The sequence below is a fragment of the Malus sylvestris genome, chromosome 15 (genome assembly GCF_916048215.2).
Source record: "Malus sylvestris chromosome 15, drMalSylv7.2, whole genome shotgun sequence".
NCBI classification, from domain to species: domain Eukaryota; kingdom Viridiplantae; phylum Streptophyta; class Magnoliopsida; order Rosales; family Rosaceae; genus Malus; species Malus sylvestris.
The window spans coordinates 14,309,193-14,381,281 of NC_062274.1; the positions used below are offsets into that span (position 1 = coordinate 14,309,193).

The following is a 72,089-nucleotide window of genomic DNA, read 5'->3' on the forward strand; positions in this document are numbered from 1 at the left end:
TATGATTTTCAACCTTTAGATCAAATGAATAAAAAATAATTAAAAGATAAAAGTTAATAGGATATGTGTAAATAGCATCACCTTTTTAAAAATATTTTCTATCAATACTTCATATGAATAAAAATTATTAACATCTACTTATACTGTAATACATATGATGACACATCAAGTAACCAGTGTTCCAATTACGCATATAAAGTTCTCCTATTTCTCCAATGTATTTTTATTATCAAATAAAATTGGAGTGCTGAGCTCTGCAACCACAGGTTTGTCCTGTGTGTAATTACTGTTTACCCAACTTGGAAGCAATTTAAGAGAATGTCTGCCTATGCCAATGATGTTGCATTTGATGGGTGCCTACATTGGGCTAACATTTGCATTTTAATGGTCGCAGTTTTTTGGGTTACTGAACCTCATGCTCATTTTCTCCATTGGGCTAACGATTTTTCAAATCGCATGTTTTGGGTTTCTGTGCCCTATCTCTGTCTCACACATATTCTCAGGCAAATTAGTTGAGCTTTTTGGTTTGGACCGATCGTGGAAGGAGATTAAGAACTTGGACCATTTCTGCATCCAGCAAAATTGACAGGTGACTATTGAATGATTTTGGGTGGGGAATGGACCACAGTTTAAACCCCTGCAATTCCATATGTCGTTATGTTTTTGGTCAATAACCCACTCAGGTTTGAGCACAAGGACTAACCACGATGAGGAAGTTTTTCAAATACTATGAGAATAAAGGGTACATAGTCCGTTTTGAGACTGTCTAGCTTATGCTTACAAACGCTTTTGTTATTAATATTGAACACTTGGACGTGTTTCTTAAAATAGCATAGTCCGTTTTGAGACTGTCTAACTTATGCTTACAAGCGCTTTTGTTATTAATATTGAACACTTGGACGTGTTTCTTAAAATAGCACTTAGACGTGCTTATTGGAAAAACACTCGGACATGTTTCTTGAAGAAATTCCTTCAAGAAGCTTCAAGTACTTGGATTTGATAGACACTTCTCTAAAAAACAATTCTATAGCCTAGAAACGCTTTTGAATTTTTCTAGCAAATATTGTCAAGTTTTTTTTTTTTTTTTGGTTGTAAATAACATTTTTAGCCCTTATAGAAAGTAGAAACAATCTCAATAATCTCTTTTTGAAGTTGAATGAGATAGGTTTGATTCAACAAAACTTTTGGATCAAAAGCTATCATGCATGAAATGATAAATTCAACAATCTTGATTTTGATCTTTGTTTTTTGTTTTTTGGATATATCATTATAAGTACATACATACGTAGATGCTTTAACATGCGTATATAAATGTAGAATAACATACCTACAATAATGTGCTATCCAACTAATATGCCTAAAAAATAATGAATCAATTTGGTAGTACTTGGGCAATGATCAGAAAAATTAGAATCTATGAAGGGAAGACGTTGTTGGCGTTTTGGAATTTAGGGTTTGTGGTTGGGAGTGGTTTAAGTGGAACAAAGTTTAGGGTTAGGTACCGTCATTTGTCACATGTGGTGGTTAGCCTTAAGCAGCACGGGTCTTGAGCCGTGCAAGCGCAGGCTAGGTTCTGAGGGAGACTGGTTCCAACCCTAGGACACGTGGCATGGTGGTAGTGGTCAAACCAAGTCAGTAGACTAGTAACTATCTCCATCTATACTACTAGACCTAGAGGATCAGCAGTTCTTCAGTCACTTTCACCGCCCAGCTGCATCGCTTTGTACTCACTCTCTCTGTTCAACCAACAACCGTACTAGCTGGCATGGCAGTCTACGGTGGGTGATCTACATTGCTTTTGTCATTTGCTGGGTTTAAGTTGTTCATATATGAATATGACAAACCCTAACGCGTTTTGGGTTGATGGGTTTTCAAAATTTGCTTTTGCATGGCAAACCCTAGGTGTTTTAGGCATTTCCACGCTCTTTGCGTTGGACTGCATAAAGGTAATGGTGGTAGACTGCAACGAAAAAACAAAAAGGGTCACTAATAGTGTCGTGCAATCGACCATTGTTCATATAGGCAACGGACGTCAGTTTGTAATGAGATTTTGACCATTGCAGCTAATGATGATTTGTTAGTCCTTTTGGTTTGGGGTTATTGATAAAATTGCTATAATAGTGTTGTGCAATTGAGTATTGTGTGTCCACTACTAAATTTAGGAAAATACTAAGGAGATTAAATTTTAGACCATCTTTTATAGACCACATGATGTGACGGTTGATGATTAGACTTGTTTGTACCATACTTGACCAATCCCGAAACTACTGAGCACCAGTCAACGTTATACCATCAAGGACCCATAAGAGTTTCCCTCCAACCAGGAGGCTAATCACAGCACGACACGTGTCGACATCAGAAGCCAATCATAGCGCGACACGTGTCAATATCAGAAGCCAATCACAACACGACACGTGTCAATGTGAGAATGAAACTAGAAACTCTCTTCTATAAATAGAGATCATTCTCTCACAATATTTCCTAATGTCATTTGTACTAAATCATTCACTAGTACTCACAAAATGAGAGCTTGAACCTATGTACTTGTGTAAACCCTTCAAAATTAATGAGAACTCCTCTACTCCGTGGACGTAGCCAATCTGGGTGAACCACGTACATCTTGTGTTTGCTTCCCTGTTTCTATCCATTTACATACTTATCTACACTAGTGACCGGAGCAATCTAGCGAAGATCACAAACTTAACATTTTCTGTTGTACCAAAGTCCTCGCTGATTTTGTGGATCAACAATACTCATTTTTTACTGATTTAAAGAAGAAGTTCAACCATTATCTGCCACGTCATGTAGCTTACAAAAAATAATATAATAATTTTGTCTATCAATAGTTAAATATTGAAATCTACCTCCAGAGTGCTTTTGGAGAGGACTTGGATTCTCTGCCCTCCCATTTCGGTGCCCTCCCCGTGCCCTCCTGTTTTGTGTGGTCACGGTTAATCCATGCTAACATTTTATATTGTTTTTTATAAAAATAATAAGATAAAAAAAAATAGTAATATAAAATATTGACGTGGCTTAACCGTGACCACACAAACAGGAAGGCACATGAAGAGCACCGAATTGGAAGGGCAGAGAATCCAAGTCCTTTTGGAGAACCACAAGTATACTCATCGCTCGACCACGAAAGTATAAATAGACTACAAAGCTAGGTAAACCCACATCATTACAGCTAAGTAGCCGAAAAGTATCCAATGCCTTCCAATTGAGTGATTGGTGGCTGTCATACCTAATTGGTCATGAAGATTGACTAGTACATAAATTCGGAAACTACCATTTGCAAGAGCCAATTATAGAAACAAAATATAGGAAACCAAGGGAGATACAATGTCATTATCTAAGGTAAATGGTAGTTATAGTTCGTATTTATGATAATCATATACAAGTGTTACAGTTACATCGAAAAATTTCTTTGTATGCTAAAGTAGGAAAGTTAAAGAGAATCAAGTACCAATCAAATTAGCTAGAGGAGAGAATTGGTCCAACAACCACCCCGCGCCTTTCATTCTCCTAAAGCGGATACATACCAACTCGAACTTCTAAAGTAAAAGCAAAGAAATAATTTTTTTGTACAAAAAACAAGTCACCACCTTTAGCTTCAATACATCTGTCGTTTCCTCATCATATGAACCATTATCGTTGATCACGTAGAGAGAGAGAGAGAGGGGAGCGTGTGGAGACAAAGAAACATAAAGGGAAAAGCCAAAGAGAGGATTACTTCCCTTTCTCCACAGAAAGTTAAACAACCTTCCATGGCTCCTCTGATTCTATTATCTGTATGAAGAAACCCTTCCTTCTTCACTGAGATCATCACTTGCAAGAAGCCAAAAGTACTGAAAGAGAAATCTCCTTTCTCTTTCTCTCTCCCTCTCTCTCTCTCTTCAATTTTGTCATAGAGAAGGACCAACAACTCCCACTTCCATCGAAACACACCACAAGTTGCCACCAATGTTGCTTAGAAGCTCCATTTCCCACACCAAGAAGTTCTTCCAGAAAACCCTTGGGAACTTGAAGAACTTCTTCTCCGCAAGAGACTACGAAAAGCTCCCAAAATCCCCTACTCACTACAACAACCCTTTTCCCTATGCTTCTGCTTCTATTTCTGCGGTTGACAACATGAATCATCTCCACGCCACAACATACAAAGACTTGGACAAGTTGTATACCGACTTCACGGACCAATGGGATGCGAAAATCGAAAGCATCAGGGGATCATCGAACAAGAAGAAACTTCTCTCCACACCTACCAAACCACAACATCTTCATAAAGATCATGTTCAAAACCCTGCAGGCTTGTCTCCACGACCACTCAATGCACACCCTGCAGCTGCAAGTACTCCTCCTGCAAAGATTGAAACTTTTGTGAAGGAATCAAGGGCGGTGGGAACGGGTTGTTTGCTGGAACATAAGCTGAAGGAGTTGGAGATGTTGGACATGAGCAATGTGGATCATGTTTTGGACATCGAAGAGGTTCTTCATTATTATTCTAAACTCACTTGTCCTGCCTATTTAGAAATTGTGGACAAGTTTTTCATGGAAATGTATTCGGAGTTTTTTGCTCCGACAGCAGCAACTCCGGCACGCAGCATCAATTCAAGCCTGCGGCCGAGGTCCGTGTGGTCCTAAACAAACTTTTGGAAATTTTAGAGATGGAAAACAAAGTTCTAGAAATCAAATCATTCCACTTGTGTTTGAACCTCTGATCAGTTCTTGCACTTTACATTGTATTCTTCTTATGTTAGCTTATGGTTGACATTTGTTTGTGTGTGTGACACCCTCTCTCTGAAATTCTGAATAATCTGATTTCTTGATTCATTCTTCTTTGATTCATACTAATGAATTTGACTTGCAATTCTGATTGTATATTTCTTCAATGTTTTAGTATTTTAGCATCATACTGAATTGGATTGATTTGGGTAACCCAAATTTTAACTTGTTGCTTTATAAAAGAAAATGCAAAAGGTAGTGGGAAAGCATATGCTGACAACGAATCTCTATTCTTCAATTTCTCTGCAATTATTTTCCACTTTTCTAGTTTGACTAAAGACTTTAACACTCCGCGAAAGCTCGTTTGACACTGCCATTAGAGCTTAAACATGTTCATATAATTAAAAGTGTTATGGCAACGATTGGAAGAATAACTCAAAACTGGATTTTAACAACACCATTTAGTGTCTTTTGGAAAATCATCAACAAGGTTATCATAACATGAGTTTATGAGTAGAAATGTTTTCTGGGGTAAACATTTTCAAACAGACCCTAACCTTTAATTCCTCATAAGACTAAGAGTGATTCTGGCTCTAAATGAATAACATATATTCTCCACAATACTGTCATAAATATCGCTCAATGATGCCTAATTTACCTATTTTTTTGTCTAATTATGCAGAACACGGTTGCAACAATTCATATTCATAAAGGCATTACCAATAGTCATTTTCTACTGGTCTATTTCTTTTCAATAATGTTGGAAGGATCTGATTTGGAATTTCCCACCCGATAACATATACAAATACATGGAAATCTGGCGGGACGAATATGGGTTGAATTTTCAGAGTTGTAAGTTGTAGCTTTAGATTATGGGCCATTTGACCAAGACAACAAAAAAATTGATGGGCTTAACATAGGATGGTGTTTCTGTTCTAATATGCCAACCCAATTTGTTTAATGGACCGGGCATCTCATCTCATTTTGTTGGTTACAGAAACATTAGCTCAAAAACTTTTGCTGGTTACAGTAACACTAGCCCAAATAACTTGAGCTGTACACGATAATTCGGTGTTTGACAATCTATTAAAAATTGGGGTGGTGGAAATCGAATTTGGGACCTCTTCCTACATCATGCAAAGAAATGCTAGACTAAGAGTTAGTTTATTAGCGTTAGACTTAAGAATGTACTAATGAATTGTTTTTTTTCTTTTACATGAGGTTAATATTGTTGATTATATGCCTAACCGTCATTTACACGAAGAAGATTAAAAAATTAAGACTAAAAAAACATTTTCTTCAAAAAAAAAAAAAAAACATTTTTTTTTCCACCGTTAATATCTTTCCACATGAAATGTTACTTTTGTAAAAAGAAAAATTTCTATATATAAAAAAGTGTGAAAATGATTTGTATTGGAAAGTTTTAAAAATAAATTGACATTTATGATTTTCCCCAACACCTCACTATGTGTACGAGCAAAAAAATGAAGTATTATTCATTCCACATTTGCAAGTGTTTTGTTCTTCTTGGCAACCTTTATAACTAAACTTATCTTGTACTAAAACAATGCGAGTCCAGCACCATGTAAACATGTTATGGTGGCTTGTAGCAAGTGATTTTGATGTCTGGGTTTTACATTGTTTCTAATGAAGAAAAAAAGTGATAGAAAAATGAGGTCCCAATGGTGCGCTGATATTGCAGAATCTTGGATCTCTCCACTAAAACTTTGGTGGAACCCAACAAATATCACATCTTTCCAAACTATCTCATGAGTCATGAATGAACCAAGTTCCCTAGCAATATGAAATCCAAAATGCATGGGAATTTTGTTCTTTCTTGGTTCAAAAGCAAGGGAAGATTCGCTTGGATCCACTTAGATTCCAAGAAGATGGGGGCAAACTATGTGCCACTGGAAAAAGTAACGAAGTGGGTTAAGTTGGACTCTCTCCTTTAAGTAAGTCTGCAGCTCTCTTTAGTCATATGCATGCTCTTTTGAAACAAAATACGCACAGTAATTAAGAAAAAAGAACCATCTTTTAACTGCTGTCTCTCTCAAAACTCTTACAGCTAGGGGTCATGAGGAATATAGAAAAGAACTTAACCTGCGGGCTTCTTGTGTCTAAATTTATGTATGATCATCAGTTTTCAATTGATAAGTATACGAGTAATTTTTCCGAGTATCTAAAACATTTTTACATGATATTATTATTCCGCTCAAAATATGACAATACCTATAAAAATTTCTTCTAGTGTACAAACTTCATGACACGATTAAAGTGCTATCTCACTTTTGACATATAGATTGGGAGGCATTTAAGTGGGGCTGTATAGCTTTCATAAGCTGACAGAAACACTTTCACACACTCTTCCAGACCTTGATCTTGTGTATAATGACAATATTGGTTTTACGTACAAGGCCGGCGGCTTTGAAAGCAAGTGTTATACATTGAGAAAACGTATCGCTTACTCAAACCAATTTTAACTATAATTGATGGGGGAATGATCTTGTAGCACTGTTTCAGATCCTATCTTCCCATGCGGTTGATATCAGCACATATATAATTGTGACGGGTGTACAAACCGTCATTCTCATAGGGCTACCAACCCTAAGCAACGTATAATTAGCCTTTGAATCGGTTGCCTGTTGATGATGTTACTGTCAGCTATGATTGTATAAGCTATTATATTGTACTAACCCTAAGTAACAGTGGCATACTCATGATTTTCAAATAATAGAGTCATAATATCAACAAAAAAGCTTCATTGAGTTATTTCGCCGAGCACCTAGTAGGTACCTGTGAATTCCTACCAACATATATCGAAATTTTATGTCAACATATGTCGATGACTACTATTACTTGTACAAGTTTGTCGAGGGTGGATGTAGGATACTGTGAAGTAATGTTAAAGACTTTCATGGCTTTTCAACTAAAACATTTCATACAAGAAGAGAGAAAATTAAGACAAATATGATAGAAGAAAATAGAAGAAGTAGGACGATGAGATCGTAATTTAGTTTGCCTTAGTTGTTTGTTGAGGTTAAATACAATATACAAGCAAATGTACATAGAGTTTTTAAAGTTATTAGAGTTGTTAGTTGTTTGTTGGTGTATAAAAACATTATATACACCTGTTGCATGTAAGAATTTCTTAGCATACATTTTAAGAGGTGTGGAGAGAGCTTTCATCGACGGGGAAAGTGGAGGGTCAGTGCAATATTTCAACTTTGGAATCCCATAGAACATGTAAAGCTATGTATGGGGATCGATGGATGAACGCAATGGAATGATTGAAGACGACATGTTGCAAGTGGTGGTCCATAATCGACGTATATATGTATAGCTAGGCTAGGTAGGTAGGTATAGTTCAAGAGAAGAGCTTTAGCTAGTAAAATATAAGGTATGTACAGTTATATATGCAATTGTAAACATATATATATATATATATATATATATATATATATATATATATATGAATATGTAGCGTGCGAAATTATAAAAGGGACGATCGATCGAGTAGTAGCAGTCTTGTCCATCTCGAAATTCCCTCATGCCTCTGACAAGTCGTCCTGTTCCTACTCACACGCCCTCGCGCCTGCATGTCTTGCCCCTTTCATCTACGTAATAAAGTGACTCTACTCTCACAAATTTAGATCCGTTTTCATGCCAACTTCTGGTGGCCTTACCAGATTTGCTTATCGCATATTTTTTAGGGTTTACTAAATTTAGTAATTTAATTAAATATAGAGATACTTTGAATGCGGTTTTTAAATACTAATACTCATTGATTAAAATCTTAGTGATTTTTAATTCTTGATCAAAATTCTTTGATTTTGTACACCTCAATATATAAATATTAATATATTTTCATGTCAACAATAAAACTTGAGATTTTATGGTATTTAAAATCTCACATCTAATGAGCTATAAAAAAAGGGCCAACAAAAAATATGAAAATTTTTTCAAAATTTTTAATTGAATAAAAAATCAATATAGCAATATAATTCCTTTTGAAAATGTATATTAATAGATGTTGTTAAGTACATGTTTGCATATATATATATATGTATCAATCAAAAGTTGAAAAGGAACTACTCATTCATTCATTCATTTAATCTAATGACATGACAAAAATGGTCCTGCAGAAATTTTTAGGGTTTGCTGGCTATCAGAGAGAGAGAGAGAGAGAGAGTTACTTGCCCTAGCCAATAAATATTAAGGACCATGAATAATAAAGGCAGTAAATCCATCAAAATTCGACGGTCTAAATCGACCAGCATGTGCACCATGTGTTCGTACACAGAGGGAAAGCTGTGCCAAGGGTGCCTCACATATCATACGCCTGTCCATCACGTGTAACTGGACCATTTACGTCGTAATTTGCAAGGCAACTCAAAGGTGGTTGAGGGTCGGTCATGCAATGTTTAACACACAGCAACAACTATCCAGACCTTGAAAACATTAGTTTGCATACGTAATTAAAAGGAATCTAATTGCTTAGTAAAACGATGTATTGTATGTAACAATAAAATCAGGATTGTCACTTAGTATTACAGTCTGGTGGTATTCCTCTCTATTTTGTAAGTGAGAGGTCGTAGGTTCGATTTTTGCCAAAGGCGAATTTGAACTACATTATTGCTAATAAGCCATTGTGAGGCTAAGCTCATTCCCCTTTTTTAGTGTAGATAATATCGTTTGTTAAAAAAAAAAAACAAAAAACAAAAAACAAAAAAAATTACAAAATTTAGCTCATGCCTTAATGGATTAGGCGAGTCAGACTAAACGTAATATCCCAGATTGTAACTAGGGGGTTTTGATACAGATGACTAGGTTTTAAAATTTTGAGATTAAACATTTATGCCTTTTAGAGTTTTGATTAAACATTTTCCTACAATTTAGGTGCCACATGGATTAGAAGTAGCCTTTTTTTTTATAATTTAAATTACCCAACTTGCCATTATATAAATATACCTTTTAATTCCTAGATAATACATCAAAACTCCTAAAATCTTGTAGATAAATATTGTAGAATTTAATTTCAATAAAAAGTCTTTCAAAATACCCATGAATGCGACTTGCCATTATATTTAATATACCTTTTAATTTTCTTAGATAATATCTCAAAACTCCTAAAATCTTGTAGATAAATATTGTAGTATTCAATTTTAATAAAAAGTCTTTCAAATTACACATGAAACGTAGATTTCTTCTTGGTACATATTTGATACGTTACTTAATATATCTTCTTGGTACATATTTGGTATGTTTGTTTTCTTTTTTGTATGTATTTGGTACATTTATCTTTATTAATTAATGAAACCCTCTTTGTCAACCAAAAGAGGGAGAAAAAACAATTTAGTCTTCTATCACAAAAAAAAAAAATGATGGGCAATAATGTAATTTCATAGATCTAAATTTTACTGTTTTTTATTGAAACCTCACTTACCGATGATTTTAAAATATCTATAATATTTAAAAAAAAAAAAAAAAAAAACCTCCCACTCCCCCATGTTCTCTCTCTCCCCCCCCCCCCCCATTTCTCCTTCTCATTTTCTAAAACAATGTGTTCATACACACAAAGTGTGTAGGAAAATGCTTGTATTTATTTTAAAAAAAACACATATTTGATACATATATTTCCTCTTGATTAAACATATATTTCTTCTTGGTACATATTCGGTACGTTACTTTGTATATCTTCTTGGCACGTATTTGGTATGTTCATATTTCTTTTTTGTATGTATTTGGTACATTTAAATATTATTTTGGTGCGTTTATATTTATTTAAAAAAACATATTTGGTACGTTACTTTATATATCTTCTTGGTACGTATCCGGTACATTTAAATATATTATCTGAACGTACCAGCCTCAAGCCTCCAAAAATAGAGAATACGTCTAATTATCTCACATGATATCAATATAAAATAGTGAAACAACCACTAATTGAAATGAATAAGTCCATTCAAAATAAAAAAATGAGGATCACAAAATTCTAACGTGGGAGAAGAAACCATACGGCTCAAACGTAGGAGAAGAAACTGGCTTCCTAAAAAAAAGCCCACGTACAAAAATATATCAACCTAAAAGGATATATATGAAATTTAATAATTGACATTTTAAATTAAAAAAACATAATAATTACATGTAATCTAAATAAATATAAAAATGCTGACATGACTATTGTTTAGGCGTCCTAATCAAATTTCAAAATAGAACCAATGTTTAATCTAAAGAGTATTAGAAAAGTACATGGAATTCTAATTTTCCCTTGTAACATGCTTCCCATATAAACATAAAGAAAAATCAACTATTTATACGATTACAATCCCCCAAGTAAAGCATGTAGAAGAAATTCTAGATTTTCCTTGAACCAAAGACCTTTGTAATAAGAAATATCCTGAACATAGCCAAATAGTGAGAAACTTCATAAAAGAGGGCCGGAAAAGATCCTTAATGAAAAATGATAGCATTGCTCCCTAAACTGTAGAATCTCATGAATGTATTGGAGCAAGATTGGCCGTTAGCTTGTCGGTCGGATGAAATTAATGTTGTCATTAAATTAAAATTCCAACCAAATCAGGAAAGAAAAAAAAATTGCGATCTATTAAGAAAAAGGATTCACTGGAGATTTTTTCAGGAAAAAAAAAAAATTCAATACGGGTAAGTCGGCGGGAATTCAAGCATGCATTGCTTGGGATATAAATGCTCCAGCTCATGCAAAGAGAGCAAATTGTCACATTATCTGATCATCAAAACTTTCCTTCTCTATAGCTCAGTAAGCTTTTCTTGAAAATTGACCTAGCTAGCTTGGAAGTATTTTTTTCTAATTGAAGTGTTGGAATGCTTAGTATATATAAAATGTAAGGATATAAATTACGATTGCAAAATAGTCCCCAGTAAAAGGAGTAGGAGAGTAGGACTGTTATTATATATATAATTAAGGGGACTTTAATCAAATATGTACACTATTACGGGATCTCATGGGCCATATGGCCGCCAGGCAATTATTAGTAGGGTACACTTGCTGGTCCTGTTGGGGTTTTAGAAGTTGAAATCCCTCGCAGATGTTGATACTCTCTCTCTCTCTCTCTCTCTCTCTCTCTCTCTCTCTAAGTTTACTACTATTATTGTCTTCATGCTGAACTTCAAGATTCAATTTGTATCATGCTTCATCAATTCCAATCGGTCGGAATAAAACCCGCCAACAACAAATCTTTAAACCCTAACTAACACCCTAAATTGTAGCAAATGTATTTGTCATTGTCCGTATCATGCGTACTGCTACAGATTTTTCTCTCATTTCCAATAATTATATATCTTACCCTATAATTTAACTCAAGTATTTACAATATAGTTTAGTTACTAAATCTTACCATGTCAATATACTATGACTGCCAAAGTTTAGGTGTGAATAGTGTACTTTAAGTTTGACATGTTTGTTTTTGGCCTAATAAACCTTTTTGAAACTGGAAATGAAGAAATGATTCCAATTCACACCGCTTCGCCGCGACTAAGTTGTACGTTCTTTTGTTTTTGGCCTAATAAACATTTTTTAGGATTGTATTTCAGTCATCTTATTATCTTTATGAATTGAAAGTCGAGAGTTTTCTCAAACTATGAAGTTTCAAAATCTTATTATCTAAGGGTGATCGTTTGTGACTCATTTAGCCTATAACTTTTGTTCTATCAGGAATTAATTGGTACTTTCCTTTGTCTCTTAATCATACAACTTGTCAACGCACAGAATAATAATTCAGATGTTAGTCATAATCACTTGCTAAGAAATGAAACTGATCCATCCCGCCTCGATCGGTGATTGGTTCACACATATAATTTTCAACAATCAAGCATGAACGTGACTTCATATATATTCACAATATATAATTGGCATAAATGTTAGACGATCCATAAGTATTGACAAGGTGTAGTTGTGGTGGATATTCTACGAATGCTCATGAGTCATGAAGCTGCTGGTAATGGTGGTCCGAAAAATTGATAGGAAGTAAAGGCTGACTGATAAGGGCCGTATAAGGCAATAAGGATAACAGTTAATGATCGATCATCAAATATTTGCTAATTAAGATTGTATCTGTACAATACAGATTTGAGAACCTGATGATCATGATTCATGCATGAGGGCCACTTTCATCTTCATGGACATTACGGGGACCTTTTCATTTGGCGTAAAGAACTTTTCTTTTCTTCTTTTTTCCAATCACTTTTGGCTTTCTGATTAGATACTTGTTATATATATATGGTCCCTAGGTCTAAGTTCATTTGAATGTTCTCTTGTTTTTACATATATTTATAAACATATAGTGAATTATATAAAAACACAAATTAGCCCCTCAAAACTCAATTTCATAGTTAAAAACACTTTATATATATATATATATATATATATATATATATATATAGCTCCCGGCTAACATTATTGCACATTTGGTAAGTGAGGGTTTGTTTCTATCGCTTCGTTGTGGAAATGGTTCTTGATCACTAAAGTTTATTAACAGTTTTCAGGTGTAAGACCTCGCACCACAAATTCTAGTGCCACATTTAAGAACAGTTTGGCCTTGAGTTTGAGAGCGTGACATCAAAGAGCTACACTAATTATGTATATAAGAAAACACATATCCAAAAATTATAGATAGAATTATACGAGTCTTAATGGAATATCATATATATATATATTCTATATACACCAATCACAAATATTAACATTAAAATGCACTTTATACTTTATACTTCACATTTCACACCACCATATCATAAAATCAGTTACTAAAAATTATGAACCCTAGAAAACCAAATCTAAAAAACCCCAAGCCCTTTCTTAATTAATTAAACAGTAATCCTCCTAATATAATCCTATCTAGCAAACTAAAGTAAAAAGTGGTAATTTACAAGATGTGTACGTAGTACGTACACATTGATGATGAGAACTACGCCATCCATGATAGGTAAAGTTTCTCCTCCTCCCAAAGGCCAAAAGAAGCATTAAACTTTTGTTACATCGGCCATCCCTTCGTCTTTACTATAATAATTGAATGATTGGAAAATCTCACCTTTTCCCCCACCCTATTCCCTCCAATGGCAGCTGCATAAAGTGATCATTCACTTGTTTCTTTTCTTATAATCTTGATATTCTTCATCATCAGTAGTATAAAATATGCACGCAGGTAGTTTTACTTAATTAATTGAAGCAGCAGGTTGTGGTGGTGGTGGCGGTGGCAGTGCACAAGTAGTGAAAGCCATGAAATGCGTGGCCTCAGCTTTCCAGCTATGCTCAATATCCTCTGCAATTCTCCTTGCATCAAGAGATGCACCCAGCAGACCACGTTGTGTAAACCCCACTGAGTACAACCCACATTCCCCTTTCCATCCGTTCGGGAATGGCTTCCGAGGCAACCCATCTTTTTCAGAAAACATGCTAGTTTCCTGATCACAACACAACAAAATTTCATCAATTATATATTTCCATATACCTACATTCATGAATAAATAAGATTTGTTAATTAATTAATCAAATAAAGTGGTCTCTACATAACAAAATTGATCAGTTTTTTTAATAATGTCATCGATATTTGATTTTTTCTTTAGTAATTATGATTTGATTTTTGATAACTTGAACCAATTCCTGATGATGATACATACCTTCAACCAAGACATTACATTACTTCTGTAGCCCGTTGCATAAATGATGGCATCGAAATTCTCTACTCTTCCATCTATAAACTCCACAGCTTGATGCTTTAGTTGCTTTACTGCCTTGCAAACCTACATGATTTATTCTGGTAATTAGTCATATTTAATTTTAATTTATGCATAATGGAGAGTGACGTGATGATACGATGACGTGATTAACTTAATTAATTGTATTATTAAGTACCTTGATGTGGCCAGTTTTGATCTTAGCAAGGGTGCCAATGTCCAAAACAGGTGTCTTGCCAGTCATGCTCTTGAGCTCAAGAGGGCCACGCTCAGGGCGGTAGATTCCAAACCGAGCAGTGTCTCCGAGCATGAAGCGTGCAACAAGAAGCAAAAGATGATCCACAAAGCGCATGGGGAGCCACTTGAGCAACCACATGGACAATCCAAAAGTTGATATTCCCAGTATCTCTTGCGGCAAGATGTGCACCTGCAAAACAAAACAAATTTAGAATTGTATGTTTAAAGAAAATTAATAAATAAAAGGTTTTTACCTTATACATCCGATAAATTACAGAAACAAGGATTCGGACTTAGTTGCAAATGGAAAAATACAGTACTCTAGCTAATTTGATTAAGCTCGGCAACAAAGGGGTTTTCTAAAAGCATTCAAAAAAAGGACCGGAAGATGCATGATAACTTGTGCGTGGAGTTTTTCTTCTTCAATGTATATATTCTAGTTTAGTTTCTGTAGTAAACGTGTATACCACTGGCCGACTCTCTGCAAAAGAATACCGTTCTATGTATGGGAAAGCTAGCACATAGATTTTTTTTTTATACATATATGGCATAAGATTTTGTGTTTCTGACCAATGTTTGCGCATGCAAACGAATTTCAAGAAAGTAAAGAGAAGAATGAAGCAACTTTTGTTTTGAGTCTTCGTTTACTATATTGGCTCTAGAGTACATGCCAAGCTATTGCTAGCTTGGTGAACATCTACCACTAATCTTCCAAAACATAAGCATGTGTGTTAAAAAAAAAAAAAACTTTTAAAGTACTTCTATCAATAGATTGCTTAGAGAAATGTTAAGGAGACTCTAAAAGTGGGATTATGGACTATTTGCCACCTCACATTTTAACTTTAATTTTTTGCTAATATTATAAAATATTGTGCCAAATATATGAGGTGGCAGAGTGTCTATGGAATGTCTTATTTTTTAGAGAGTCTTATTTTTTAGAGAGTCTCCTTAGCATTTCCCGATTGTTATAGTAATTAACAACTTCTTTCATCAAAAGTGTAAGCTCTCAAATTTATTAGTTATTCTAAAATATCTAGTCGGAGGCACTATGAAATGGACTCTAACATTACTTTTTAAAGTAATTAGGGAAAAACTAGAAGCATTGAAATGAAACCATATCAAGAATGGAGGAGAGTTCGAATTAGATTCTCGTAACTTTTGTGTGGGGCAACTGCTCTACCACTATAGCTGTATTCCTCCATAAATGATGAAATAAATCGATCATATTCAAGGGAAAACAAAAAAACAAAAACAAAAATTGGGTTCTGAGTTGAGTATGCTCACCGAATCTTTTACGACTAGGGAAGGGCGTGCATTGTAGTTGCATAGATCCAAACTAACCTCCATGCCTGAATTACCAGATCCAACCACCAAAACCTTCTTTCCCCTAAACAACTCACCACTCTTGTAAGAGCTAGTGTGGACGATAGGCCCACCAAACTCACTCACCCCTTCAAATTGTGGTACAACTTCCTCAGCATTTTCACCAGTGGCAACAATTAGCCATTGACAAACATACTCAGTCTCCTCATTTTTCAATCCCAAAGTATTAACAAACCAATGCTCACATCTACTATCATACCTTGCACTCACCACTGTCCTGTTGAAAGCAGGCTTCAAATCAAAATTTTCCGCGTAAGCATTTAGGTAACCCACAAACTGCTGCTTTGTTGGGTAAGTGGGAAAATCTGAAGGGAATGGCATGAGTATGAGCTCACAGAATTTCTTGGGTAGATGAAGCCGGAGACGGTCGTAGGTCTTGAGCTGCCATAACGAAGCTATGCAGTTAGCCCTTTCAAGGATCAAGCTTGGAATACCTTTTTCTTTAAGACAAGCAGCAACTGCTAAGCCAGAAGGACCAGCTCCGACGATGATGGGCCCCAGAACCCATATGCGCTTTGCTGTAGGTTTAGTTGCCATGTTTGCTGCAAAAGGATCATGAACTCGCTTTCCTTCCAATTCTTTCAGAAAGTCCATATATGATCAGTAGTTATATATAAGCTTCAGGTAGTACTACTTTTACTAGTAAAGAAGAAAACCTAATTAGGGTTACCCATGAATGAATGAGATTAGGCTGAAATTTTAGAGAGAGAATAATGGGAAGTAGAGAGAGAGAGAGAGAGAGAGAGAGAGAGAGAGAGAGAGAGAGAGGGTGTACTTATCCAATGTGGGAAATGAGGGTTAGGTGGTTTTCTTTTGTTCAAATGTAGGGAGAGGCAAAGAGTTGGAGAGTTGAGGAGCTAAAGAGAACACTTTAGCTCACAAAGGTAGTGAGTGAGTGGGAGGAAAAAAATAAGGGAGCGTATTCACAATGAGATTGAATTGGGCTTCCATATATATACACATGGTAGGCAGGCACAGTGGTAAAAGTTGTAATTTTAGCGGGACATCTCTATTTATGTTATTTAGTAATAACTACCATAAACCACAACAACCTCCTCATCACCCACCTCATGAGAGAGAGAGAGAGAGAGAGAGAGAGAGAGAGAGAGAGAGAGAGAGAGAGAGAGAACATCCTAGTTACAAGGACTATTACTTACTGAATAAAACACACAGTAGATGGTGGTGATGATGAGTGAGAAATTTTTTACATTGCATCTATTATATGCTGCTACATTGATATCTCGTGTTAATAATATATTATTATTATTTTGTGTATAGTTGTTATCCACATAATATTATATAATTGATATAAACCGCTTTAATAACTGCATACTCTACTGTCTAAGTTGTTCCGCATGATTAGCATCAATCACATGGTCAACCAATATGTATAATTTTAGAATGATGTATATTTTTGGAAGGGTAAAGCAAATATATACCCTTGATAATGGAGAATCTCTTTGTGAAAATTAATATTGACCCTACTGATATTTCCATGGAGACTTCCTAGCCGTCTGATTTTAATGCTTTCTTAGATGTATTGGATCATTCGTGAAATTGTGATTGGCCATAGAGAATATAGAATGCATGCCAATATTGCTCGAAAAATATCGGTCGAGAAATTAATCAGCCCCACCTCCTCTAGCGCTAATATATACATCACATCATCATCATCATCATCATCATCATCACAAAATGATTATGTTGGATTCAAGGAGTATATAAATGACTAAATGTATGTGATCCAAAGTAATTAACTTGAAGATTGACACTTCTAAATGCTAGGTGTGGATCAGGGTGTGTTTCCTCCCTTAGCCACGTGTCAACTTTATATGATATGAGGATATGATTGGAATAATGTTTTGTTGTTGGAACACGAACACGTGGCACCGTGCTGCTCCAATTTGATCTCAATTCTCCTCCCCAAAATGGGACATCTTCACTTGTATTGGAATATCAATACATAGTTTTGGGGAAAATACCTCTATGCAGATTATGCCGTGATGCCTTTTCATTTGAAGTCAATTAACTTGACGGTCTTGATGAAAAATATGGGGACGGTTTATTCTGTTAACTGAAAATTAATTGATACTGCAACTTTTTTTCAAAAATTACAATAAGATAGGATCGTCTTTCATATTTTGTGGCCTATGTGCGAAATTTATAAATAAATAAAAAAACCCATTTTTTTTTCCAGTGAGACAACGTATATATTGATGCTAGAAAGTAATAACTCAAAGCAAAACAAGTTTTAGAACTCACTGATTATAAATTTACAAGTTATTAAACAATAAGTAAAAAGAGTTACAAATATAACTTTCATTATATAATCAAGAGCGGTTCTCATAAACAACCAAACAAGAAGAAAAGCTTAAAAAACTTTGACCTTTAAAGTTTCACTTGAATATATTCCCACTCCAAATATATCATTGTGAACTCCAAATTTTTATAAGAAAAACTAATAAAAAGAGCTTGAAAACTTTGAGTTTTAATCAAAAGGACAAAAAGGTGTTATAAGTGAATAGTACCAGAAGTGACTTTTTAGAGTAAATATGTCATTTTTCGTTAAAGTGAACAGTACCGGGAGTGTTTTGTTAAAACTCTCATTTTTATATTTACAAAGAAAAAATTGATACATATAAAGAGTGCACAATAAGCCAACTATATTGAGAACAAAAATACGCCATCATGTTAACAAACTTGACCATCAAGTATACGTCGTGTTATCAATCTTTAACTCATAATTCTAACATTTACAATTTTATATTCACTTAAATTATAAGTTTTATGTAGTTAATCAATCCCAACTTAAAAGGTGAGTGTATGATTGTATGATAATCTCAAATTTTCGGTACTCCTCTCCTATATAATCATGGATTAACTCGAGGCAGCTGAGTGATTACTTACAAAATGAACTCGATCTTTTCACTAAGAAAAAGAAAAACCTTAATCTAAACAAAGGTGGAGAGATAGATACCAAAATATATTCTGTATTTATTTATTTTTATATAGAATTACCTATTTTATTAGAAGTGGAAATTGATGATTCTTCACCTTAAGAGTGTTATCTTTCTATCTATAGTCACCAATTGCAAATAGTGTGCAAACATTGATGTCCTATAGCCATAATTCTAGTAGTGTTACGGTTTCTCCAAACTTTTGGTTGGAGAAATGTGTGGGATGCTAAGTGAGAATCAAAGTAGACTATTTGAAGTTAAAAACCCGATTGCCTTGTCACAGTTTGCAATGGCCACTGTGTTGCCCTAATTTGGAGGCAGAAGGCCAAAAATGCCATCTAGGCTCCCAATTCAAATGCCCCATCATTTTGGAGAATCTCTTTCCTTCTTTCTTTTTTGTTTTCTTTTAACGTACCTAAAACCAAACATGTCACCCAAAAGTACTCTCTCTCTCTCCTCCAAGATTCTTTCCTTCGTTAATCAAACGCTGCTGGTGTGGAAGCTAGACTTGTGGCCAAGGGGAGGCTGAAATGTTTCTGTGAATCTTCCCAGCCCCTGGGAGAGGTGGATAACCGTGGCTTACCACCAGTTGTCCCCCTTTTTAAAAATAAAATAAAATCAAACGCTTAGTTATGTTTGCTGCATGTCTTAAGTGCACAAAAGCACATTTACATATTCCCACTTCTTAATTTCTCTCTTTTCTTGGATTATAATTTCCACGTTTACTTTCTATCAAAATGTAAGCATCTTAGTGCCATACGTATGTGCTTTCGGCAGCTCAATCTACTAAAACCAGTAAGAATTTTCAAGTGAAGATCACCATCACAAGCAACATATCTGAACGGAAATTATTGCGAAATTTTATTGGTGAACAGAGAACTGTTGCAGGAGTTTCATTTCCTTCTAAATTTTTTTCATATTCTATTTCTTCATTTCCTCCTATATGTTACTTTCTATAGCCCATCTAAGTGATATGCGCGGTACATAGTTAATAATGCGGAACTCTTTTAGTTTCATCCTAGTGGCTTGGCTCATTCAAAAAAGTATCTTCAAAATTTGAGAATCTCAATGAATCCTCTAATTTTTTTTAGTATTTATTTTATTTAGCCCACCCAATAACTAAAAAATAAAATAATATGTGAATGAAACTTCAATTACTATGTTTGATCTCGAAGAGAATGTACAAAAATTCTTTTGATTATGGATCTACTACCATAAATTCAATGCATAATCTTAGCATTCAATGGTTATTCCTGAATAATCTCATTTTTTAATTATTCAACCATTTCATTTTACCACTATTTTTTGTGAAAAGAAGTCCAAATAACATAATTTCATTCCCAACAGCGATCCTTCTTCTTTTTTTCTTTTTCGTTTCACATTTATCATCAACCAAATGGGGGAATTTCCATTTCTTGGACTAGTACCGATTCGATTGATGGGAGAGAGACATATGTGGATTAGTACAATTATTATATTATTAGCATCAGATTCAGGATTCCATGGGATATCGTATTGTACTGAGTCTGGCTTTTTCAATTACTCCCGATTTGTGAAATATGAAATAGAGTAGAGTATTGTATGTTTCCCGGGAGTACAAACATAAATGGAATTTGTACAATATAAAATAAATTGAACATAGTTACTGTGTATAGAATACTTATATTTTAAGATTAATATAAAAGTATATCCTTTTAGGGCCCTATTTTGTGTAACCTCAATTTCAAAAAGGATAAAAATTTCACGTCTTAAATGAAATGGGTAGACTAGAATTAGTTGTATTCTATGAGTCGGTACATTTACTTTAGCGACTAATTCTTCTATTTGAAGATAAGTTCACACAACCAACAAAGAGAATTAAACACTACACGGCCACCACAAGAAATAAATGCCAGCAATAAACCTATATTGAGGAACACAAAATTTGTCTATAAACAGCAAGGGTGTGTAGGGGTTAAGGTCACTGTGCTTTTTCTTTTTCTTTTTTAAAGAAAATATCACTCTGCATAAATTGTTGCCAGCAACCTGCCTTTAAGGTCACTGATGAGTCCCTGCTTGACCTAATGATTAAATTTATGTGATTCTATATGCGATTGGATGGCTCGACGAGGGAATGTTACTGGGTCAACTCATAAAATATACCAAAGTACATTGAATTGTCAAATTTTCATTGATAAAAACCACTCATGCAGCAAGCCTATATGAATATGTACCACCTACAAACATTTCTGGCCATCGTTTGTGGCCACCATCATAATTGAGTCTGATAGATTTTTGGAGACGAACTATGAATTTATGCCTGCAGAATCAATGACGCTATTTTAGGTAACCCATGAACCATGATTCTAATCATACAAGGATTCTTTCAAATTCATCTGGTATAACCGTACAGTGGTCTCCATTCATATACGCAGGGCGGAGCCACAGTTCGTATGAAGTTGCTGCGGACCCCAAACAACGGAAACTAGCTCCGCCATTGTTAATAACTTAATATGAATGCTAAACACTTGCACTCGTTAGGTTAAGTCTGAGGGGCAGGTAGGTGATGGATACGATCAGGTTAAGTGTAGGGTTCGAAACCCTCCATATAGCTTGAGCTGACAGTAGTAAAGCGAGGTCGATAGTGGTATTAGTATAATGACTAATTAAGATGTACGCTGATATTCCATTAGCAACTGCCTAATGAAAATTTTAACAAAATTCTAAATTCTTAGTGACCTTTAATACTAGGCCTACTCACTTACAAAAGTCAACACTAAAATTCTTTGATTTCTTTGTATATAAAGGCACCATATATATACACTAAATATGACCAATTTCATATACCTCAGGTATTATTGGGTTTGTTAGAATCATGTTTTTTCCTCTCTTATTCCCATTAAGATTTAGTGCAGAAACAGAATGTGACCTTCTGGAATAAAAGCTTTAATTAAAACAACTTCAGAAGCTTGTTTATTATAAACTATTGCAATTTAGTAATTAATGAGTATTTTCTTGTATATTAAACAATTTCCTCATGTGGTATATGAACTATAAACAGACATTCATTAACTATCGTTAAGCTCAAGTTTATGATTAAATAACCTACAAACAATGGTACCAGTCATGACAAATTATGTCCTTAATTCCCTACCTCTCATGTTAGCTTCTTCTCTTGCTAGCCTCTACAAAATTATGAGACTATATAAAACTGAATAATTAATTCTCGGATGAGTAAAGTATGTGGGTCTTAAGGGTAATGCCAGCTAGGGAGACCATTGATAAACCATATTTTGTAAGCCATGAGACATAGTGAGTGATGGTTTAATTATTACTAAAGTATTAACGTACTTATTTCATATTGGTGACACATCACATGATTTGCAAGTGTGGTCTAAAAAATTGGTTTTCATAGCATTACTTGTGGTTCTTAAATTATTAAAGATTGATTAGTAGTAATAATGGATCAAGTGTGATCTTAGTCGCTAGTTATATAGGTAAAGTGGGTTATTAATAAAGTTGGCAATTTGGAAGGTTCAGTTGTACTTGTATATATGTTCTTTGCTTCTTCAAGAATGAATATTTGTCAATGTGAACAGAAAATTGTATTAATTTTCTGGGAAAGGAAAAGGATCAATACCATTCTCTTTCTTTTCCCAATACTTGTTTCCAGCAGCCTATCTTTTCATATACAACTCGATTGTAAGAATATATATTGAATAAGATACCATCATGAGAAAGTAAAGCATGACTTGACACAAAATAATAAGATAGCAGCTTGGCCCTTGGTGCTGAATTCTGATCACCAGAAAACGTATAATATTTTTCAAAACGAGGGATTAGGGCATCAGCTAGAGAGATTTTTTAGTGTGTCAGGAGCACGACTTGACACACATAGCTAGTGTCATAATATAAGTTAATTAATTTAATATTAATTTAATTGGTCAAGCTCGAAGAAAGAGTCTACAAAATTTTAATTATCAAATGAGACTAGTAGTTAATCTGTTAAAGGATACAAAATATATAATTTAAAGGCATTTTATTTGCCCCCTTTTTTTTCCATAAAATTAAAGTGTTGGATACCATAGCATTTCCTAGTTGGATACTTGAAAAGAAAGAAAAAAAATCATCCACCATGTCCCAACACATTGAAAAATTTCTCCATTAAGCATATATAGATCACATATATTTTAATGAAAAAATTATCTTAGTGGACACAATGGTGTAGCCACACCAAAGATTATGATGGGCTGTAGCCCAAGGAGAGTTTGTGGCATATGTATATTTTAGTGCATAGTCTAATATAATAGACAAAAAAAACTGCAAGAAGAATTATTTTTTAATGAAACTAGCCCGGCAAGTATTTAGCACAACTAGAAATATAAAACTTATCATGAAAATTGTGATGTTGTTTTGTTCAAGATTATTCTGCTTTGATTCAGTAGGCTTTATATTAGTTTCAATCAATTTTTTTAAGATTGCTTTTACATCTACTTTCATTGTTTTGATTTGTGCTAGTTGTGTGATTGTAATTGAGATGTCAAGTTTTTTATCTTCTTCTTGTGTTTGTATCTAAATATATATAAATTTGATGATGTAATTTTTGCAATTTGCAAATGCAAAGCTTGTTGAGTTTATGCAAAGTAAATTTTAAGTATACAAATACATAAGTTAAACTTAAAATTTTTGCATATAATATGTATGTAGCAAAAAAAAAAACATTCCCTTAATCACAATTTTACATCAATCATAATTAAGTTCAAGTTTTAATTTTCTTTTCCACCCCAATTGTAATAATTAAACAAAGTAGGCCGTGTCTACGGTTCAAAACCCTTAACCCTAATAATCTTACAATTGTATGGAATCTGGCTAAAGATGTGCAACTCAATTATATCCATCAATTGATTTACTTGTATGCTTGCGCTTCACTAAGTAAATTTTAAATGTTGTGTCATAACCATTGTCACCAAGTTGTAGATCAAACATAACATGCCAACAAGTGGAGAATAGAGTGGGATATGAAGAAAGTTGAGGTAATTGTTAGCCCTTATTGTCTCATACCATTAAGACACAAGCTCTACATGATGAATGAGATGATGATCTGCACGTAAAGAACTCAGAAATCTTCTCCTCACTATTGCACCTTAATCACAAGAGCTATATAGGGAGTATAGGGTTTGTGATGATAGGCTCCAATCTAATAAAGTCCTACCTATAAACGGACTATACTAGAAAACCCTAATTACTATCAAAGCATCTGAGGCTTTCTTAGCCCCAAGAAAAAGAGGGTATCCATGGATATGTCTGTACCCACCCCATTAAAAAATGGACATAGTAGACATGGATTATAAAAAGCCCAAACCCATTTAATCTTACTTTGAGTCCTGCTAGAATAAAACACTCATGGATATATAATCCATTAACTTTGTTGTTGTCAGCAACAAATTCAATATATAGCAAAGTTTATACATACATAGGTATCCATTTTTTTTTTCAAATGGGAATTAGTTGTTGAGTTCACACCACATCGAACTTTAATAATTTGACTAGGAAAGAAAGCTCAATAGCCCCAATTGTATAATTATATTCCGTTAAAATGTAATTAACTCAACTTCTTATCCTTTCTCGATTATTTTCTCGTGGTACCATGTCCCCAAAAGACTGCCAATTCCCTTAATAATTCTAGCAACACCCCTAAATCCTAAACCTTACTAGTGTTGAATTATTAGAAACACTAATCTCTCTTGCAAATTAAATAAAAGCCCAATTACATATATAGGGTAGGAGTAGCTAGGGAAAAGCTAACTAGATGCCCTCTATGTGACATCTAGTTCAGAATTAAGTTTGTAATATTTTAAGTTAGTGACTTTCGGACTCTCCTTATCTTTAGTCTAGTTTTTTTTTCTTTGAATTTACTTTACATAATTCAAAGGTTAATCCAGAGAGAGAAAAAAATAAATAAATAATAAGTGAGTGTGAGTCTGAAAATCATCACCCATATTTTAGAAATATTTGTCATATTGCATCAAGAAAACATCTTACAAAATCAAACTAATGACATCTGTTTGGGTTAATATTTAAACATTGGGCTTAAATATTAGGGGAAGCCTAAGGACGCCAAAACAAGTCAAATTTGCCCAAAGCCCAGCAATGAAGCCTAAAGCAAAATAAACCCTTTTTCAGCCAATGTGATATCCCACATTACCCAGGGAGTGATCCTTAAATGTATATTCTCATTCCTACCTAGCACAAGGCCTTTTGGGAGCTCACTGGCTTCGGGTTCCATCGGAACTCCGAAGTTAAGCGAGAAGGAGGTCAGAGCACTCCCAGGATGGGTGACCCACTGGGAAGTTGCTCGTGAGTTCCCAAAAACAAAACCGTGAGGGAATGGTAAGCCCAAAATGGACAATATCATGCTACGGTGGTGGAGCGGGCCCGGGATGTGGTGGACCCTGGGTTGGGATGTGACAAATTGGTATCAGAGCTTAACCCTGGTCGTGGTGTGCCGACGAGGACGTCGGGTCCCCTAAGGAGGGTGGATTGTGACATCCCACATCGCCCAGGGAGTGATCTTTAAATGTATATTCTCATCCTTACCTAGCACGAGGCCTTTTGGGAGCTCACTGGCTTCGGGTTCCGTCGGAACTCCGAAGTTAAGCGAGAAGGAGGTCAGAGCACTCCCAGGATGGGTGACCCACTGGGAAGTTGCTCGTGAATTCCAAAAAACAAAACCGTGAGGGAATGGTAAGCCCAAAGCGAATAATATTGTGCTACAGTGGTGGAGCGGGCCCGGGATGTGGTGGACCCTGGGCCGGGATGTGACAGCCAAGGCTTAGGCCATGTGCCTATGAGTGAAGTGATAAATGACAGAGACTAACCCATTATCAGCCAAAAAGCACTTTCTAATGGCATTACAAGTAAATAGATGATAACTTACTGCCCCCCGAGAGCCATTGGCCAAGAATAAAGCCAAAGCAGTCGGGCCAAATTGCCTGTAAAAGCCCAGAGAAGTACAAGAGACAATGACACTCAACCAATCAAACAAACAACATACAAACTCTGCTCTAAAGCCAGACTTGCACCCAGAAAGTTGTAACTCATTCATATTCAGTCCTTTTAGAAATATTTGTCATATTGCATCAAGAAAACATCTTACAAAATCAAACTAATGACATCTGTTTGGGTTAATATTTAAACATTGGGCTTAAATATTAGGGGAAGCCTAAAGGCGCCAAAACAAGTCAAATTTGCCCAAAGCCCAGCAATGAAGCCTGAAGCAAAATAAACCCTTTTTCAGCCAAGGCTTAGGCCATGTGCCTATGAGTGAAGTGATAAATAACAGAGACTAACCCATTATCAGCCAAAAAGCACTTTCTAGTGGCATTACAAGTAAATAGATGATGATTCACTGCCCCCCGAGAGCCATTGGCCAAGAATGAAGCCAAAGCAGTCGGGCCAAATTGACTGTCAAAGCCTAGAGAAGTATAAGAGACAATGACACTCAACCAATCAAACAAACAACATACAAACTTTGCTCTAAAGCCATACTTGCACCCAGAAAGTTGTAACTCATTCATATTCAATCCTTTTAGCTACAGCCTACAGTTCCCTTAGAAAAGCTATCTTTTGTCTAGTGTAAAAGCTCTGCTAACTTCCCTTAGTGGTTTAGTATCGATTCTCTCGTGTAAAACCTATTTGTCATCTATCCCTTTTAGCGCACAACCTTTGTAAACTCAAAGAAAAGTGGCTGCAAGATGTTCAACCTTGTCTGACAAGGTGGAATCTTGCCCGAGTTTCTTTGCTTGTACTTTCAGTTAGTAGATCTATCGCGTAATGTACTTTTCAGTATGTATTCAAGTTATTTCTAACTATTTTCTACTTAAGAGATTCATTTATACTCAGATTTGGTAAGTTAATGAACTTGTTCTCATTAAAGTAAACTTGGATCAAGAAAATGGTTTAAAGGGACCTAAACTCCCTTCGTTTCGGACATATAAGATTATGGACTAAAAGTCCTTATTTACATGGCAAGAAAAAGAACTTAATGCAGACTTAACCCATCTGCGACTATCCTTTGATAATGAGAAGTTTAAGTAACTTGGGATGCAAGTAATTGACTTAAATTACATCTATCGAACATCTATTATACTAAGATAACAGTGGCATGCCGAGATACTTGTTAGTTTTGATTGCGAGCCTCAAAACCTACACCTAAAGACCTCACAAAGACACCTTTCAAACTAACCACTGACCCATCTTACAGCACACCCAGTAGCAAGAGCTCGCCCGACAACCAACCAAGTGCCAACGCCCCTGAGGAGCTGTGCGAGGGGAAATCCTTGCCTTGAACAATATCTATTTGTTAATGTGTTGTCTATGTGCTTTTTATATTTAAGCGATAGCGGGTGGAAGAAAACCGAAACTAGAATCTCGATTATGCACGAGGAGTTTTTTTTTTAACGCTTTGATCTACAAAATCTTTTGTCAATGTATTGTGTTTTATTTGAACTAGATGTGGGAAATGAGTTGTACAGAATAAAACAGTCGAACGAACTTTTAGTTACATGCAATGCATGGTTTGTTGAACATTCCCATTGCACTAGCTGGTTCCAAAAAGAAAACCGATAATTATGTAGAGACCCATGATGTTGCTGTTGCTGTTTGCATCATGACTCATGTACGGTCCAAATTCTTTGGAATTCAGAGCAGCATTGATTCGGCATGTGATTGTTATGGGCTTATACAACATGAGAAATATTTTGTGATGCCCTGAACTCGAGGTTGGTGGAAAAATAACTCTGAATCCCAAACGTGAGCTAAAAACTAAATAAATAAAATAAAACTGAAATAACGGAATGAAAAATAAAATTCCTCTTATAAAAAGAAATCCATAATTCTTTACAAGGCTAAAAATAAATAAATACAATACTAGCCTCACATCTAATTCGTTCTCATCCCATCTATCCTCTTAGACTGTTTAGTTTGTAAACCTGCATAACAAGAGATGGGTGAGCTTCAACAGCTCAGTAGGGACATAACCTTATCACAGTAAATTAACAATATTAAATTACGTGTTATTAAAATCATGTAATCAAGTACCAAATCATTATCAATAACAATGCATGAGTGCAATGCAATACTCTTCATCTCTATCTGTTAATTCATATAATAAAACACGCGGACCTGCACGTCCCATACCGTTCATTTTACCTCTCTGCAATGGTGGTTCAAATGTTTTAATATACAAATTAACCCCCTGTAACTCAATCATCCTAATTTTCCCTTTTGTTAGTCATCTTGTCAAAACCCTTCGTCGCCAATCCCGAATTACCCAAAAGAAACTGTGCACTGTGGGCTCGCCTGAAACTTGGTACCTACTAAGAGTTTGGCTCAACTACACAAAAGATATTTCCAACTACCCTCATTTCCATAATTCCTTCCTCAACACCGAACTTCTAACTATTCTCACACATGAGTGATGCACAAATAATCTCATTTCATCATTCCCATGTACCACAACATATTCTCAGTGAATAGCATTTTACCAATACTTCCATAACCAATAACAAGTATACACCCAAGATAAACATGTATTCAATGAGCATCAGATCACATTAACCAACCAATAAGATTGATAATGATAATATCACACTTCACGAAATTTAATAAAGCCAATCTCTGTAAGTCTGCCGTATTTCCTCTACCTGAAGTCCAAAGCAAGCAAACAATGTCCTTTACCAACACCTCGATTAAACACAACCATCGTGGTAACTGGAGTCCCTGATCCAACAAATAAACTATATCACTATATAATCCCTATATCTAACAACCAATAGAAACTCCTTTATTTTAGAATTCCGATATTAGGCTTAACATCACCTTATCTCAGTTGCACCCTTAAAACATTTTTCTTTCTTATTTGGGTCCTCAAAAATTTCTCAATTATATACATGCTGCCTTGTTGGAAAAGCAGCAAGCATCTGCCCCCAAAACAATTATAAAATCACAGTTTTGTCCCAAGCCTTCGGGTAATAACAAAACTACCCCTAACTTTCAGAGAACTGTAAAATGGCCCCAAATCTGAAGCTTATATTTCAGTTTGATCCCTGCAGCGTGAATAGTGATATTCATGGCTATTTTCCAGATTGGTTCCTCCTGTCTTTCAATCCAAACCTGTCCAAACCCATTTATCATGATCTCTAAGTACCAAATCACCATTCAAGTTCACCAAGTTCCCTTAATTTCGTAACAGCCACAAAATATCAAGGTTTAAAAACCATGAAATAATTCTAGGGTTTGCAGCAGCTAGCCCATATAGAAATTAACCTCAATTCGTTCAGTTAAGCTTCCAATAAGCTTAATCCACCATAAACAACATTTAAATTTGAAGATTAAAGCTTGTGTAGGAATAAATCCCAAAAATGGCAGCTTTCAAAATCTGCAGTAAATCCATAAATTATTACCTGAGATTTGTAGTACTCTTCCCCACCAAAGCGGAATCAAATTCGGACTTCCAAATCAAAAGTTAAGAGAAAGATGGTGTTTGGTTGAGACAAAGAGATGAAGCTCATTGCTTCCTCTTTGCGGCTTTCGATCCAATATACAGGTGCACCTGCACCGTTTTCTTCATTTGTGGTCCAATGTCCACTTGCCACGTTTCAACGTAATTTTATCTTCTTCTTAAGGTCCAACTAAAACCTGCCAAGTGGTAGACTTGGCACTTATTTAAGAACCCGGATCATATCCTTTTGCTGCCACCTTCAGGAGCTGTCACGTGGCTTGCCAGCCACACCTTTTTCTGTCATGTGGTGATTCGCCATTGGTCCAACTTGTAAATTCAATTAAAACCTAAGCTCCGAAAAATCATCTGAAAGATTATACGAACTCGCAATGATGTTCACTACCTTCATATGAAAACCTTTTGAATAAATAAGCACAACATTTTTTTCCAAATATTTCTCTTATTCGATAATTAATTCTTGGGATATTACATATTTGGGGTGTGTTATCCACACACCCATTTTTACTTTTCAAACACCCCTTATTAATTTCTACCCTTTGATCTTCTTCAATTCATCCGATCCAACGACCGAAACTTAGAAGAGTGTGTGAGAAGTAAAAAGGGGTGTGTGGATATCACACCCCTACATATTTATATATAGAGTAAACAATAGATTTTCCTCTTGAATTTTCATTTAACTTTCGATTTATTCCATAAACTTTGACATTGAAATATCAAGGACTTAAACTAATTTTTTTAGGCGATTTTCCCCTACCACTAGTTTTTCATTGATTCCATTAAATTAACGTTATATATTATCACATGACTCTCATTTGAGAACAAAAACGTCACTTCATTAGATCTTTAGACACAAAAGCTATATAATAACATATTTCCATAGGTTAACATTTTATAATCTAGGGTTTTCATTTATTTGAAAGAACTAAGTGACCGAACTACCACGTTGTGCACATGTTTTCATTGAATAGAAATTTGGATGGAATGAATGAAAAAACTAATAGCATGGGAAAATTGGACAAAAAATTAGTTTAAGTCCTTGATTTTTCAATTTAAAAGTTTAGGGATAGATCGAAAGTTAGGTGAAAGTTCAGGGGGGTCGACAGTTTATTCTTTATATATAATGGTTGAATCCTTTTGATGCAAATTAAACTAGCAATAAACCAACATAGTGATATGAAGTGGTCACCAAACCATTATATATAATTTAGGAGAAGAAAGTTTCAAAGCCGGGACGCATGGAGAGTCACTAAACAATACATACTCTCCCATATTACTTTTTAAGAAATAATTTGCACACTTGTTTTTTCATTTAGAATCCTTCTAATTATTGGATTGTAATAATAAAATTACAATTAACAAATAAAAATAGGGAACTTTAACGAAAAGTGTCCCATCCCGGCTCAGGCCCCTACCATATCCCAGGCTCGATTTCACCATAGCATGATATTGTTCGCTTTGGGCCTTGACTATGCCTTCACGGTTTTGTTTTTGGGAACTCACACGAGAACTTCCCAGTAGGTCACCCATCATTGGATTTCTCTCGCGCGAACTTGCTTAACTTCGAAATTCTGATGAAACCCGAAGCCAATGAGCTCCCAAAAAGCCTTGTGCTAGGTAGAGATAAGAATATACATATAAGGCATAGAGGATCCACTCCCTTGGGCGATGTGAGATGTTACAATCCATCTCCCCTTAGGGGCCCGACGAGGCACACTCTCGGCCTGAGATTAGCTTTGATACCAAATTATCACATCCCGGCCCGAGCCCTCACCATATCTTGGGCTCGACTCTACCGTATCACAATATTGTCCACTTTGGGCCCCGACCATGCTTTCACGGTTTTGTTTCTGAAAACTCATACGAGAACTTCCCAGTGGATTGTAATAATAAAATTACAATTAACAAATAAAAATAGGGAACTTTAACGAAAAGTGTCACATCCCGGCTCAGGCCCCTACCATATCCCAGGCTCGATTTCACCATAGCATGATATTGTTCGCTTTGGGCCTTGACTATGCCTTCACGGTTTTGTTTTTGGGCACTCACACGAGAACTTCCCAGTAAGTCACCCATCATTGGATTTCTCTCGCGCGAACTTGCTTAACTTCGAAATTCTGATGAAACCCGAAGCCAATGAGCTCCCAAAAGGCCTCGTGCTAGGTAGAGATAAGAATATACATATAAGGCATAGAGGATCCACTCCCTTGGGCGATGTGAGATGTTACAATCCATCTCCCCTTAGGGGCCTGACGAGGCACACTCTCGGCCTGAGATTAGCTTTGATACCAAATTATCACATCCCGGCCCGAGCCCTCACCATATCTTAGGCTCGACTCTACCGTATCACAATATTGTCCACTTTGGGCCCCGACCATGCTTTCACGGTTTTGTTTCTGAAAACTCATACGAGAACTTCCCAGTGGGTCACCCATCATGAGATTGCTATCGCGCGAACTCGCTTAACTTCAGAGTTCCAATGGAACCTGAAGCCAGTGAGTTTCCAAAAGGTCTCGTGCTAGGTAGAGATGAGAATATACATATAAGGCATAGAGGATCCACTCCCTTGGGTAATGTGGGATGTTACAAAAAATTCCTGGTACTATTTACTTTAACGAAAAACCATATTTTTACATTAAAAAGCCAATCATGGTACTATTCACTTTACCCTTTATTTTATTCTTATTTTCAAGTCATTTTCATTAGTTTTATTATAAAAATAAGAGAATAAGTGCATAAGACAAAACTAGAGGGTTGAAATCATTTGTTTGTTTTTGTTCGGTCATTGGGCTTCTTTTATTATTACCAACAAACAAATTTACAAGAAAGAGTCCAAATACAATATGCACATAAAAGAGATATAGACCTCCACAGTACAGTAAAAAAAGCCCAACAGAAAGCTAAGAGCAAAAAACAAACAAGCAACCAAAAAAACCCTAAAAGCATGCAGTCGCCGTTGATGCCATTGGAAGGACCCCAACCGCAAAGCTTAAACCCATCGCCAGAAACAATGCCAAATAGAGACCCCGAAGTGGAGAAATAGAAGATGCCGACATCTTTCAAAGAGCACCACGCAGATCTGCAACAGAAACCGACAGAAGCTCGTAGGAACCAACCCACGAGCAACAGTGCCAACAAGGCACACAACGGGAAGAAGGTAGTGGGAACACCCAAGCGATGAGGAAACTCGAAGCTCTACGTACCTTCCCAGGAAATTGCGAAAAATTGTAGTGTTGAGGAGTTGATGCAGACACAGATGGAAGGATCAATGAAGGATAGAGGCAAATGGAAAGGATTGGGAACAGAGGGTGGGGAATCATGGAGTTGGAGGGAAGGGTAAATCGAAGAGGGGCCCACTGGGTAGTAAAATCAAAATATGGTAAAGAGGGTTGAACCAGCAAAAGGGTAGCGGAAAACGCAAACAGAAAGAGACGGAAAGAAAAGGAAAAAAGGAAGAAGATAAGCAAGAGTCTACCACCAACCCTAGCCAGAGCTAGGATCGGCAGCTGTGACGTCGACGACGGAGAAGGATGTACACTCACAACCCGATGAGAAAGCTCTCAAGAAGAGAGAAAGGCTCACACCCCGGTAAGAATAGATTCATTTGTTTGTTTTTGTTTCTCTCATATTGTTTTACATCATGCAATTTAGCCAAGTGAAATGTGGTCGTAATTAATGTTAGGATGCTTAAAGCTTGTTGAGTTACTATTCATGTTTGACTGGAAAACAAACAAAAGTAGGGGTGGGCACGATGCGGTTCCACCCCCAAACCAGAACCGAAATCTTAAAATATTAACGGTTCGGTGCGGTGCGGTTTTGATTAAATTTATCACTAGAATTGTACGGTTCGGTCTACACCGGTTCTGATTCGGTTCTTGCCGGTTTACGGTTTTGAATATTAAATTATTTGAACACTAAATCATCATGCATTCAAATACATGTAACATCTTCTAAAACTGTTTATATAAAGTTGCATACAACACATATCCTTTTTAATGCAAATGTCTTTGGTCAGTGGCACCAAGTCAACAAGCAGCAAAAACAAAAATCAAACAAGAAGCAAGTAGCTCTTGATATTGGCAGCAACAAGCAACAACTCCTGATATTGGCAACAACAAGCAGCAAAAACAAAAATCCAAATGTCATTGGCAATGGCAGATTCTTTTTCAAACAACAACTCGTCACTACAAAAAAAGTAGTCATTACCGACGAAGATTTTTCGAGGGCCCAAAAAAACCGTTGTAAAAAGCACATTTTGCGACCATAAAATATGAGTCGTCGGTAACATGGCATGAAACAAATTTTTATTACCAACGCACATGATGTCCTAGGAAAAAGTCTCAAGTTTCGTCGGAATTGCACTTTTGTTTGGCGGGAAGAATTGGTGCCAGTTGTATTAACGACAAGTAAAGTTCTTATCGGAAATAGAATGGTTATTTCCGAAGGTTTACTCATGTGGACGAAATTGATTTAGTATTTTCGAGGGAAAAAAAGTCCTCTCGGTAATGTTTTTATCATTTTGAGGGAAAAAAAAGTCCTCTCGGTAATGCTTTTATATTTTCGAGGGTGATTAGTTGTTGTCGGAAGTAATCATATTTTTCAGACAAAATTTTTTCTTTGTCAGAATAAATTTTAATGCATATGGTTTTGTTGGAATCAATTATTTACTAAAGGTCACATGTGTCGTTTGAATATTCTTGAAATAAGTTTGATGCTTAATTTAAATTCTACAATAAATAGATCATATAATTTAGAATACATATGGAGAAAATTGGACCATTAAATTAAAAATAAAACCATTGAGAAAAAAAGTGTATAACTTAATATAGTATTCTATGATAAAGAAATAATTTGCATGCCTTTGTTAAATCATAACATTTGTCATTGACATTGAACAAAGTATAACCACATCACTTCCGCAACTAAATTTTCAGATAAAAAAAAAACACAATCACAATGAGAGCTTATCCCACAATTTCATCATCTTCGTCATCATTTTGGTTGGCTTGAATACCCCCATGTGCCTCTTCTTCTTGGTATGGCTCATCATCATCATCATTTTGGGTATTAAAATATTACATACACGAAACCGTATTTTCGACAAAAAAAAAACACAAAACCATATTAAAATAGTATTCCTTCAAAACGACAGATTCAACAAACACTTGGAGTTTATTTTATACTTTCATTAAGTTGAACATAATAATTTGTGGTGTCCACTAGTGCAAATATTTTAAATTGAAGATCGAATTCATTCATCATAGTCTTATAGGGTTGAGGAGTGTATTTGTAAAAAATCATCAAAATCGGAGTTAAGATCACCGTTAAATCGTGAGTTTGCGTTTATAACCGTCAAAAGGTCTCGTCTCGTTACCTAATATCTGAATGTCCGTTTTTTGCAATTTTTTACGTATGTGATCTTGAAGCATATAGAAACAAGTTTGACGGTTGGATCGTTGGAACTAGTTTTGTAGAATGTGTATTCCTTCAAAACGACAAATTCAACAAACACTTGGTGTTTATTTTATACTTTCATTAAGTTGAACATAATAATTTGTGGTGTCCACTAGTGCAAATATTTTAAATTGAAGATCGAATTCATTCATCATAGTCTTATAGGGTTGAGGAGTGTATTTGTAAAAAATCATCAAAATCGGAGTTAAGATCACCGTTAAATCGTGAGTTTGCGTTTATAACCGTCAAAAGGTCTCGTCTCGTTACCTAATATCTGAATTTCCGTTTTTACAATTTTTTACGTATGTGATCTTGAAGCATATAGAAACAAGTTTGACGGTTGGATCGTTGGAACTAGTTTTGTAGAATGTGTATTCCTTCAAAACGACAGATTCAACAAACACTTGGAGTTTATTTTATACTTTCATTAAGTTGAACATAATAATTTGTGGTGTCCACTAGTGCAAATATTTTAAATTGAAGATCGAATTCATTCATCATAGTCTTATAGGGTTGAGGAGTGTATTTGTAAAAAATCATCAAAATCGGAGTTAAGATCACCGTTAAATCGTGAGTTTGCGTTTATAACCGTCAAAAGGTCTCGTCTCGTTACCTAATATCTGAATGTCCGTTTTTTGCAATTTTTTACGTATGTGATCTTGAAGCATATAGAAACAAGATTGACGGTTGGATCGTTGAAACTAGTTTTGTAGAATGTGTATTCCTTCAAAACGACAGATTCAACAAACACTTGGAGTTTATTTTATACTTTCATTAAGTTGAACATAATAATTTGTGGTGTCCACTAGTGCAAATATTTTAAATTGAAGATCAAATTCATTCAACATACTCTTATAAGGTTGAGGATTGTATTTGTAAAAAATCATCAAAATCGGAGTTAAGATCACCGTTAAATCGTGAGTTTGTGTTTATAACCGTCAAAAGGTCTCGTCTCGTTACCTAATATCTGAATGTCCATTTTTTGCAATTTTTTACGTATGTGATCTTGAAGCATATAGAAACAAGTTTGACGGTTAGATCATTCAAATTAATTTTCCAGACTGCAAATATTAATTTTTGATAATGTTCAGGGTTTTGGCTTTTTTCCTTAAATGAATGGTATGGAACAATATTATTTTATATTTTAAAAAAAATGTTTGTAGAATTTAGTGTTTTGCCATTTCCCAAAAATAAATTTGGCTTCCCTCCTCTTTTTCCCACAATTCCTAAACTCTTGTTTTTATGTAAGTTTGACGGTTTGGTTTTTTTCCAAATTAATTAGGGTTTTGGCATGTCCCTCCCTTTTCTCCCACAATTTCCAAAAAAATTTCCTAAAATTTGTTCCGCCCACAGCCAAAAAAAAAAAAGGAGGGAAACTACACTCTTGATTAGATTAGGGTTGCATCTATGCCATTATTTATATTAATGCCTCCAACCTTCAAAGGAGGCAACAAAAACTCTCCATAATCAATATTCAAAGTGCACAACCGTGAGCATACAGGTAACCCTAAAGTCATCTTGTTTGTCTAGTTCGTCCAGTTTAGGTTTTGTGACAATGAGTTCTCCTTGTGCCAATTTTAAGTTTAGGGTTTATGTATATATTAAATTTCAATTTTATTCATTTTTCATGGCTGCTGGGATTTTCTAACAATTAGGGTTTATGTATATATTTTGCCTTCTGCCATTGAAACCCTAATTCTAGTCGATTTTATTTTAGCTTTCATGGTTTCGTTTTTTCATTTTTCTATCTTTCGGTACTATTGGCATCTAATTTTCTTGTATTTGTATGATTGATAGATATGGCAAAAAAGGGAAGGAGCCAAAAAAATTCATCAAGCACACGTCGTCTGTCATCTAGACTCTCTTTAAACCAACATGATACCACCACTGAACTACATGACAATGAAATGCAAGAGACCCAACATGCAAATATACAAGGTAATTTTATATGTGGATTTTTAATTTATATGTACAAAAAGAAAAGCTACAATGGGATTTTGTCTTTGCCTAATCAAGTCTGGGTTCTTGGCCATCAGAAATTATTTTTGATTTTGTCTAAACTACATGTCAATTTCACTGGCATGGAAAAGAATAGTATAAGACCCATGGAATCATCCTAGAATTTTTTTTTTCGGAAGACATCCATGTTTCTAGCACATTTCCATACCGTCATTCTTGCATAGTTAAAATTTATTTAACGAACTTTTTTTTTTTTAATCTTAATAGCTTGATCATAGTGGAATTGAACCTAGCCCCGATTGATTGTTTCAAAAAATTCCATGTGAGTAAGCGTAAGAGTGAAGGTGAAGAAACTTGGGCAAGTGAAAAGGCTAAAGAACTTTATGTATGTTATCATAATTTCAATCTTTTTTTTACATGATATTGTGTGTATTACCTATGCTTACATATTACAATTTTATTGAAGGAAAAAATGGACAACAAAAAGAATACTGCTATGGAAGAACAAAATGAAGTAAATGATTGGGTTATATACAAGGGGGTGATTGGTGGCCCAAGTCATGGTCGTCTTCTTGGTGTAGGTGTTGGCTTTAGTACTAAAGATGCATATCCCTCAAATAGCCAAAGTTGTAATAAACGTATGTGCTTAGAACGTGAAGAAAGCCATGAGCAATTGAAGGACCAAGTCCACACTTTAACAGATAAGTTGAATTCTTTGCAAGAATTAGTTGAAAGATTGATGCCAAACAACTCAAATAATTATGCGCGCTCAGGACCATCTGCTTCTATGGTAAATTGTTTTATTTCATTTTTATTGTTTGTCTTACTGTTGAATAATATATTATTTCTTTACTTACTCTCTTTATTGTTTGTTTGACAGGAGAATGTTGAAAGTTGGTCAGATGCTTAACATGAAGATTAGTAGTGCATCATACTTTCATTTTGATATTATCAAATATCTGAACTTGTTAGGTTTTATACGTGGGATATTGTTCTTTTTGTATTTTTTTCCAATTTAACTATTGTCCATTTTCTTTTTTAAATAATTTTATGAATAATCTTGCTTGGATATTGAGAAATTTAATACAATGGTTTGGTTAATTTATTAGTAACGATTACATACCTATTTTTATCATATTTTAATTTCAATATATAATTTAATTATAAATAGAATAATAGCTTTTTCGATTGTAAATTTCTCTCGTTAATGTGCACATTTCTAACAAAGACGCTCATATAGGAAAAACCCATTTTCAACCAAATATTGGTTATGAAAAAATTTGCGACGACTAAATATGGTCATTAATATTTATTTCCAATGAAGCTTCACCGTCAGAAATATATATTACCGATGAAACTTCACCATTGCAAATATATATATTCGACGAGTCTTCATTGTCGAAAATATATATATTCCCGACGAAGCTTGCCATTGCAAATATGTATTACTGACAAAACTTCACCGTTGGAAGTACATATTTTCGACGATGCTTGATCATAGCAAATATGTTTTTGTGCCTATTTCTGTCAAGCCGTTATGTATTTTCGACAACCTTGTATGGTCGGTAATTGTAATTGCGATGATTGTGCACTCTCGTAAAAAAATATGATTTTGTTGGAAAAAGATTTTTTGACACAATTGTTTGGTCGGAAAAACGTGATCGCAAAAAACATTTGTCGTCACTTGAAAAGTAATTTCGACAACTTTATAAGTATTTGCGACCAAAATTCCATGTCGAAAATAAAATAAGTTTGCCATTTTGAACATTCATTTCCAACATAAAAATAACTATTAACAACGAGTCATGTGTGTCGAAAATGCATTAATTCCAACGCTCAGCGAGGGCTTTTTCCCGTCGGAAATAAGTATTTGCGACGGCAAAATGCCTTTTCCAACGGTATTTGACCCTCGCTAATGACACTTTGTTTTGTAGTGCGTGTACACTATCAAACAACATATAATCAAATCAAACATATTTCAGACAACATATAATTACTTACAAATATGTTCTAAGAGCAATTGGTAGACAAAGTTTTGAGCACCATGTAATTTGTATTCATTACACTAGCTATATAAAACATGATCTCAAACAATTTAACTATCCCATATGATCTCTTTCATGTATCAGTTAATTATATATCTTATTCATTGAACTCAAAATTATATATCTTACAGCTCAGATTGGATCGTCATCCCCAAACAAACAAAACCCAAATTCAAGACAAAGTTTGTCATTCACATACATATTGAAATTGATCCACAAACTGATCCACAAGCAACATCAATTTGAAATCCACATAAGCAAAGCCGTATAAAACCCAAATACAAAACTTAGAGCAGATTTTAACAATAGAACAAAAGAATAACACTCACATAGCAAATGAAGAAAGATTAGTTGAGAAGTCACACGACTAGGTACAGGGGAGCCTCCAAATGATCTAACTGCATCTAGTAACCCACATAAAAAATATCTCAGATATCCGGTCAAACAATCGCATAACAAGTTACAAATCATTAAACAAAATACCAACAAATCCAATTCACAGTTTTTATCTTGAAGTTTCGGTTTTTCTCCTTTTACTCATGTGACTGATAATATATGTTTGTGATTAACAGGCTGGATGTGTATATCCATGATTATCTAGTGAAGCGGGATTTAAAAGCCTCTGCACAAGCTTTCTAAGCAGAAGGAAAAATATCCTCAGATCCCGTTGGGAAGCACATAAATGTTGACCTAAGGGGTACAAAAATATTTGAGTAATGGAAATTATCTTTCTTATTACTTTTTAAATGAGTTTTTTTTTTACTTTGCTGAACAACCTGAACTTGCATTTTGATTTTGCTTTTGGCTATTATTAATGGTTGAGAAATGGGTTTTACAGAATGATGGTCGGTTTTCTGGGATATATTCATTGCTATGACTAATCAGAAGCATTCAGAGGTGCATCATCTTACATTGAGAATGGAAAACCAGTGGAACTCAACCATATTCCTAATCTCAAATATGAGAAAAGATAGAGAAAATACCAACGAGGGAGGACAGAGGATGAAAAGACGAAGAGTCGTGAGTTGTCCCGGAAGAGGGATGATGAGGGCCGTCGTAGAGAGTGGAGGTTGTGGCTGCCTGAGGATCGCTGATATTTTGGATGAGAGGTTGTGAAGAGTGACTCAGTGAGGGTCGGCTGTGAAATGGGAGAATGGGGTGTGAGGGTGAGGCCGTGTGAGTGAGGTGAAGGTGAGGTGAGTGAGTGAGAGTGAAACCTATTTGGGATGGGATCATATGCTTTGCAACTTGGTGAAACTATTTTTTCAACCTATTATACCATGACATGTGTGCATATATATATAATAATTTATTTATTATTAATAAAACGGTTCAGTTCGGTTCCGGCCGGTTCTTGTACATTCGAAATCGGAACCGGAACCGGTTTGAACGGTTCGGTTCAGTTTTTTACTCAAAGTTGAATTTTCCGGTCAACACGGTTCTTTTCGGTTTTTTTTCATACAGTTCGATTCGGTTTTGCGGTTTAGCGGTTTTTATGCCCACCCCTAAACAAAAGGATCCAAAACAATGGACAATATTATTCTTCTGTTGAATTTTAATTTCTTCTTTTTTACCTACTAGATTTGTCACATTTTGTGTTTTGTTTTAATTTCAGTTGCATTTCAAACGTTATGTAATTAATATCACAATGTTTAATTATTTGAGTTACTAACCCTTCTTTGTGAAAAAGTGACAAAATTACTTTGCTTAAAATGAAAATGCTATTCTTACTATCTATTTATAACATGATTTGTATCAAATATCTAATAGAGATGAAGTCCACGTATGTTGTGAATCCTATCTCTATTAGAGGAATGATACAAATAATGCTACAAATAAATGATAAGTGTAATACAACCACAACAAGTGGCTTAGTTGTAAGAGCCTGGATTGCGGTTCTCTAATAAACAAAAAAATATTGGAGGTCCCAGATTCAATGTTCCGAGCTGGTGAATCTGATAAGTGAAATACTTTGCTTAAAATGACAATTAACATTTTTTTTAAAGAAGAGAGAAGAAACATTTTGAATCATATATATCACGTGCTTAATTATCCCAAATGCCTTATTATTATTGAGCTCTGGATTAAGCTAATGGCAGATGCCACGTCGCTCTTTGGGCTCTTTTTGTTGTTTTTATCCACACCAGGTTTTGATTTAAAATTAATCAAGAAATGGACATATTAATCTAGTTACATAGTCTCCAAGGGACATGTGTCACCCTCTTGTTCATGCTCTAGCCTATACAAAGCCTCCCCATACATTTTGTCCACTAAAACTAATCAAAACTTTGGACAACAAGTATATTCCCATAGTTGAGCCCATCATAGCATCTAGTTAGTGACAATGTCTTTTGTTGATGCACAAAATCAGTGGGGACTTTGGTACAACAGAAAATGTTAAGTTTGAGACCTTCGCTAGATTGCTCCGGTCATTAGTGTGGATAAATATGTAAATGGATAGAGACATGGAAGCAAACACAAGATGTACGTGGTTTACCCAGATTGGCTACGTCCACGGAGTAGAGAAGTTCTCATTAATTGTGAAGGGTTTACACAAGTACATAGGTTCAAGCTCTTCTTTAGTGAGTACTAGTGAATGATTTAGTACAAATGACATTAGGAAATATTGTGAGAGAATGATCTCTATTTATAGAAGAGAGTTTCAAGTTTCATTGTGACATTGACACGTGTCGTGTTATGATTGGCTTCTGATGTTGACACGTGTCGCGCTATGATTGGCTTTTGATGTCGACACGTGTCGCACTGTGATTGGCCTCCTGGTTGGAGGGAAATTCTTCTGGGTCCTTGACGGTATAACGTTGACCGATACTCAGTAGTTTCAGGATTGGTCAAGTATGGTACAAACAGTGCTCCCCTAAGTTCCCGAGTGAGGGAAGCTCATCGGTTAGGGACTTGCAAGATCCACGCCATTGAGTAATCACAAAACTTCTAAGTACCAAAGTGTGGTACCATTTTCACTTGTCTTATCTGTCTCATACGTAGATGTGACATCTTTTCTGGAAGTACTTTTCCTCCATCCAGGGGTGTTATCTTTAACCGAAAAAGATGCACAAGGTAATGTATCAATTTCACTTGAAGCTTACTTGTAGTTTCGAGCTTGGTCAAGTGTAATACAAACCCTATAGTAGGAGTCCCCCAAGTCGCCGAGCTAGGAGATTTGCTGAAGGAGGTAACAGACAAGGTAAGCAATCAGACTTCCAAGCAAGCAACCTAGATCGGAGGTTCGACTTCGGCTTTCAGTTGATTGTTCTCATTCTCCTTATGTCGTAAATAGCACCAAGGATAAAGAGAAGCAAATGAAGAAGAGATGATATGAGATACTTTTGCTTTTGAAGAGTAACTTTCCACAGGCTTATTCTTGAACTGGGCTGGAGGGTTTTCTGGTTTCCTCCAGAGTATAAGGCCGACTCAAGAATTTGAGGGTCAAAACAAGTCTATCAAATCTAGAGTACGTTCAACCCTGATGATATGGGATACTTTTACTTTTGACAAAGTAGTGGATGTATCGGCACGTGTTCTGTTACGCTTGTCTCCACATGCTTCTTTGTATCCTTCTCACTTGCCCTATCTGTTTCTCAGGCAGATGTGGTATCTTCTCTGGAAGCATAAGATGTTGAAGATGAGTACTCGAGAGCAATGCCAGGTAAGTAATCAGGCAAGGGGTTCCAGGCAGTCAGTTCCTGACTGGAAGCTTGATTCCAAATGCTGACTGATTGCTCTCTTTCTCCTTATCTTGCAGGTAAGAACAAGGCCAAAGGAAAAGACAGGGAAAAAGCATGATATGTGATACTCTTGCTTTTAACCTTAATGATATGAGATACTCTTGCTCTGGTGTGGCTTGTTTGCAGAGGTATTATCGGGAGGAAAAGAAGCTGAGTATTTCGAGAGACTTTACTGAGAGTGCCCTCTCGGATGTGAAGAAAAGTTGAGCATTTTTTTTATTTGCAGGTTTGCTTGGCTGTGGAGGATGGAGGTCGACATATATAGGAATCTCCCTAACAACAAGTAGTAGTGCTATTCCTTTACCCTTCTTGGTCATAGCAATGTAGTGGGAGCTGCAAGCTTCACGTGTTTTAACTTTGTCAGAGCACTTTGAAAAAGTGGTCTGTGGTATCTGGAAAGCTGATGTTGCGTGTGAAGATTGTAGATAAGCTTTATCCAAGGAAATCTAGCTCTCAAAGTTCTGAGAGCGGTGCCTCTTCAATTTTCGAACAAGCAATCTTGTCGGGGATCTGGCTCTCGAGATTCAGAGAACTGTGCCTCTTCGATTTTTGAGAAAGCAATCATGTTGGGAGTCTGGCTCTTGAGATTCGAAGAGTGGTGCCTCTTTGATTTTTGAGAAAGTAATCCTGTTGGGAGTCTGGCTCTCGAGATTCGGAGGGCGGTGCCTCTTCGATTTTTGAGCAAGTAATAATGCTATTCTTTTACCCTTCTTGGTCATAGCAATATAGTGGGAGCTGCAAGCTTCACATGTTTTAACTTTGTCAGAGCGCTTTGAAAAAGTGGTCTGTGGTATTTGGAAAGCTGATGTTGCGTGTGAAGATTGTTGACAAGCTTTATCCAAGGAAATCTGGCTCTCGAAGTTCGGAGAGTGGTGCCCTTTCGTTTTTCGAACAAGCAATCTTATCGGGGATCTGACTCTCGAGATTCAGAGAATGGTGCCTCTTCAATTTTTGAGAAAGCAATCCTATTAGGAGTCTGGCTCTCGAGATTCGGAAAGTGGTGTCTCTTCGATTTTTGAGCAAGCAATCTTGTTGGGAGTGTTTTCTCGAATGTGAGTAAAGGTTGGGCATTTTTGCCAGTCTGCCTTGCCACGGAGCACGGAGGTTGACACACATTGAGACTTTCTAGTTATCAAGCAGTGGTGCTGTTCCTTTACCCTTGTGGGTAATAGTGGGGTAGCTGGACCTTCAAAATTTATGTGTCTAAACTTTGTCAGAGATCTTTGGCAAAGTTATCTGTGGTACCCGAGGAGCTGATGTTGCGTGTCGAAAGTGATGCCTCTTCAAAATCTAGAGAGTGGTGCCTCTTCAAAATCCGGAGAATGGTGCATCTTCGATTTTTGAACCAACGACCCTGTTGCCCTTTCTTTTATAAGGGCACGTGCAAGGAGTACATTCAGAGAGTTATTGCTCGTAAAAATTTTCCCCTTACTTCAGGGGTTTATTGCACCTCATTTCTCCTTCATCATTTCTGAGAATGTCTGGCCCATCCGACCGTCGTTTTGACTTGAACTTTGGTGAAGAGGTAGCCATGCCTTCTCAAGACAACATATGGCGCCCATCCTTCTTATCCCATACTGATCCCCTTACCGTTGGGGACTCTGTGATGAAGAATGATATGACCGCTGCGGTGATGGCCATGAACTTTCTCACTCCCAAAGATAACAGACTACTTTCCAAAAGGTCTGATGAGTTGGCTGTTAAGGATTCTCTGGCTCTCAGTGTTCAGTGTGCAGGTTCTGTGTCTAATATGGCCCAACGCCTATTTGCTCGAACCCGCCAAGTTGAATCATTGGCGGCTGAAGTGATAAGTCTCAAACAGGAGATCAAAGGGCTCAAGCATGAGAATAAACAATTGCACAGGCTCGCACATGACTATGCTACAAACATAAAAAGGAAGCTCGACCAGCTGCAGGAATTTGATGGTCAGATTTTACTTGATCATCAGATGTTTGTGGGTTTATTCCAAAGGCATTTATTGCCTTCGTCTTTTGGGACTATACCGCGTAATGAAGCTCCAAATGATCAACCTTCGGTGCCTCCTCCTTCTGGGGTTTTGCCTAGTACTAAGGCTCCGAATAATCACCCTCTGGTGCCTCCTCTTTCTGGGGCTCTGCCGACTGCTAAGACTTCTCCTGAGCAACCTTTGTGAAGGCTCCCTCCTGTTTGTTTATTTTGATTCATGTATATATACATATTTGTAACTTATCGGAGATATCAATAAACAAGCTTTTCTTCATTTCAACGTATTGTGTTAAATACACCAAAGCCTTCTTCACTAAGTTCTTTGAATTTTTCCTTTTGTTGAAGCTTGTATGTTGAAGCTTTGTGAGTGAAGCATGTAGGTTGAGGTAGTGCTCCCTTAATTTCCCGAGTGAAGAAAACTTCTCATTTGGAGAATTGAAAAATCATAGTCACTGAATGGTTGTGAGACCTCCGAGTATCAAGGTGCAGTAGCATATGGTAGGAGTCCCCCAAGTCTCTGGTCGATAAAGTTGACGAATGAGGCATTTCCTTTCTAAGTGGTAGCCCAAAACTCCTTCTTCATAAATATTTGTTATGAAAGTTGTTAGGCCCAAAGAAGAGGAGGCCTAGGCAATTTTTTTTTCTGAAATTTTTTTTTCGAATTTTTGAATTTTTGAATTTTTGAATTTCCAAATTTTCGAATTTTCGAAAATATATATATATATATATATATATATATATTTTTTTTTTAAAGCTTTGTAGGTGAAACTTTGGTGTTGAAGCTTTGTAGGTGAAGCTTTGAGGTTAAAGCTTTGTTGGGCACCATGAATTGATTTAGCTTCACACTATCTTGATCAAGATAGTGTGAAGCTTTTGTAGGTGAAACTTTTGTGTTGAAGTTTTGTAGGTGAAGCTTTTGTGGGTCAAGCTTTTGTAGGTGAAGCTTTTGTGGGTCAAGCTTTTGTAGGTCAAGCTTTTGTGGGTCAAGCTTTTATGGGTGAAGCTTTTGTGGGTGAAGCTTTTGTGGGTCAAGCTTTGTTGGGCACCATGAATTGATTTTGCTTCACACTATCTTGATTAAGATAGTATGAAGCTTTTGTACGTGAAGTTTTTGTGGGTCAAGCTTTTGTAGGTGAAGCTTTTGTAGGTGAAGCTTTTGTGGGTCAAGCTTTTATAGGTCAAGCTTTTGTGGGTCAAGCTTTGTTGGGCACCATGAATTGATTTTGCTTCACACTATCTTAATCAAGATAGTGTGAAGCTTTTGTAGGTGAAGCTTTGGAGTTGAAGCTTTGTAGGTGAAGCTTTGGAGTTGAAGCTTTCGTTGGGTACCATGAATTGATTTTGCTTCACACTATCTTGATCAAGATAGTGTGAAGCTTTTGAGAATTTGTAGTTGTCCTCCATTGATGAAGCTTTGTTGGATTTCCCTTTTTTTTTCTTTTTTTTTTGGGAAACTAGAAATTTGAAAATGTGGGAGAGATAACATATACAAATTTTGCTTCCACACTGTTGAGCAAGAGATTGTGATGCAAGCCACACCTTGTAGTAGTCGAAGTTTTGGATGAACCATATAAATTGAATTTGCTTCGAATGTTTGAGAATTGTAGTTGCGCTCCATTGATGAAGCTTTTGTTGACACCATAAATTGGTTTTGCTTCACACTGTCTTGATCAAGAGTGTGTGAAGCTTTTGAGAATTGTGGTTGAACTCATTTGATGAAGCTCTTGTTGGCACCATAAATTGGTTTTGCTTCACACTGTCTTGATCAAGAGTGTGTGAAGCTTTTGAGAATTGTGGTTGAACTCATTTGATGAAGCTCTTGTTGGCACCATAAATTGGTTTTGCTTCACACTGTCTTGATCAAGAATATGTGAAGCTTTTGAGAATTATGGTTGCCCTCCATTGATGAAGCTCTTGTTGGCACTATAAATTGGTTTTGCTTCACACTGTCTTGATCCAGAGTGTGTGAAGCTTTTGAGAATTGTGGTTGCCCTCTATTGATGAAGCTCTTGTTGACACCATAAATTGGTTTTGCTTCACACTGTCTTGATCAAGAGTGTGTGAAGCTTTTGAGAATTGTGGTTGAACTCCTTTGATGAAGCTCTTGTTGGCACCATAAATTGGTTTTGCTTCACATTGTCTTGATCAAGAGTGTGTGAAGCTTTCGAGAATTGTGGTTGCCCTCCATTGATGAAGCTCTTGTTGGCACCATAAATTAGTTTTGCTTCACACTGTCTTGATTAAGTGTGTGTGAAGTTTTTAAGAATTATGGTTGAACTCCTTTGATGAAGCTCTTGTTGGCACCATAAATTGGTTTTGCTTCACACTGTCTTGATCAAGAATGTGTGTGAAGCTTTTGAGAATTGTGGTTGCCCTCCATTGATGAAGCTCTTGTTGGCACCATAAATTGGTTTTGCTTCATACTGTCTTTATCAAGAGTGTGTGAAGCTTTTGAGAATTGTAGTTGAACTCCTTTGATGAAGCTCTTGTTGGCACCATAAATTGGTTTTGCTTCACACTGTCTTGATCAAGAGTGTGTGAAGCTTTCTACGAGTTGTAGTGTTTGCATTGTTACAGAGGGGAAATGTTTGAAGCAGATGCAAGAGGGCTAAATAGCTTGATCTTCGTATGCCATGCACTGAAGTTGTTGTTGGCTTGCAATAAGACTTTGTTGGTGACCATAACTCTTGTTGGGCATAAGTGCTCCCCTAGTTGAGTTGTCAAGCTTGAGGGTTTTTGATTATTTGTGAATGGTAGGACTTACACATGTACAAGTTGTACCACTCGTCTTTTGGTAGGTGGAATGAATGTTGAGTTGCTTTCATCACTTGGTTGGTGGTACGAAGGTGAGTTCCTTCTTCCCCTGGTTAGTGGCATGAATGGCAAGTTGCCAAATGATATTAGAGTACGGGTTGTACATTTCATCACCTGGTTGGTGGCATGAAGATGAGTTCCTTCTTCACCTGGTTGGTGGCCTGAGTGGCAAGTTGCCAAATGATATTAGAGTACGAGTTGTACATTTCATCACCTGGTTGGTGGCATGAAGGAGAGTACGGGTTGTACATTTCATCACCTGGTTGGTGGCATGAATAGCAATTTGCCAAATGATATTAGAGTACGGGTTGTACATTTCATCACCTGGTTGGTAGCATGAAGGAGAGTACGGGTTATACATTTCATCACTTGGTTGGTGGCATGAAGATGAGTTCCTTCTTCACATTTCATCACCTGGTTGGTGAGAATAAAGGCAAGGTGTTTAGGCACATTGTAGCAAGTGTCGAATGACACAAAATATGTTGAACCCTTTCAAAGCACAGTTGGCTTATGTATGAATATGTTGGAATGTATGATTGAACGAATGTACTGTGAAGCTGTTTGTTTATTTGTATAGTCTTGTTGACATATACTTAGACTTTGTTTCATGTTGGAAGCATTCATGTTGAAGCTTTGAACCCGAGTGTTGCATTGCTAGGAATGTATGAGGAGTAGGATCAAGTTGTCTAAATCACCTCTTTATTGAATTCATGCCAAATAGTATTCGTTACATAGGATGCCAAACGGCTGAAGCTTAACACTTGTACAATGTGAGTTTACTTGTAATAGTACTTCAAGCGATCAGCGTTCCATGGATGGCCAAGGGTTTTGCCATCGGAGCTTCTAAGCTTGTAGGAGCCAGGTCGACTGATGCCAACAACTTCAAACTGTCCATCCTAGTTTGGACTAAGTGTTCATTCACTCGGGACTCTGTCGCAGAGTAATCTTTTCTTCAATACCCAGTCCCCCACTTTGAAAGAACGAGGTTTGACCCTTGAGTCATAGTAGTTGGAGATGTGCTGCTTGTAGGCGACATTCCTCAAGTGAGCTTGGTTTCTGTGTTCCTCGACTAGATCTAAGTTGAGGGTAAGTTGTTTGTCATTTTCCCTTTGCACGTAGTTCTGGACTCGGAACGTTGCTTGCTCAAGCTTAACTGGGACAACTGCCTCTGTACCAAAGGCAAGTGAGAATGGGGTTTCTCCTGTTGATGTCCGATATGAAGTGCGGTATGACCAAAGAACTTGGGGTACAAATTCTAGCCAACAACCTTTAGCCTTGTCCAAGCTGGTTTTCAAAGTTCGCTTGATTATTTTGTTGATGGCTTCAACTTGTCCATTAGATTGAGGATGAGCTGGGGAGGCAAAACATAAGTTGATGTTGAACTTAGAGCAGAACATCCTGAACTTATTGTTGTCGAACTATCGCTCGTTGTCAGTGACTATCACATTGGGAATGCCAAATCTGCAAATGATGTTCTTCCATACAAAGTCTTCTATTTTTGCCTCAGTAATGGTTGCCAAGGGTTCTACTTCGGCCCACTTTGTGAAGTAGTCAACTGCAACGATTGCATAGCGAACCTTGCCCTTCCCTGCAGGCATTGGGCCGATCAAATCAAGTCCCCATTGGGCGAAGGGCTAAGGGCTGATCATAGGAGTGAGCGGCTCGGGAGGGGAGTGAGGAATAGTTGCGTAGTGTTGACACTTATCACATGAGCGGGATATTCTGATGGCATCTTGGTGGAGTGTTGGCCAGTAATATCCTTGACGGAAAGCCTTGTGTGCTAGGGATCGAGATCCAGCATGATCTCCGCCGACTCCTTCATGTATTTCTCGAATGACAGTTTCCGCCTTTGTGGGCATAAGGCATCTTAGGTATGGTAGGTTAAAACCCCGCTTGTAGAGTTGGTCATTAATGATCAAGTAACGGGTAGCCTTATATCGAATTTGCTTAGCTTGGACTTTGGCATTTGGAAGGGTGCCATGAGCAAGGAATCTATAAATCGGGATAATCCAACTATCTCCTTGTTGTAAGTTGCACATTTCCGCAACCATGGTGCTTGGTGCTGCCAACAATTCAACCTGAATTTTTCTCCCAATCTTGTCTTCCATCGCTGAGGCGAGTCGAGCCAAAGCATCTGCATGACTGTTTGCCGCTCGAGGAATTTGGGTGATCTGATAGTGGAAGTGCTTGAGCAACAATTGTGTTTGTGCCAAATATGCTGCCATGAAGCTATCCTTAGCGTCAAAGTTGTTGGTGACCTGGTTAACCACCAATTGGGTGTCATTGAAGATATCAATTTGTTTAACCCCAAGGTGTTTGGCCAAACGTAAGCCTACTAGGAGGGCTTCATATTCGGCCTCATTGTTCGATGCCTTGAATTTGAAACAAAGAGCATACTTCATCGCCACTTTGTCAGGGGTCATAAGGACTAGTCCTGCTCCACAGCACTGTTGGTTGGACGAGCCATCAACATATAGACTCCATGCTGGGGCTGTTGGTTCTATTTTCTGAGCTTCCGAGGGTAATGAAACCACTTCTTTAGGCGTAGAAACAATGTCAACCGGATATGTGAAGTCGGCGATGAAGTCTGCCACTGCTTGGCCATTCTCAGTTGGCTTTAGTTGGTAGGAGATGTCAAACTCACCCAATGCTATCGCCCATTTGATCATTCGACCGGAAGTGTCAGGACCTTGGAGTATCTGTCGAAGAGGATGATTGGTAAGCACGATGATGGAGTGTGCTTGGAAGTAAGGGCGAAGTTTTCGAGCAAACATGACCAATGCTAGAGCCAATTTCTCAATGTTGGAGTATCGTGTCTCCGCATCTTGTAAGGCCTTGCTAGCGTAGTAGACAGACTGTTCGACATTACCATCATTTCGAATGAGAACAGAACTTACTACTGAAGCCGATACCGACAGATAGATAATGAGAGTGTCACCAACCTCAGGTTTAAAGAGCAAAAGGGCTTTACTCATGTAGTCTTTGAGGTTCTTGAATGCCTCAACACATTCATCAGTCCAGGTAATGTACTTCTTACTTCCCTTAAGTGCTTTGAAGAAATGAGCACATCTGTTGGTGGCCTTAGAGATGAACCTAGTTAAGGCTGCCACCTTGCCAGTAAGGCTCTAGATGTCTTTTGAAGTTACCGGTTCCTTCATGTCGAGGATTGCTTTGATCTTCTCGAGATTAGCCTCAATGCCTCGTTGGCTTATCATGAAGCCTAAGAATTTGCCAGAGCCTACGCCAAAGGCACATTTGTTGGGGTTCAACCTTATTCGATACCTCTTCAGAATGGTGAAAGTTTCAGATAGGTTGGTGATGTGTTGGTCAGTATGTTTGCTCTTGACTAGCATATCATCGACGTAAACTTCCATGCTCTTCCCAATCTGTTCGGCGAACATTGAATTGACCAGTCTCTGATAAGTTGCTCCTACATACTTTAGGCCGAAGGGCATGACTATATAGCAATATAGTCCCCTGTCAGTAGTGAGGGCTGTGTGTTCTTGGTCCGGAGGGTTCATAAGGATTTGGTTGTATCCTGAGTAAGCATTCATGAAGCTTAGGAGTTCACACCCTGCCTTAGAGTCTATAAGTCTGTCTATGAGAGGAAGAGGAAAGCTATCATTCGAGCATCATTTGTTTAGGTCGGTATAATCGACACACATTCTTCACAAGACCTTTTGGAGCAGGAGACTTTCCTTGGTCGGATTCTTCTTAACAAAGACAACATTTTCTACCCACGTTGGATAATCGACTTCGCGGACGAAGCCTATGCCTTTGAGTTTTTCAACTTCTGCCTTCATTGCCTCGTACCGTTCAGCATCATAAAATCTTCGTTTTTGTCTCACTGGCTTGGTCTTGTGGTCAATACTTAAGCGATGACATATTACATCGGAAGAGATGCCTGGCATGTCCTCGTATGACCAGGCGAAGACCTCAGTGTTCTCTTGCAAAAAAGAGATTAATGCCAACCGAATGGGTGGTGACAAGGTGGTACCAATTTTCACCATGCGATCTGGATAATCTTTTGAGATAGAGACCTTCTCCAACTCTTCAGCGGGTTGTGTTTGCTGGGTCGAGTTGACTGTTGCTACCGTGAAGTGATGCGAAATATATAAGCATACAAATTAAACCCTCTTTTTATCAATTGTAGCAAAGTATGTAAGTAAGGATCGTTCTAGGCCGAGGATTATGAGGGATTGCTAAATCACTTGAAAACTGACTCAAAACGTAAAAACAAAGTTTAAAACACTAAACTAGACTCAAAGAATGCAAAACTAAACTCTAAAACACTAAAACAAGCCAAAAGACTCAAAACAGCCCAGAAGCACTCAAAACTGCCTTAAAAACACAATCTGGGCAGTTTTGAACACAAAACACAATTTGGACGAAAATAGGTTATAACTTGACTCAAGACACTTAAAAACACAAACTAAATTGATTTCTAACTAAGATGACTCAACAAAATAAAGGGGGATTTGGTTTTGACGAAAATTGAAAACAAACAGAAACTTTGTAAACTAAACAGATTTTAAAACGAATTTGATAAAAGTGAATGGATGGAAAGCTAGCTAAGGGGTTCTTCTCCACACATGTCACACTTGCATACAAAACGATTTCCAATTGCTTCTCAATAAACCATGAATTCCCAACGCCCCAGATTAACCGTGAATTGCACTAATTAACCCTCAGATTTTCCTAAAGTTATCGAATTGGATGAATTGCATACGACAACCCAAAGCATTCCTCACAAGTTCCCTACATGAATTGCATAACAAAGATACAAGCAAAGATCATTAAGTTTTATGAAAATCATATGCATTGGCGAGGCACTTGTTACTATGAATTGCATGAAACTTATGCCAAGAATTTACTTAACACGATTGTGATCAACAACCTTTACTACTTTTGAATATAAGTTCGTAACGATTAGGTGAAATTCTCTTATATCCTAGCATCAAACTTATGCATGAAAATTAAGCATGCACTCTCAACCAACACACACAAATCAGTTTTAATTCATATAGATAAGTAAATTGAATTCACAACTTATGAAACGCAATTAAAAGTAATTAAATCATATAGCAAGCATAAACATGGTTTCGAATCCCCCCTAGCCAAGGGGGGTTTAGTTCATCATACACACAAAGCAAAGATAAATAAGTTTAAACATTGAAATCCAAGGAAAGAAAACACCTAGATACTCCAACTTAGACAACAAGTGCATCCACGAAGTTCCTCCTTCCTCCTTGCTGCGGCAGAGAGTTTGTGGATAGGTATTGGGTTATTAAATGGTGTAGAATGGATGGGGAAGAGTGTGGTAGTGGTCTTGGTTGATGCTTGGTACGGCAAGGGATGATTTTTGGCTGGAATTAGAGAGAATGGTGGTGGAAGGCTGCGGCAAAGAGTGGGTGTATGTTTCTGGCGTGAATGATGTATATGGGAGGTGGTAATTCAGCCAAGGGGTGAATGAGAGTATATATAGGCACTTAAAACCCTAGGGTAATCAGATATGGACTTGGATAACCCAAATCCACAAGGAAAAAGGCTTAGAAATCAGAATTCACAAGGAAAAAGGCCTAGGGGGTGTGGCAAATAAGGATAGGGTAGGATAAGGCTTCTAGAAAGCCTTGCAAGGCAAGAAAACAGGTTCTAGAAAGGGGGAAGTGCGGTAAGGATTAGGGGGAAAAGGATAGGGCTTCTAGAAACCCAAAACCAAGATGAAATAGACCCTAACCCACGACAAGGATAAGGAAATGCTCTCCAACCTTTCTTTGTGTCTTCCAGCGCTTAGGAACCTTCTAATGTCGCTGAAACTTAAGGCCATTTAGGTTTAGGAAAGATCAACCCAAAATAGCAACTTTTAGGCTTAACTTTCCTACTTCAAGTAGGAAACTTGGTTTGAGTAGGAATCTTCATTCTTCTAGGAATCCATCTTCAATTAGGAATCCCTCGTTAATTAGGAATCCTTCTTCAATTAGGACTCATTCTTGGACTAGGAATCCTCAAATCTTCAAATCTTCTATTTCGTCCAAACGTTTTGTTCCAAGCATGTGCTATTCAATCCAAGCTCATTTTTGCTCCAAAAAGCTCCAATTTGCATCTTTTTGTATAATATGCCCTTAAAACCTAAAAACACATGAAAATAGCTTAAAAGACTACTTTAACTAAGAAAACATAACGAAAATGCATAAGAACTAGCTAACTAAGGCGCATAAATATGCTCTTATCATGAAGATCCAAGTTGGCTTCGTCTAGGCTGGTCTTTATGACTTGGTCATGTATAGAAAGGGTTTCCTTGGGCACAGGCAAGTGTTGTTGCTTGACCGAAGTGTTGTAACATGATCGTGCACTAAGTTGATCTCTTCTGATGTAACCATTGCCATAGAGGGTTGGAAATTTCATCAACAACATATGGGTGGATACCATAGCCTTGAGATCATTGATGCCTGTGCATCCGAAGATGACATTGTATGCCGTTGGGCAATCAACCACCAGGAAGTTAGTGGTAATGGTAGTTGTGTAAGGGCATGTACCAATGGTGAAAGGTAAGGTTATGCTCCCCAAAGGTTGCACGATATCACCGGAGAAGCTTATCAGAGGGGAAATTGAGCGGTCGAGCAAGTGTTTAGCTACATTAAGTGCCCTGAAAGCTTCAGCAAACATGATATTGACCGAAGCCCCCATGTCTACCAGGATTCGTCATACTTCAAAGTTGGCTATGTGAGCTTTCACGATCAGTGGGTCGTTGTGAGGTTAGATGATACCTCTTTCTTCCTCAGGGTAGAAACATATTGGATCCTAGTTAGGCTTTTGATACTTACCTTCCCTGATGTCTTCCACGTGAAACACTTGGTGGCCAGACCTTAAAGCTCGTTCACTATTTTTCATGGCCCTGTTGGAAGATTTAGATATGGGTGTGCCACCACTTATGGAATATATCACATTTACCTGGCGTTGGTTATGGTTACCCCTTGGAGGGTGAAGGAGGAATTGATCAATTTTTCCTTCACGTGCCAAAGCTTCAATATGATCATGAAGGGTGATACACTTCTCGCCGTCATGGTCGGTATGCTAGTGATAGCAGCAAAACGTGCCCGTGTTCTTCGTGGGCTTGTAATCCGGGTGCCTCGGCTTTGGCTTTGGTATCAAGTGTGCTATGCTGGGGTAAATGGCCACGCATGTGGTGTTCAAATGTGTGTATGCCTCATACCTTGTGGTAGGGGTTGTCCTGACACGTGCTTGACCCACTATGTTGACTGCCTGGGGTCGGGGATTATCATGGCAATACCCTTAATTATCACGGTAGTGTCCCTTACACTTTTTACTAAAATGAGACTAGTGAGGATGGAAATCTTTCCTTTTGCCCTGAGATTGATATGTCTGTTGTCTTGGCAAAGTATTAAGTAAGGCAAGGGGAGGCACCGCTGCCGTTTGGAAGGTCGAGGTCTTCTCATTTGGTTGGATCTGGCTTCCACTCCCTACTTGCTGATAAGGGGTGGTTGTGGGGGGTTTCCCTTAACATGTCCTTGCCTCGGCGGAGGCATGGTTGTAAGCCTGTGCCATCACCTTAGAGTAAGTCTTCCAAGTGTTGGCATCGATCATGTACTTGAAGAAACAATCACGTAGGCCTGCCGTGAAGGCCTTGAGGGCGGTCTTGTCATCTGCCTCAGCGCAGCGAGAATACTCATGGCTGAAACGACCAGCATACTCTCGTAGTGACTCGTCCGGTTTCTGGCGAATAGTGTACCAGTCATCTGCAGAATGTAAGCGATCGGTCTGGAAGATGTGTTTAGAGACAAACAGTTTCCTTAGTTCTTCAAATGAGTCTACTGTCCCAGGTGGAAGACGGCAATACCAGTTTAGAGCTCCGCCAGAGAGGATGGAGGGGAAGAGAAGATATCACTCTTCGTCGGTGTGCATCCGATATGCCATGGTGGACTCAAAGAGGTTAAGATGTTCAACTGGGTCCTCATTTCTAGTATAGAGTTGTAAACCAAGCTTTTGTTTTGTCTTCGCTTGAAGGGGGTGTCAAGGATCCTCATTGTGAGAGGGCCAGGCCTGGGTTGGTTCCAGTCAGGTATCTCGGGCTGACGTTCGGCCTTCAACTTGTTTACTTCCTCAAGGAGCTGTAGGATAAGGGGGTTTTGAGTGGAGTCATGTACCACTAGAATTTTCTTTCGTAAGTCTCCATCGCCTCTTTGAAGTAGGAAAGTTTGAGCAATGGTGTGTGATTTTTCCTTAGACTCGCCGTACTGACTTCTAGGGCGAGTCTGTCGTCGTTCTTTCCCTAGATTGGTAACTAGCCTGGGTCGTAGGACGGAACCGAGTCTTTTAGAAACCCTTGGGTCATTGATCTTCGAGCATATGTGGAGGGGATTCTCTTGACGTTGCTTTAGGAAGTCTCTGCAGTCACGATAAACTGCTTTCGATCCTTCCAACCCTTCTGTAAGGAGGTGTCTTCCTCTACTTCTCCTGCTTCGGGTCGAAGCAGCTGGGTTGAGAGAAGTCTCATGTTGATCAATGTTTTGATGATTAGCTCGCTCCTCATCAGGGATACCCATGTCGAAGGAAGGTGACCTTCCGTGTTAGGGGGGTACACAGATGATGGTTGATGTCCACAGGGGCAACAAGCTAGGTGTTTGAGTACGCATAGTTTCGTGGAGTGTCTCAAAGAGCTTCTCATACTGCTCTTGGAGGACCTCATTCTTCATTGCTATTTTTTTTGTTTTGAGCTTCTAGCTCGTCGACTTTAGCTTGAAGAGCAACCCTCTTTCCTTCATTCTTTCGTTGCTTCACACTAGGTGCAAGAGGGATGTCATTCTATGTGCTGTGGCTTCCTTCGCTCCCCATGTTGGAGAGGGATGCCTAGTCAAAAGAGAGTGTACGAATGGTGGAAACCAGCTTGACAATGCTGAAGAGAGTGGGAATAAGTGTCGTTCCCACAGAAGGCGCCAAATGTTGATGCACAAAATCAGTGGGGCCTTTGGTACAACAGAAAGTGTTAAGTTTATGACCTTCGCTAGATTGCTTCGGTCATTAGTGTGGATAAGTATGTAAATGGATAGAGACATGGAAGCAAACACAAGATGTACGTGGTTCACCCAGATTGGCTACGTCCACGGAGTAGAGGAATTCTCATTAATTGTGAAGGGTACACACAAGTACATAGGTTCAAGCTCTCCTTTAGTGAGTACTAGTGAATGATTTAGTACAAATGACATTAGGAAATATTGTGAGAGAATGATCTCTATTTATAGAAGAGAGTTTCAAGTTTCATTCTGACATTGACACGTGTCGTGTTATGATTAGCTTCTGATGTTAACACATGTCGCGCTATGATTGACTTCTGATGTCGACACGTGTCATGCTGTGATTGGCCTCCTGGTTGGAGGGAAACTCTTCTGGGTCATTGACGGTATAAAGTTGACCGGTGCTCAGTAGTTTCGGGATTGGTCAAGTATGGTAAAAAACATCTTTCATTATCGTGGCGTAATAATTAAAGAGAAATGTTTTATATACTGAACAATTCATCACATGCAATTTTTTTTATTTTTTTATTTTTTTATCAATACAACAACATCTACACATTCAAATATAAAAAACAAAGCTCACTAGCAAGTAAGAAAAATTGTAATACTAAGAGCATCTCTAAAAGAGATGTTAAAATTGCCACATAAACATATAATAGTAAAAAATGGCAATAAACTCTCTCTAACCGATCCTTCAATTTCTTACGTGGACCTGAGTCAATTGAAGACAAAGTCTTCTACCATCAAATTAGTTTATGCTTTATTAATAAGTGTGATGCAATTCATAATAAATGTTGTTTTGTGTTCTAAGTATTTGATAGTTTGTCCTAATAATTGATGACACACCCCTACCGAGGTTGAGACGTGATGGCCGTCATGTGAGAGTGACGTAGCCAAAATGCGCAACAGAAGTGATAATAAAAGAAATGCGAATAAATAAAACCTAAAACCAAACTTATCTAAACTAAGATCATATAAGTGGGTGCAGGTGACCAAGCAAGTTATACAAATATCAAAGCATAGGTAAACGAAAGTGCAGTCAAACCAACTAAGTACTAATTATAGAAATAGGGAAAAGATCCCTACTTATTTATAGAGATGTCAGAACCACCGTGAATGTCCTCATGAGCCACCAAAGATGACCAACTACCTAGAACCTGGAGGGACGCAAAACAGAAAAAGTGAGCGGGCAAAAACAAAGCTTTTGAAAACACAGTTGTCTTTATGAACATACTTACCTCTCACTGTAAAACCCGTATAATTTCCCAGAAAATAATAACACGTAGGTGCATAAAGGTAATGCTTAGAAGCAGTGAAAATAGAGGTATGTCATGTCAAGATGTTTAACCATAAAATGTGTAAGCCAGGTGATACGAATCAATGTAAAATAATATGCCAACGAAGTCAAGTAATGTTACTTGCACAGTTGAATCTATAGCTCATCAAGTATGCTTGCACACGAGTCGAAACCACATATTATGGTTTGTACGACAGGGTTGGGTATAGATAAGTACGCTCAAGTGCTACAATTACGTAAAGGATATGCGAATAATCGCGGGTCACCTATGAGTCGAAACCACCTATTATGGTATGTACGACAGGGTTATGCACCAAACTTGGATTCAAGGTGAGCGTGCAGTGCAGAAGGTGAACATCACGTGAAGGACTGTGCCCTGGCCACTAGCGGGAGCACTAACATCGAGGTGTAGGATAATGAGCTCAAAATGCATCAACGTATAACCACACATAACGCAACCAATACCATCATGATGTATTCACCTGAAGCTTACCTGAGCCTTCGCAGTCTCATCCAATACTATGCATAGTTATACTAATGCAATACTAACACATAATGCACACATGACATGGCATTTAAAACATATGTTCATTTAAAATAGTTTCTGGGAATCATAAGCATATATATATATATATATATATATATAACAAAAGCTCACTCACTGGTAAGTAGCAGGATCGTAGCCCCTAAGTCTCGCCTGACCACGCTCGTCCTCTGGATACGTCTCACCTATATGCGAAATAACTAATTTTATATTAATTTTAAAGCACATACACAAACCCTAGGAATAACTTCTCATAGGTTGCTCAGATGGGGTGTTTGAATATACCAACGTGACCTACTCAACAACATGAACACCCCCGATATTTTTAGATTAATTTCTTGACGTCTCATGCACCCTCATGTGTCGGCCAAGGCACGGCCACACGCGCCGGCCACGAGCAGGCACGTGCTTGGCACACTGACAAAATCCCTAACGGCGTTAGAGAATATTCCGTTAAATAGTATAATATTCCATTTAAAAACTAACGGAGTTGCCTGATGCTGCCAGTATATTCCGTCAAAGTTGACGGAATATTCTTCTTCTTCTCCAATGGCTTCGCCGGAATCCGCCGCCGCCCGCCGTCTATGTCGACAGTTTCTGGAAAAAATCTTAAAACTTTTATATGGATTTGAAGCTCTCAACTAGAAGAACACAATCTTACCTACTTGAGATCCTAAAACTGATGGAAAATGGTCGGAATAAGGCTTGGAATAACCGGCCAACTTGCAACTCCACGTTCAAACTGCTCCAAAACTAATCTAGGGTCCCTATAAAGTTGATTAGGACCCACCTTGAGCCTTTAAACCTTAGAAAAAGATTACAATCACGATGTAGAAAAATACACCTCGCCGGAGCTCGCGAGTTCTCGAATTCCTGACGTTTATTCCTTGACCTAAGAGTACCAATGAGTTCGTGGGGTCGAGGTGAGTGCGATGGTAGTGATTTCCAGTTCGATCCGTGATGTTTTGATGATGATTGTGAGGTAAGGGTGGCTCAGGTGTACATAATGAGAAGAAAGAAGAATAAGAAGGTCCGAGAGAAGAGAGAGAGTGAGGGTGTGTGCGTGCGTGATTGGGCAAAAGGAAAAAGGAGAGAGATTTTTAATTTAATTGGGCCAAAGAAAGTAGGAACTAAGGTAATTGTTGGGTAAGGTATAGCCAACCCATAAAAATATATTTATACCCATTTACATACTCGTTTGTTCATAACTTCTTCGTTATGAATCTGATTCGGCCTTAGGTCACATTAACACACTCATGGCGTCGAGTACGATTTAACTATAACGGTAGAAATAATAATTTAAAACTACATATGTACATCCACGTCACTAAACCACGAGGGCATTGCCCTTACTTTACACACTCGGGCAGAAAAATATATAATAATTCGGGACGGTCGTCACAATCTACCCCTTTAAGAAAATTTTGTCCTCAAAATTTCTACACATCAACAACTATAAAATAGACGTGGATACAAATCTCGCATACGCTTCTCAGTTTCCCAAGTGGATTCCTCGACCAAATGATTCCTCTAGAAAACTTTCACCATGCGCACAGTCTTATTCCGAATGACCTTATCTTTCCAATCCAAGATCGTCACTAGTTCCTCATGATAAGTCAAATCTGGGTTTATTTCTAGTGGTTGAGGAGGGATCACGTGGGATGGATCAGAGACATAGTGATGAAGCATAGATATGTGAAAAACGTCATGCACCTTTGATAGCTCTGGAGGTAGCTCAAGCCTGTAGGCAACTTCACCAACTCACTCAGTGATCTGATACGATCTAATATACCGAGGACTCAACTTACCTTTCTTATCGAGCCGTACCACACCTTTCCAGTGTGATAGCTTCAAGAATTCCTAATATCCAACTTTATATACTCTATCAGTGGCATGCTTATCGGCAATACTCTTCTGTCGATCTTGGGCCGCTTTCAGATTAGCTTTAATCACCTGAATATTTTAAGTAGTCTTATCCACAATCTCAGGGCCCATTAGCACTCTCTCGCCAACTTCAAACCAACATAAAGGAGTACGACATGGTTTACCATAGAGTGTCTCAAAATGTGACATGCCAATGCTAGAATGATAGTTGTTATTATAAGCAAATTCGATCAAAGCTAAACGCTTATGCCAAGCATCTCCAAATTGCAAAACCGAATATCTCAGCATATTTTCTAGCGTCTGAATATTTCTCTCAGATTGCCCATCCGTTTGAGGGTGATAAGTTGTGCTGTAAAGCAATCTCGAACCGAGAGCTTCATGGAAAACTACTCAAAATTTAGAAGTGAACCTAGGGTCTCAATAAAAAACGATACTCACTAGGACACCATGATATTTAACTATTTCTAAAATAAACCGTTCTGCCAACTGATGCAATGAATATTTTTCTCGAACAGGTATGAAGTATGCTAACTTGGTGAGTCGATCCACTATCACCCAAATACCATCATAACCATTCTATGTACGTGGTAACTTGTACACGAAATCCATAGTAATATCTTCCCAGTTCCACTGTGGTACGGGAAGTGGCTGTAATAACCCAAAAGGTTTCTTCCTCTCTGCCTTGACTTGTTGACAAACTGCACAGTAACTCACATATTCATCAATCTTTCTTTTCATACCAGGCCAGTAATAGAAAGGTCGAATAGTGTGATACATCTTGGTACTTCCAGGATGCATTGCATATGCTGAAACATGCGCTTCATCAAGAATATCTTTTTTTAATTTTTTGACATTAGGCACATACATTTGGTCGCCCTGCATCAGCATACCATCGGAATTCGGTATCCTGAGGTCTTTCTTTTTCCCTTTCTGAAACTGCCTGAATTAATTCATGTGATTCATCATAATTCATCTGAGTCTCGAGCACACGATCTATCAAGATTGGTTTGACTCGAAAACTAGCAAGTAGGGCTTTTTCCTGATCTTCCACTTCTAAATCAAATCTAGTAGATCTCAATTCAGTGAGGAGAGGAATACGACATGCATGAAAAGCATTAATTTACCCGTGTGATTTTCTGCTAAGTGCATCTGCCACTGTGTTTGCACGACCGGGATGATATTCAATCGTGCAATTGTAATCACTAAGCAATTTTATCCATCTCCGTTGTCAAAGGTTAAGATCTTTCTGGGTGAAAAGGTACTTGAGGCATTTATGATCGATAAAAATCTTGCACTTTTCCCCATAAAGATAATGCCTCCAAATCTTCAAAGCAAAAACAATGGTTGCCAACTCAAGATCATGAGTAGGATAATTCATCTCATGGGGCTTCAATTGTCGCGAAGTATAAGCAATCACCCTGCCATGCTGCATTAACACACAACCCAATCCATTCAAGGATGCATCACTATAAATCTCAAAATTGCCACTGTCGTCTGGAAATGTCAAAACAGGTGCATGAGTGAGACAATACTTCATCCCACTCAAACTTAACTTCCTTCATAGTTAACCTTGTTAATGGCAGAGCTATAACTGAGAAATCTTTCACAAAACGTCGATAATAACTGGCTAGGCCTAGAAAACTCCGTACTTCCGTGATAGTACGAAGTTGTTGCCAGCTCTCTACTGCAGCTTCCTTCTAAGGGTCCACAAGAATACCCTGAGCTGAAATCACATGTCCTAAAAAATAACACTTGATCCAACCAGAATTGACATTTACTAAATTTAGCATATAGTCGATGCTCCCTTAACTTCTTCAGAACCAGAGTGAGATGTCTAGTATGCTCCGCCTTAGATTTAGAATATACCAAAATATCGTTGATGAAAACAATAACGAACATGTCGAGATATGGGCAAAATACTCGATTCATCAGGTCCATAAAGGCTGCTGGAGCATTCGTTAACCTGAATGGCATTACAAGAAACTCGTAATGACCGTAACGAGTCCGAAACACTGTCTTCGGAACATCCTCACACTTAATCTTCAACTGATAATACCCAAATCTCAAATCAATCTTTGAAAACACACAAGCACCCTGAAACTGATCAAACAGGTCATCAATGCGAGGTAACGGATAACGGTTTTTAATCGTCACTCGGTTCAACTATCAATAATCAATACACAGCCTCAAAGTTTCGTCTTTCTTTCACACAAACAGAACTGGAGCTCCCTATGGTGAAGTACTAGATTGAATGAAACCATTATCAACAAGTTCTTGTAACTGAGTTTTCAACTCTCTCAATTCTGCATAAGCCATTTGATAAGAGGTTAAAGAAATAGGATAAGTACCTAAAATCAAATATATAGTGAATTCCATATCACGATCTGGTGGTAGTCCAGGTAAATCATCAGGAAAAACATCAAGGAAATGTCTAACTACCCTAACATCCTCCACTCGAGTAGAAGTATCCTGGTTCAGCACCACATGAGCTAAAGAGCCCTGAGATCATTTCCTCAACAGTTTATTTGCTCTCACGGTCGAGATAACACCATGTCTCAATCCATAACGTTTGCCCATAAAAGTAACCACATGTAAGCTGGGCTGATGGAAAGTGACAACCTTCTCATAACAGTCCAACTTGGCACAATTGTAATGTAACCAATCCATACCCAGAATAACATCAAAATCAACTATATTTAGAGGAACAAGATTAGTTGGCATGATGACATCCTCAACGATAACAGGACATCCTTGATACTCCCAACTAACATAATAAGTCTCGCCTCTAGGCATCGAAACTCCAATTCATAATCGAGGGGTGTGAGGTGTGGTTGAGTCTTTTGAGCACACATATAAGAAATAATAAATGCGTGGCACCTGAATCAATTAATATTCTAGAAAAATAACCAAGAATATTTAACGTACCCATAATCAAATCAGGGTTGCTCTGAGCATCTTGCAGAGTGATATGATGAACACGGCCATGTGCTTGCTATCGGCCTTCACGACCTATGTTTCCTTGATTACCTCGTCCTTGACTAGGCTGATTAGGTTGCATTGACGAACCAGCATTACTAGAAGCAACATCAAGGTTATGAGATGATCCTCCAGTGTACCACTGTGATCCATCGCCCTGATACAGTGTATATGGTGCATAACCCCCCTGATATAGTAGATAACCACCCTGGTAATATGGATCTGTTGGATTTGGATAGGCTCCCCCAAAATACGAAGCTACATCCCTCTGATAGTGGTAAAGACCACCTCAACCTATCGAAGTATAGCTATTAGTCCCCTGAATCTGCTGAAGAAGTACAGCTGGTGGTAAAACATGAACCTGGGGCTTTTGTTGATTTTGCGGACACTCGTGAGCTTGATGCCCCATCTGGCCACAAGTGAAACATCCACTATTACCTCGTCTACATTCCCCAAAATGATGATTATTACACATACGGCAAAGTGGAGCACCATAACTATTAGGATTCCTCTACCTCTGAAATTGGGAACTTCCTGTGAACCTACCGCCCCTCTGCGGCGTAGCAGAATTCGAACCACCACTGGATGAACTATAACTAGCACCACCTCGCTTAAAGTTCTGTGTTTTACGAGGACCGTAGGATGACTGGCCTTTATCTTTACTAGTATTATTTTTCTTCATCTTCATCACTATCATTTAGAGCATTCTCGGAGTCCTCAACCCTAAGTAGAACCTCGATGAACTCCTGATATGTAGAACAAGGAATCGTAGGCTCTATAGAACACCACTTCTTCGAGTACCCCACTTAAAACGTCGAAGCATCTCAACAGGATTTACAACAATTTCTAGATAATATCGGGACAAATCAGTGAACCTCCGATGATACTCAGTAGCTGACCTATTCCCTCACTTCAGATGCGAGAATTCTTCCCTCTTACGATCCAAATACTTCGGAGGTATAAATCTCTTCTAAAATAAATGCTTAAAAACCTCCCAATTTGCGGCATCGTCCGCTAACAACTAGAAAGATTCCTGTCTCCACCATAATGCAGCCTCCTCACCCAAAAACCAAGCGGTCGTATCGACCCATCTGTCCTCAGGAAGATTTCACTATCGCTGCATCACTCAAAAGGTTTTATCAACATGATTGATCCAATGCTCAGCTCCATCGGACCCCTCAGTACTGACGAAATTATTCAACTTTAAGTTATATGCAGTCTTCAATGGGGGTCCTCTGGGGTGGATGAAGTGAGGACTGAATAGCATTAGCAATAGTTTCACCAAGTGGAGCAATATCTGGAAAATTAGACTCAAATGAAGTATGTGGTTCTCTACTAGACAGCATGGTTCTGACGTCAAAGATCAAAATGATTAGAACACCAATAAAAGACATAGGACTGCCAAACCTTAGCTCTTATACCAAACTAACGCACCCTGACCGAAGTCGAGACGTGATGGCCGACATGTGAGAGTGACGTAGCCAAAATGCACAACAGAAGTGATAATAAAAGAAATGCGAATAAATAAAACCTAAAACCAAACTTATCTAAACTAAGATAATATAAGTGAGTGAAGGTGACCAAGCAAGTTATACAAATATTAGAGCATAGGTAAACGAAAGTGCAGTCAAACCAACTAAGTACTAATTATAGAAACAGGGAAAAGATCCCTACTTATTTATAGAGATGTCAGAACTGCCGTGAATGTCCTCGTGAGCCACCAAAGATGACCAATTACCTAGACAATGGAGGGGCGCAAAATAGAAAACGTGAGTGGGCAAAAACAGAGTTTTTGAAAACACAGTTATCTTTATGAACATACTAACCCCTCACAGTAAAACCCATATAATTTTCCAGAAAATAATAACACATAGGTACATAAAGGTAATGATTAGAAGTAGTGAAAACAGAGGTATGCCATGTCAAGATGTTCAACCATAAAATGTGTAAGCCATGTGATACGAATCAATGTAAAATAGTAAGCTAGCGGGAGTCACCTAATGTGACAAGTACAGCTGAATCTATAGCTCATCAAGTATGCCTGCACATGAGCCGAAGCCACCTATTATGGTCTCTACGACAAGGCTGGGTGTAGATAAGTACGATCAAGTGCCACGATCACGTGAAGGCTGTGTGAATAATTACGGGTCACCTACAAGTTGGAACCACCTATTGTGGTATGTACGACAAGGATGTGCACCAAACTTGGATCTAAGGTGAGCGTGCGGTGCGGGAGGTGAACATCACGTGAAAGACTATGCCCTGGCCACGGGCGGAAGCACTAACACCAGGGTGCAGGATAATGAGCTCAAAATGCATCAACGTATAACCACACACAACGCAACCAATACCATCATGATATACTCACCTGAAGTTTACCTGAACCTCCGCAGTCTCATCCAATACTATGCATAGCTATACTAATGCAATACTAACACATAATGCACAAATGACATGGCATTTAAAACTTACATTCATTTAAAATAGTTTCTGGGAATCATAAGCATATATACATATATATATGTTTGCACCATACTTGACCAACCCCGAAACTACTAAGCACCAGTCAACATTATACGTCCAAGGACCCACAAGAGTCTCCCTCCAACTAGGAGGCCAATCACAACACGACACATGTCAACATAGAGGCCAATCATAACGTAACATGTGTCAACATCAGAGGCCAATCACAGTACGAACGTGTCAATGTCAGAATGAAACTCGAAACTTTCTTTTATAAATAGAGATCATTCTTTCACAATATTTCCTAATGTCATTTGTACTAAATCATTCACTAGTACTCACTAGAGGAGAGCTTGAACCTATGTACTTGTGTAAACCCTTCATAATTAATGAGAACTCCTCTACTCCGTGGGCGTAGCCAATCTGGGTGAACCACGTATATCTTATGTTTGCTTTCCTGTCCCTATCCATTTACATACTTATCCACACTAGTGACCGAAGCAATCTAGCGAAGGTCGCAAACTTAACACTTTCTGTTGTACCAAAATCCTCATCGATTTTATGCATCAACAATTGGCGCCGTCTGTGGGAACGACACTTATTCCCACTCTCTTCAGCTTTGTTAAGCTAGTTTCCACCATTCATACACTCTCTTTTGGTCAGGCATCCCTTTCCAACATGGGGAGCGAAGGAAGCCACAACACACAAAATGACACCCATCTTGCACCTAGTGCAAATCAACGAAAAAAAAAACAAAAGAAGTTTGCTCTTCAGGCTAAAGTCGATGAGTTGGAGGCTCAGAACAACAAGATAGCGATAAAGAATGAGATCCTCTAAGAGCAGTATGAGAAGGTCTTCGAGATGCTCCATGAGGCTAGGTATACTAAAACACACGAGCTCATCACCCCTGTGGAAGTCAACCATCAACTGGGTGCACCCCAACACGGAGGGTTATTTGCCCTCGACATGGGTATTCCTGTTGAGGAGCGAGCTACTCATCGAAATGGTGACCAACATGAGACTTCTCTCAACCCAGCTGCTTCGACCCGAAGTAGAAGGAGTTGAGGAAGGCACCTCCTTACAGAAGGAGTGGAAGGATCGAAAGCCGTCTTTCACGATTATCGAGACTTCCTAAAGCAACGTCGAGACAATCCCATCCATGTAAGCTCGAAGATCAATGAAGGGTCTCCGAAAGACTCGGTCCCCTCCCATGTCCCAGACCGACTACCAATTTGGGGAAGGGGTAACAAGTCCTAGAAAAACACGAAGGTATAGGGGACTCAGAGATGTTCCAACAGACATACCTTAAAAGTCAGTACGACGAGTCTAGAGAAAAATCACATGCTCTTGATCAAACCTTCCTACTTCCAAGAGGAGATGGAGATTTACGAAAGAAAGCTTCAGTGGTACAGGACTCTACTCAGGACCCTCTTGTCCTACAGCTCCTTAAGGAAGTAAACAAGTTGAAGGCCGAATGACAAGTTGAGATACCTGATTGGAACCAACTTAGGCCTGGCCCTTTTACAAGGAAGATCCTTGACACCTCCTCCAAGCAAAGACAAATCAGAAGCTTGGCTTGCAACTCTATACTGGAAAGGAGGACCCGATTGAACACATTAACCTCTTTGAGTCCACCATGGCATACCAGATGCACACCGATGAAGGGCGATGTCTTCTCTTCCCCTCCACCTTCTCTGGCGGAGCTCTAAACTGGTATTGTCGTTTTTCACCTGAGACGGTAAAATCATTTGAGGAATTGAGGAAACTGTTTGTTTCTCAACACATTTTCCAAACCGATCGCTTACACTCTACGGATAACTTGTACAGTATTTGCCAAAAGCCAGACAAGTCATTACGTATGTATGCTAGCCGTTTCAGCCATGAGTATTCCCGATGTGCCGAGGTAGACGACAAGACTGCCCTCAAAGCCTTCACGGTAGGCCTACGTGATTGTTTCTTCAAGTACATGATCAATGCCAACACTTGAAAGACTTACTCTGAGGTGATGGCACAGGGTTACAACCATGCCTCCGCTGAGGCAATGACATATCAAGGGAAACCCCCCACAGCCACCCATTATCAACAAGTAGGGAGTGGAAGCCAGATCCAACCAAATGAGAAGACCCCAACCTTCCAAACGGCAGCGGTGCCTCCCCCTGCCTTACTTAATACTTCGCCAAGTCAACAGACATATCAATCTCAGGGCAAAAGGAAAGATTTCCATCCTCACCAGTCTTATTTTAGTAAAAGGAGCAAGGGACACTATCGCGATAACCAAGGGTATCACCAGAATAATGCTCGCCCCTAGGCAGTCAACATAGTAGGCCAAGCACGTGTCAGGACAGGCCCTACCCCGAGGTATGAGACATACACACCTTTGAACGCCACATGCGTGACCATTTACCCAAGCATAGCACACCTAATACCAAAGCCAATGCCGAGGCAGTCGGGTTACAAGCCCACGAAGAACACGGGCACGTTTTGTTGCTACCACGAGTACAACGGCCATGACGGAGAGAAGTGTATCACCCTTCGTGATCATATTGAAGCTTTGGCGCGTGAAGGAAAAATTGATCGATTCCTCATTCACCCTTCAAGGGATAACCGTAACCAATGCCAAGTGAATGTGATATATTTTATAAGCGGCAGCACACCTATATCTGAATCTTCCAATAGGGCCATGAAAAACAGCGAACGAGCTTTAAGGCATGGCCACCAAATGTTTCACGTGGAAGACATCAGAGGAGGCAAGTATCAAAAGCCTAATTGGGATCCAATATGTTTCTACCCTGAGAAAGAAATAGGTATCATCTACCCTCACAACGACCCACTGATCATAGAGGCTCACATAGCCAACTTTGAAGTACAACGAATCCTAGTAGACACGGGGGCTTCGGTCAATATCATGTTGCTGAAGCTTTCAGGGCACTTAATGTAGCTAAACACTTGCTTGATCGCTCGATTTCTCCTCTAATAAGTTTCTCCGGTGATATCGTGCAACCTATAGGGAGCATACACTTACCTTTCACCATTGGTACATGGGCGCTTACACAGCTACCCTTTCCACTAACTTCTTGGTAGTTGATTGCCCAACGGCAAACAATGTCATCTTTGGACGCATAGGCATCAATGATCACAAGGCAATGGTATCCACACATATGTTGTTGATGAAATTTCCAACCCCTTATGGCAATGGTTACATCAGAATAGATCAACTTAGTGAACGGTCATGTTACAACACTTCAGTCAAGCAACAACACCTGCATGTGCCCAAGGAAACCTTTTCTATACATGACCAAGTCATAAAGACCAGCATGGACGAAGCCAACTTGGATCTTCACTGTGGCAATAATCAACCCGACGATCCTCGTGATGACTCTTTCACCAAGCAAGCACAACCCGCTGAAGATTGGCACCACCCATTCAGTTGGCATTGATCTTTTTTTTGCAAGAGAACACTGAGGTCTTCGTCTGGTCATACGAGGACATGTCAAACATCTCTCCCGATATCATATATCATCGCTTGAGTATTGACCCCAAGACCAAGCCGATGAGACAGAAGCAAAGATCTTATGATGACGATACGAAGCAATGAAGGCAGAAGTTGAAAAACTCAAAGGCATAGACTTCATCCGCGAAGTCAATTACTCAACATGGGTAGCAAATGTGGTCCTTGTTAAGAAAAAACTGACCAAAGAAAGTCTCTTGCTCTAAAAGGTCTTGTGAAGAATGTGTGTCGACTACACCGACCTAAACAAATGATGCCCGAATGATAGCTTTCCTCTTTCTCTCATTGACAGACTTATAGACTCTACTGCAGGGTGTGAACTCCTGAGCTTCATGGATGCTTACTCAGGATACAATCAAATCCTCATGAACCCTCCGAACCAAGAACACACAGCCTTTACTACTGACAGGGGACTATATTGCTATAAAGTCATACTATTCGACCTAGAGAATGCAGGAGTGACTTATCAGAGACTAGTCAATTCAATGTTCGCCAAACAGATTGGGAAGAGCATGGAAGTTTACGTTGATGATATGCTAGTCAAGAGCAAACATGCTAACCAACACATCGCTAACCTATCTGAAACTTTCACCATTCTGAAGAGGTATCGAATGAGGTTGAACCCCAATAAATGTGCTTTCGGCTTAGGCTCTGGCAAATTCTTAGGCTTCATGATAAGCCAACGAGGCATTAAGGCTACTCCTGAGAAGAACAAAGCAATCCTCGACATGAAAGAACTGGTAACTTCAAAAGACATCTAGAGCCTTATTGGCAAGGTGGCAGCCTTAACTGTGTTCATCTGTAAGGCCACAGACAGATGTGCTACTTTTTTCAAAGCACTTAAGGGAAGTAAGAAGTACATTACATGGACTAATGAATGTGCCAAGGCATTCAAGAACCTCAAATACTACATGAGTAAAGCCCATCTGTTTTCCAAACCTGAGGTTGGTGACACTCTCATTATCTATCTATCAGTATCGGCTTCAGCAGTAAGTTTCGTTCTCATTCGAAAGGATGGTAATGTCGAACAGCCTGTCTGCTACGATAACAAGGCCTTACAAGATGTAGAGACATGATACTCCAACATTGAGAAATTGGCTATAGCATTGGTTATGTCTGCTCGAAAACTTCGCCATTACTTTCAAGCACACTCCATCATCGTGCTTACCAATCATCTTCTTCGACAAATCCTCTAAAGTCCTGACACTTCGGGGTGAATGATAAAATGGGTGATAGCATTGGGTGAGTTTGACATCTCCTACCAACCAAAGCCAGCTGAGAAGGGCCAAGCAGTGGCAGACTTCATCGCCGACTTCACATATCCTGTTGACATTGTTTCTACGCCTAAAGAAGTGGTTTCATTACCCTTGAAAGCTCAGAAAATAGAACCAACAGCCCCAACATGGAGTCTATATGTTTATGGCTCATCTAACCAACATGGTTGTGGAGCAGGACTAGTCCTTACGACCCTTGACAAAGTGGCGATGGAGTATGCCCTTCGTTTCAAATTCAAGGCGTCGAACAACGAGGCCGAATATGAAGCCCTCCTAGTAGGCTTACGTTTGGCCAAACACCTTAGGGTTAAACGAATTGATATCTTCAGTGACTCCCAATTGGTGGTTAACCAGGTCACCAACAACTTTGACGCTAAGGATAGCTTCATGGCACATATCTGACACAAACACAATTATTGCTCAAGCACTTCCACTACCAGATCACCCAAATTCCTCGAGCGGCAAACAGTCATGCAGATGCTTTGGCTCGCCTCGCCTCAACAATGGAAGACAAGATTGGGAGAAAAATTAAGGTCGAAATTGTTGGCAGCCAAGCACCATGGCTGCGAAAGTGTGCAACTTACAACAGGAGGATAGTTGGATTATCCCGATTTATAGATGATTTGCCCATGGCATCCTTCCAAATGACAAAGTCCAAGCTAAGCAGATTCGATACAAGGCTACCCATTACTTGATCATTAATGATCAACTCTACAAGCGGGGTTTTAACCTACCATACCTAAGATGTCTTACGCCCGCAGAGGCAAAAATTGTCCTTCGAGAAATACATGAAGGAGTCTGCAGAGATCATGCTGGATCTCGATCCCTAGCACACAAGGCTTTTTGCCAAGGATATTATTGGCCAATACTCCACCAAGATGCCATCAGAATATCTCGCTCATGTGATAAGTGTCAACGCTACGCAACTATTCCTTACTCTCCTCTCCAGCCGCTCACTCCTATGATTAGCCCTTGGCCCTTGGCCTAATGGGGACTAGATTTGATCAACCCAATGCCTGCAGGGAAGGGTAAGGTCCGCTATGCAATCGTTGCAGTTGACTACTTTACAAAGTGGACTGAAGTAGAACCCTTGGCAACCATTACTGAGGCAAAAATAGAAGACTTCGTATGGAAGAACATCCATTGTAAATTCGGCATTCCCAATGCCATAGTCACTGACAACGGGCGACAGTTCAACAACAATAAGTTAAAGATGTTCTGCTCTAAGTTCAACATCAACTTATGTTTTGCCTCCCCAGCTCATCCTCAGTCTAATGGACAAGTCGAAGCTATCAACAAAATAATCAAGCGAACTTTGAAAACCAGCTTGGACAAGGCTAATGGTTGTTGGCCAGAATTTGTACCCCAAGTTCTTTGGTCATACCGCACTTCGTATCATACATCAACAGGAGAAACCTCATTCTCACTTGCCTTTGGTACAGAGGCAGTTGTCCCAGTTGAGCTTGAGCAAGCAACGTTCCGAGTCTAAAACTACGTGCAAAGCGAAAATGACAAACAACTTACCCTTAACTTAGATCTAGTCGAGGAACATAGAAACCAGGCTCACTTGAGGAATGTCGCCTACAAGCAGCGCATCTCCAACTACTATAATTCAAGGGT

General features: G+C 38.1%; 2 protein-coding genes and 2 long non-coding RNA genes across 4 annotated transcripts; 2 read left to right on the top strand and 2 right to left on the bottom strand.

Moving 5' to 3' along the window:
- The first annotated feature begins 3,601 nt into the window (after positions 1-3,601).
- Positions 3,602-4,830, top strand: LOC126605316 (uncharacterized). Its single transcript, XM_050272689.1, has one exon. The coding sequence runs from the start codon at positions 3,964-3,966 to the stop codon at positions 4,639-4,641; it is 678 nt and encodes a 225-aa protein (XP_050128646.1). The 5' UTR covers positions 3,602-3,963; the 3' UTR covers positions 4,642-4,830.
- Positions 4,831-13,439: 8,609 nt separating this feature from the next.
- On the bottom strand, positions 13,440-16,986 carry LOC126605313 (indole-3-pyruvate monooxygenase YUCCA2-like). Its single transcript, XM_050272685.1, has 4 exons — positions 15,958-16,986; positions 14,615-14,863; positions 14,380-14,502; positions 13,440-14,163 (listed from the first exon to the last, which is right to left on the bottom strand). The coding sequence occupies exons 1-4, from the start codon at positions 16,648-16,650 to the stop codon at positions 13,915-13,917; spliced, it is 1,314 nt and encodes a 437-aa protein (XP_050128642.1). The 5' UTR covers positions 16,651-16,986; the 3' UTR covers positions 13,440-13,914.
- Positions 16,987-27,848: 10,862 nt separating this feature from the next.
- LOC126605318 (uncharacterized) lies at positions 27,849-29,749 on the bottom strand. Its single transcript, XR_007616911.1, has 2 exons — positions 29,456-29,749; positions 27,849-27,982 (listed from the first exon to the last, which is right to left on the bottom strand). It is a non-coding gene; the product is annotated as an uncharacterized LOC126605318 (long non-coding RNA).
- A 7,689-nt stretch (positions 29,750-37,438) lies between these two features.
- LOC126605320 (uncharacterized) lies at positions 37,439-38,036 on the top strand. Its single transcript, XR_007616913.1, has 2 exons — positions 37,439-37,714; positions 37,805-38,036. It is a non-coding gene; the product is annotated as an uncharacterized LOC126605320 (long non-coding RNA).
- The last annotated feature ends 34,053 nt before the right edge of the window (positions 38,037-72,089 follow it).

Excerpts from the sequence above, each read along its gene's own strand:
- LOC126605313 (XM_050272685.1), bottom strand. The coding sequence starts at position 16,650 with ATGGACTTTCTGAAAGAATTGGAAGGAAAGCGAGTTCATGATCCTTTT. Across the intron at positions 14,503-14,614 it reads TCAAAACTGGCCACATCAAG|GTTTGCAAGGCAGTAAAGCA; the intron begins GTACTTAATAAT and ends TAAATCATGTAG. Across the intron at positions 14,164-14,379 it reads ATGTAATGTCTTGGTTGAAG|GAAACTAGCATGTTTTCTGA; the intron begins GTATGTATCATC and ends TGTTGTGATCAG.
- LOC126605316 (XM_050272689.1), top strand. The coding sequence starts at position 3,964 with ATGTTGCTTAGAAGCTCCATTTCCCACACCAAGAAGTTCTTCCAGAAA.